The following is a 53,019-nucleotide window of genomic DNA, read 5'->3' as shown; positions in this document are numbered from 1 at the left end:
TTACAAGATGCTCGACCGTTAATATGACGTACTTCTCTCTAGAATGTGAGCTCGCTGTGGGCAGGGAATGGGTCTGTTGTGGGTGTGCTCTCCTACGCGCTTAGTGTACACTGCTTTGCACACAGTAAGCGCTCCATCAATACCACTGAATTAAATGAATGAATTTTTCAGGCACAACTGATATTCTCCATGTGGCCATCCCAAAAGCCATTTCGATACTCTCCGACCAGAAAAACCTTAGGAGGCCCCGGCGAGAATTCCGAATACTGATAACATTTCTCAACCTGAATGAACATTTTAAAACGAGCTCGATGACGTCTACCCGCCACTTTAAAAATACTCCCCAAGTTCTGCCCGCACCGTTGGTTTGTAACGCCCGGTTTAAAGCCAAATTCCAAGTAGCGTCGCTTTGGGCTTTCCCCGCCCGAGATTAAAACCGAGGACGGATTTTGATACCCCAGAGAGAGTGGCTTCTACCTGAATCCCGCCGTCTCCTCACGAAGACGGTGTTGAGAGAACATCTGAGCTGTTCGAGGGGGACCCCACAGCACTCAACCAGCTCGACTAAGTAGCCGGGCGGGCCGTAACGAAGGTACCCGTAAAGGCTCTCTGATTACACAAATCAGGAGGTCAGACCAGCGTCCCTTTCCCATTGGAGAAAATCCAACAGCCGCACCGAATTAGAGCTTAGATTTTCAGCTGCCGCTGCAGATCGCGAAGCGAGGCCGCGCTGCTTTGGAGCTTCTTCAGCAGGCGGTCGTCCTTCAGCGTCGTCTCCATCACTTCGGTCACCCCGCCGTTCCCCAGGATGCACGGCAAACTCAGGAACACCTCACTGTCTATGTTATAAGACCCCTGCAGGGGAGGAAAAAAAGATGACGAGGAGCGACCCTTCACTAAAAAAGTTCAAGTCCCAAAACGCAACACCCTTAACGCCTTCCCCGTCCGTTCTCCGCCCCTTTCGGAGAAAACCGTTCGACGACGCTTTGTTTCTCTTTTGGGCTTCGTTCATTCGTTCTGTTTCCGGAACCCCGAATTATAAATGAGAGCAAGGCGTGACGCGGCTCTCGACACTCGGGTCGCTGATGAAAATGACGACAGGGAAACCTTAGCAGAGGAATTGATGGAGGGGGTAATAATAATTGGAGTATTTGCTAAGGGCTTACGATGTGTCAGTAATAATAATAATACTTCATCTTGTATCTACATTATATAACTGTCGTACTGTTAAGCACTTACTACGTGCCAGGCACCGTACTAAAGGACTGGAGTCGATACAAAATAATCAGGTCTCACACGGGGCTCCCAGGCCAAGTAGGAGGGAGAACAGGTATCGAATCCCCATTTTGCAGATGAGGGAACTAAGGCCCAGAGAAGTGAAGTGAATTGCCCGAGGTCACCCAGCAGACGAGCGGCGGAGCTGGGATCAGAACCCGGTTCCTTCTGCCTCCCAGGCCCGGGCCCTTTCCGCTAGGCAACGCTGCTTCTCAGGGAGCTGAGATGCACTGAGCCTAGCCAGGCCCCGAGCCAAGCGCCGGGATCGATAAAAGATACTCGGATCGGACGCTTCCCTGTCTTAAATGGAGTTCGCAAGACTAAAGGGAGAGACTGTCGAGCAATCAGTCAATCGTGGTATTTACTGAACACTTACTTTGGGCAGACCGCCATAGTAAGTGGTTGGGAGAGTAGAATCCAACCAAGTTGGTATCTTCTTTCTTGCCGCCGACCTCTCACCCACGTCCTGCCTCTGGCCTGGGATACCTCCCATTCCATACCCGACAGACCGTTACTCTTCCCCCCTTCAAAGCCTCACTGAAGGCACACCTCCTCCAAGAGGCCTTCCCTGACTAAGCCCTTCTTTCCTTTCATTCAATCATAGTTATGCTTACTGTGTGGTGAGCTCTGCCGCCCACCTCCTCGCCGTCCCTCGGTCTCGCCCATCCCGCCGCCGACCCCCGGGCCGCGTCCTCCCGCGGTCCCGGAACGCCCTCCCTCCTCACCTCCGCCAATCTGATTCTCTTCCCCTCTTCAAAACCCTACTTAAAACTCACCTCCTCCGAGAGGCCTTCCCAGACTGAGCTCCTCTTCTCCCTCTACTCCCTCTGCCATCCCCCCTTTACCTCTCCGCAGCTTAACCCTCTTTTTCCCTTTTTCCCTCTGCTCCTCCACCTCTCCCTTCCCATCCCCTCAGCACCGTACTCGTCCGCTCAACTGTATATATTTCCGTTACCCTATTTATTTTGTTAATGAAATGTACATCGCCTCGATTCTATTTAGTCGCCATCGGTTTTTACGAGACGTTCTTCCCCTCGACTCTATTCATCGCCATCGTTCTCGTCTGTCCGTCTCCCCCGATTAGACCGTAAGCCCGTCAAACGGCAGGGACCGTCTCTATCTGTTGCCGACTTGTTCATTCCAAGCGCTTAGTATAGTGCTCTGCACATAGTAAGCGCTCAATAAATACCATTGAATGAATGAATGTACTGAACGCTTGGGAGAGTACAATACAACAGTAAGCAGGCACATTCCCCATCCCCGACACGCTTACAGTCTAGAGGGGGAGACAGACATTAATAGAATTAAATAAATTACAGATAACGGGCATGCTCTTCTGGTGTGCCTAAGAGCAATTCCCGAATGGGAAAATGGTAGACGGCCAGGATTTCTCAAGGGACACTTCAATGGCCTCTTGGTGATGTACTTTTGCCAGGGATTGTCTCTGTTGCCGAACTGTCCATTCCAAGCGCTTAGTACAGTGCTCTGCACATAGTAAGCGCTCAATAAATACTACTGAATGAATGAATGAGTCGCTTTTTTCCTGCACTATTACAAACTCCGCTGTATAAGTCACTTCTCCTCTTCTCCCACTCCCTTTGGCGTCGCCCTGACTTGCTCCCTTTCTTCCTCCCCCCTTCTCAGTCCCACAGCCCTTAGGCACAGATCTGTAATTTTATTTCTTTCTATTAATGTCTGTCTCCTCCTCTAGACTGTACGTTCGTTAAGGGCAGGAAGAGTGTCCGATACATTGTATTCTCCCAAGTGCTTAGTACAGTCCTCTGCCCACGGTAAACACTCGATAAATACGATTGACTGACTGACCGGTAGACACAAGGGCCACCTACAATCTCTGCTCCCTGTCAGCCCTATTCCCTCCAGGGGTACAGCATATCGCAAAGGGCGGGCACCGCATTTGCCCGGGCATGTGTCAACTTTGCCTGGGTAGGTGCCAACTTTGCCCACGCTAAAAATAACTGTGGTACCTGTTAAGCGCCTACCTATGTGCCAAGCACTGTTCTAAGTTCTGCGGTAGATCCAAGTTAAGTGGGACACGGTCCAAGTCTCCCATGGGGCTCACACTCTTCATCCCCATTGTACAGATGAGGTGACTGAGGCCCAGAGAAGCGAAGCGACTTGCCCAAGGTCAAACAGCAGATAGGTGGCAGAGCCGGGATTAGAATCCAGGTCCTTCTGATTCCCAGGCCCGGATTCCCAGGTCCGCTAAGCCACGCTGCTTCTCTAGGCGGCCCCAACTGGGATTAGAATCCAACCCGCTGGACCGACAGCAGGATTAATCGGGACGTTATCGACTGCTGAATTAATCAGGATAGATTGACTGCTTGATTGATATATAACGCCCATCAAGAGAAAAAAATAAACAAGGGAAACTCACTTCTAAAAGCTCACCGTATTCTGTCATCTGATCCGGAACAATTGTCCATTAAGGACCTGGGATGATCAGACATTATTCTGAAGCACTGACAGAGATTTTTCTGTAGAACACCCCACAGATTATGCCGAAACTGAATGAAAGAAAACCGATTAGGGTCAGAGGAGAAAAGGACAGGGCTCCACCCCGAGGTTTTTACCTTAGCGAGAATCGACACAGAATGAACTTTTCGCTTATTGTTTACGATGCTGTCGGTCAGGTCCGCTACCGAGAGCCCCACGGACCAGGATCGTTGACCTTTCGTCGTTAGTATTTCCACGGCTCTGAATTTCAAGAAGGGGGGGGGGAGGAGGGGGAAATGAGAAAATAAAACTCGGATCTTTTCAAGACAGTTGTTCTATACGGAGGTTACGATCGTTCGTTCATTCAATCGAATTGATTGAATCCTTGCTGGGCGCAAAAGCTCTTTGGCGCTGTGCTGTACTCAGCTCTTGAGAGAGTACGATATAACAATAAACAGACACATCCCCTGCCCACAACGAGCTTACAGTCTAGATAATTTCTAAGCAATATCACGGTGCAGAAGAGGAACAGCCCGGCCCCTCTCTGAGTTCAGAAAGAGGGAGACGGCTAACTGATCCGTCACACCAGGGTGGTTACCAGATAGGTGGTACTTAACCAATGCTCTTTAATAATAATGTTTGTATTTCTTAAGCGCTTACTATGTGCAGAGCACTGTTCTAAGCGCTGGGGTAGATACAGGGTAATCAGGTTGTCCCACATGAGGCTCACAGTCTTCACCCCCATTTTACAGATGAGGGAACTGAGGCCCAGAGAAGTGACTTGCCCACAGTCACACAGCTGCCAAGTGGCAGAGCTGGGATTCGAACCCACGACCTCTGACTCCCAAGCCCGGGCTCTTTCCGCTGAGCCACGCTGCTCTTTACTGCGCACTTTCACTGTGCAGAGCACCGTACCGAGCGCTTCAATACGGTACCTCTTTTTTTTTTTTAAAGTCGGTACTTTTGCTCCTCCGGGGCCGATGGGGACCCAGAAATTTTGGGCCCGTATTGGCGACATGGGCAGAACTTAGAGATGAGAGGGCTTTCTTCGAGCGCATGAACCTCCAGGAAGAATACGTTTGGGAAATCAGCTGGATGGTTCAAAGTACGTGGACTTTCCGGGAATTCTGCCAAACATTTTCTGCTCTCAGCGTTACCTGTTGGCTAACTGCAGCTGGGAGCTATTAGGCACGATTTCTTCAGGGCCACCCCAGGCCGGCACTAGGAAGGAAATGAAACATATCTGTGATTAGACCGAGGCCTGTCGTTCACAACAAGGAAAGAGCTTTGATAGCAGGATTTAAGAGAAGCAGCGTGGCCTAGTGGGAGGAGCCTGAGCCTGGGAGTCAGAGGACCTGGGTTCTAATCCCCACTCCGCCGCTTACCTGCTGTGTCGCCCGGGGCAAGTCACCTCACTACTCTGGGCCTCACTTCCCTCATCTGCAAAATGGGGCTTCAATATCTGTTCTCCCCACTTATTAGAATTGTGGGCCCCACCTAGAACCTGGGGATCTTGTATCTACCCCCGTGCCTGGCAAAGAGTAAGCGCTTAATAAATACCACAATTATAATTATTATTATTACACGGTATTTGTTAAGCTCTTATTATGTTCCATTCATTCAATAGTATTTATTGAGCGCTTACCAAGTGCAGAGCACTGTACTAAGCGCTTGGAATGGACAATTTGGCAACAGATAGAGACACTCCCTGCCCACTGCCGGGCCTGCAGTCTAATCGGAACTATAGTTCCAGGCACTAAACAAGTTACTCAGGATGGACGCAGTCCCTGTCCCACATGGGGCTCACAGTTTTAATCCCCATTTTACCCATGAGGTAATCAGTCAATAAGTCGCATTTGTTGGTCCCTTACTGTGCGCAGAGCACTGTATTAAGCACTTGGGAGAGTAGAATATAACACCTGTTTAGACGCACTCCCTGTCCACGATGAACTTATAGTCTAGAGGAGGAGACAGATGATAATAGAAATAAATAAATGACAGATATGTACATTAAGTGCGGCTGGATGTGGGGTGGGGATGAATACAGGGAGCAAGTCAGGGCACCGCTGGCTTGAGGTTCAGAGTAGTGAAGTGACTAACCCAAGGTCTCCCAGCAGGGAAGTGACCTTAGAACCCAGGTCCTTCCGACGTCTAGGACTGTGCTTCTTCCACTAGACCGTGTGGTTTCACGTAATTAAAAGGGTTAAAGGGCTCTTTAAAAATAGCTCCTCAATCATCTGTTTTGACCTTTGCAGCACGGTGGAGTGGATAGAGTCCGGGCCTGGGAGTCAGAAGGTCATGGGTTCTTTTCCCGGCTCCGCCACTCGTCTGCTATGTGGCCTTGGGCAAGCCACTTCACTTCTCTGTGTCTCAGTTACCTCATCTGAAGACTGTGAGCCCCGTGTGGGACACAGTCCCTGTCCCGCATGGGGCTCACAGTCTTAATCCCCATTTTACAGATGAGATAATAATAATTATGGGATTTGTTAAGCACTTACTATGTGCCAGGCACTGCACTAAACGCAGGGGTGGGTACGCGCAAATCAGGTTGGACACAATCCCTTGTCCCACACTGGGCTCACAGCCCCAATCCCCATTTTACAGATGAGGTAACTGAGGCCCAGAGAAGTGAAGTGACTTGTCCAAGAAAACAGAGTAAGCATTCGGTGGGATTAGCCAGGATTAGAACCCAGGTAGGTGTAAATCCAAGGTGCGGGGACACATGTCTGGAGGTTCCCAGGCCTCGGGCAAATTGCCTAAACTTCTCTGGGCCTCAGTTTTCTAACGCCCTCCATCGCCTTGCCCTTTCCTACCTCGCCTCGCTACTCTCCTCCTACAACCCAGCCCCCACATTTCGCTCCTGTAACGTCAACCTTCTCAGCGGACCTCCATCTCATCTATCTCACTGCCGACCTCTCGCCCACATCCCGCCTCGGGCCTGGAACGCCCTTCCCCTCCTCAAATCCGACAATGACTCTCCCCATCTTCAGAGCCTTCATTAAGGCCCATCTCCTCCAAGAGGCCTTCCCCGACTAAGCCGTCCCTTCCTCTTCTCCCTCTCCCTCCGCGCCGCCCTGACTTGCTCCTTTTATTCATTCCCCCTCCCAGCCCCACGGCATTTCTGTACCTATCTGTAACTTTTTTCCATTAGTGTAATTAATTCCATTAATTACAGTCTCCCTCTAGACTGTAAGCCCGTTGGGGGCGGGGAATGTGTCTGTTCTATTGTTACACCGGACTCTCCCAAGTGATCAGCAGAGTGCTCTGCACGCTGTAAGTGCTCAATAAATACAGCTGGCTGACTGAATGCAAGGTGAGCAAGATAACGAGGATCATCCGTAACGTTTGCTCTACGCTGTGAGGCTGGGGCACCCAAAGGGCTTGGAGGAGCCAGGCCTCAGAAATCCATGGGACGAGGAACCTAGATGAAGTAATACCTCACTCTCCTGGAGTGTTCCTCAGCACCCTGGGGGGGAAAAATAATCAATTAGAGGGAAAACCGGTACTTTAATAATAATAATAATAATACTGGTATTTGTTAAGCGCTTACTATGTGCAGAGCACTGTTCTAAGCGCTGGGGTAGATAGAGGGCAATCAGATTGTCCCATGTGAGGCTCACAGTCTTCATCCCCATTTTACAGATGAGGTCACTGAGGCCAGAGACGTGAAGTGACTTGCCCAGAGTCACCCAGCTGCCAAGCGGCAGAGTCGCGATTCGAACCCATGACCTCCGACTCCCAAGCCGGGCTCTTTCCCCTCAGCCACGCTGCTTCTCAACTACTTTAACTGGTCAAGGTATCCTAGGGAATGGGAAACAGACAGTCCTAGGAGACCTGAGGGCCTGGAGGAGGAGGGAGGAAAAAAAAAAGGAACCTAGGATGATAAATTAATCAATCGATCAATTTATAGAATGATTATTAGTGATTGGGAGAGTATAACAGGATTAATAGGAGCGGTTCCTGCACTCAAGGAGTTTATAATCTAGTGGGGGGAGGCAGACGATCAATTAGTGGAATTTACTGAGCGTTTCCTTTGTGCAGAGCAAAAACTGAAGACAGGGGAAGCAACACAGTTTAAAGATATGCATGTAAGCGCCGGGGGGTGAATACCTCAGGGTTTGGGGGGGTGAGAAGGCAAGAGCGGAGGGGACATAATAACAATAATAATAATAGTATTTGTAAAGTGCTTCCTCTATGCCCAGCACTATAGTATGGGGGAGATACAAGATAATCAGGTCCCACATGGGGCTCACAATCAAAGTAGGAGGGAACACAGGGGCTGAATCCCCATTTTGTAGACGAGGGAACTGAGGCCCAGAGAAGTGCCCAGTGTCCCACAGGAGGCAGGGGGCGGAGCCAGGATCAGAACCCAGATCCTTCCGACTCCCAAGCCCGTGCTCTTTCCACCAGGCCCCACCGTTGCCCGTAGCGGAGGGGGAAATAGTGACCACGGCTAGAGCTTTAGGGTCAATCAGGGAAATGTCAGCGTAGGAAAGGGGATTTATATGAGAAGTGAGTGTCCTAGCCTCGGGGTCACCCACCTACGGGGTCCAGCTGGGCACCACACAGGACACACGAACGCGGAGCAAAGCTGAGTCACCGAGTTCCGACGGTGGATCAGTCCGCTGATCATATTTACTGAGCACTTACTCTGTGCCCAACACTGTACTTTAGCCTGAAAGCTCGTCGAGGGCAGGGAATGTGTCTGTTATATTGTCGTACTATCCTCTCCCAAGCGCTCAGCACAGTGCTCTGCCCACCATAAGCGTTCAATAAATTCCACTGACTGACAATCTAACAGACATAGTCCCTGCCCCCAATGAGCTTCCAGTCTAGACCCAGAGAGGACCTGAACCTGACGAGGTCACAGAAATGAATGCACGGGGGGGAAAACAAAAACTCCTCGCTCTTAATAATAATGTTGGTATTTGTTAAGCGCTTACTCTGTGCAGAGCACTGTTCTAAGCGCTGGGGTAGATACAGGGTACTCAGGTTGTCCCACGTGAAGCTCACAGTCTTCACCCCCATTTTACAGATGAGGTCACTGAGGCCCAGAGAAGTGAAGTGACTTGCCCACAGCTGACCCATTCATTCAATAGTATTTATGGAGCGCTTACTGTGTGCAGAGCACTGTACCAGGCGCTTGGAATGAACAAGTCGGCAACAGAGAGAGACAGTCCGTGGCAGAGCCGGAATTCGAACCCATGACCTCTGACTCCCGGGCCCGTGGTCTTTCCACTGAGCCACGCTGCACTCTCGACTTCAAAGCCCGCCATCCCCTGGCCCCCTCCTACCTCATCTCCCTTGTCTCCTTCTCTATCGCAGCCCGCACGCTCCGCTCCTCTGCCGCCGCTCACCTCCTCACCGGGCCGCCTTCTCGCCCGTCCCGCCGTCGGCCCCTGGCCCACGTGCTACCTCTGACCTGGAACGCCCTCCCTCCTCACGGCCGCCAAACTAGCTCACTTTTCCCCTTCAGAGCCCTACCGGAAGCCCACCTCCTCCAGGAGGCCTTCCCGGACTGAGCCCTTTTCCTCAGCTCCCCCTCCCCTCGGCGTCGCTTCAACTCACTCCCTTTGCTCTACCCCTCCCCGTCCCACAGCACTTATGCATATATCAATAATTTTATTTATTTATAATGATGCCTGTTTACTTGTTTTGATGCGTATATGTCTATAATTCTATTTATTCATAGCGACGCCTGTTTACTTGCTTTGATGTGTATATACCTGTAATTCTATTTATTCATACCGACGCCCGTTTACTTGTTTTGACGTCTGTCTCCCCGCTTCTAGACTGTAAAACCGGTGTGGGCAGGGATTGTCTCTCTTTATTGCTGAACTGCACTTCCCAGGCGCTTAGTCCAGTGCTCTGCACACAGCAAGGGCTCAATAAAGACGACTGAATGAATGAAAAAGAATGAAGGCGTCGATACGCATCGTAAGGGTTCAGCGCTTCGATCTAGGCCTGGGCCGTACGGCAACGCAGTCGGGAAACCGCTTTCACTTCCACGGCATTTGACCAACGGGATCTGCCGGTCTCGGCAGGGCGGGCTGGCCGGGCCGGGCGGCCGGTGTGGAAAGCACCACGGGCGGGGAAAGGGGAGAGAGAGGATCGACCCACTGTTACCTTTGTCGTTCCCTTGCTCGCCAATGATCCACACGCCCTTCCCTGGGGTCTGCGCTTTCAAGACGTTGGCAACGATGTACCGGAACCGCTCCGAATCCAGATTGCAGCCAATTCCGATCACTTGGTTTTCGGGAAACGAGCTCAGTTTCCAAGCCACGTAAGCCATGATTTCCACTGATGGAGACAAAGTAGAAACGATCAAATTCTAGAAACGGAGCTGCTGCTCCAACTCCCCGGCAGGCCACTCTATTTTCTTTTTTAGGAAAGAAGTCGATCGATCGATCGGTTTGCGTTTATTGAGCGCTTACTGTGTGCAGAGCATTGTACTAAGCGGTTGGGAGAACTCTAACAATGTAACGGACACGTTCCCTGCCCCCAGCGAGCTTACAATCTGGAGGGGGAGACAGGTATTAATAGAAACAAATAATTACAGATATGGACATAAATGCTGTGGGACTAGGAGAAGGGATGAATAAAGGGAGCGAGTCGGGGCGACACAGAAGGGCAGAAAGCTATGGACTAGCTATATTGTGGCAAGTGATCAAAGGATCAAGACGTCCCGGTACCGATCGTTAGACAATAAGACCGGTTGACTGCCAAAACCTACTAACTTTAAGATTGTCTTTATTCTCTTGATTCCAAAACGTAATTCTAACAGACGGGATCGACTTGGCCATTTATTGATCTTCCCTTTTGACTTTTAGTCCGCTTTCTTTACCTCGTGATTCTGGGTTACTCAAAATCAAACTGTGGACAATTCACTGAAAGGCCAATTCAGAAAACCTACGAGCTTTCAAAAATAGTGGGTGTTAAGTCTTCCGAAATATTCAAAAGACTGCGATGGAGACGAATGGTTGGGAACGATCCATTTCAGAGACTGACACATCTCTCTGCCGAATCACTGAAAACTCAACCTTCTTTTGTCACGTTCTGTCCTTTTGTTTCAGCGGGGCTGAACCCGGCATTTTAAAAACGAACCTGTCGAGCAACACAGGTCCCGGCAGACGAAGCCAAATACGTTTTTGTTTAAGCCATAACCGAGTCGGCAATTACGGGAGTCGTGTTTCCTATTAACTGGGGGAAGCAGATCGGGTGGGAGATTGCTCGCTGCCACTCAGGGGACTTGTTTCTAATATCCCTCTCTGACTCAGACGTAATATCATTTAAGGAAAAAAATGACATTTTCGTATAACCAAGTAAAACGACTGCTCCGCTCCATGAAAAAAGGCTAACGTCCATCCTTTCCCACACGTTTACGTGTTTTCCTCCAGACAAAGGAGGATTTTCCTCAGAATCTGCACCAGACCCACGGGCCCATCCAAGCAGCGCGGCCTAGAGGAAAGACTCCGGGCCTGGTCGTCAGAGGACCCGGCTTCTAATCCGGCTCTGCCAACTGCTTGCTGGGTGACCTCGGGCAAGTCTCCGAATTTCTCTGTGCCTCAGTTACCTCATCCGTAACATGAGGCTCCCAGGAGGGGGACGGGGACTGGGTCCAACCAGATAAGCTCGTATCTACCCTAAGACTGAGAAGGGTGCTTGGCACACAGTAAGTGCTTAAGAGACGTCATAAAGAAAAAAAAAAATACTTGCAGACTGGGAGGAGAGAGGCTTCAGAGAGCAAATCAAAGGCACTGCCTGCTCCTTTAGTTTCTTCGTTCTTTATTCATCCCTGAAAGACCTTCCCAGACTCAGCCCCACTTTTCCTCATCTCCCACTCCCCTCTGCGTCACCCTGACTTGCTCCCTTTGCTCTTCCCCCCCCTTGACCCTGCAGCACTTAGGTCCATATCTGTCGTTTTATCGATTTGTGTTGATATCTGTCTCCCCCGCTCCAGACTGTAAGTCCACTGTGGGCAGGGAACGTCACTGTTTATTATTGTACTGTACTTTTCCCAAGCGCTCAGTACAGTCTCTGTGCACAGTGTTTACTAAATACGACTGAAGGAATCCCCCTCTGAGCCCCACAGCACTTACGTACCTAGCTGTAATTTATTCATTTATATTGATATCTGTCTCCCCCCTAGACAGTAAGCTCCTTACGGCGGGGAACGGGTTCGTTTATTGTTCTACTGCACTTTCCCAAGGTCTAATTCCAGTGCTCTAAACAGAGTAAGCGCTCCATAAATACGACTCTGACTGACTAGCCCTGCCACCTCCAGATCAGAGCAAAACTTTCCATTAAGGATAATAATAATAATAATAATGTTGGTATTTGTTGAGCACTTACTATGTGCAGAGCACTGTTCTAAGTGCTGGGGTAGACACAGGGTCATCAGGTTGTCCCACGTGAGGCTCACGTTCTTCATCCCCATTTTACAGATGAGGGAACTGAGGCCCAGAGATGTGAAGTGACTTGCCGACAGTCACACAGCTGACAGGTGGCAGAGCGGAGATATGAACCCATGACCTCTGACTCCCAAGCCCGGGCTCTTTCCCCTGAGCACGCTACTATGTGCAGAGCACCGTACTAAGCGCTTGGAATGCCCAACGTGGCAACAGAGAGAGACAATCCCTGCCCGATGACGGGCTCACGGTCTAAATGAGCAGCGTGAGACTCATGAGAAGCATGAGACGCGTTGGGGGGCGGCCCTCGCGCACCGGCCCAAACGCCCCAGCGGGTCCTTCGAGCGGGCAAGGCCACGAAGCGACTAGGTCCCGCGGGGGAGAGAGGTGGGGCGGCGGGGGCAGGGGTGGTGGTGGTGGTGGTGGTGGGGAAGCCGGCTCGCGCTGGGACGAACGGGTCACAGGCCCACACACACACACACACACACACACACACCCACCTACCCCGCACACACCCCCCGGCCACTCTCCGCCCCGGCGGGGACCTCCGACACCCTAGGCCATCAGGAAGCGGGTCGGCCGACAGCGTCCAGGCAGAGGAGGGTCTAGAGCTCATGGCTCAGTGGAAAGAGCACGGGCTTTGGAGTCAGGGCTCATGAGTTCGAATCCCAGCTCTGCCACTTGTCGGCTGTGTGACTGTGGGCGAGTCACTTCACTTCTCTGGGCCTCAGTTCCCTCATCTGTCAAATGGGGATTAAGACTGGGAGCCCCACGTGGGACAACCTGATTCCCCTATGTCTACCCCAGCGCTTAGAACAGTGCTCGGCACATAGTAAGCGCTTAACAAATACCAACATTATTATTATTATTATTATTATTAAATGACGGGCTCGCTTACCCTATCCTGCCTTGCTGACCAAATCAGCCTCCTTGCTGACCTCCCTGCCTCCTGTCTCTCCCTACTCCGGTCCATATTGCACTCTGTTGCCTCCATCGATTGTCTCCAAAAACGTTCAGACCACGTTTTCCCATTCAAGACCCTCCAGGGGTTGTCCATCCACCTCCGTGACAAACAAAAACTCCTCACCCGTCGGATTTAAAGCCCTCCATCACCTTGCCCCCTCCTGCCTCCCCTCGCTACTCTGCTACTACAGCCCAGCCCGCACACTTCGCTCCTCTAGTGCCAACCTTCCCGCTGTACCTCGATCCTACTTCGCCGCCGCCCTCTCGCCCATGTCCCGCCTCTAGCCTGGAACGCCCTCCCTCCTCAAATCTGACAATAATAACGTTGGTATTTAAGCGCTTACTAGGTGCAGAGCACTGTTCTCAGTGCTGGGGTAGATACAGGGGAATCAGGTTGTCCCACGTGGGGCTCACAGTCTTCATCCCCATTTTACAGATGAGGGAACTGAGGCACAGAGAGAAGCAGCTTGGCTCAGTGGAAAGAACCCAGGCTTGGGAGTCAGAAGTCACGGGTTCTAAGCCCGGCTCCGCCACTTGTCAGCTGTGTGAGCTTGGGCAAGTCACTTAACTTCTCTGTGCCTCGGTTACCTCATCTGTAAAATGGGGATGAAAACTGTGAGCCCCACGTGGGACAACCTGACCTCCTTGTATCCCCCAGGGCTTAGAACAGTGCTTTGCACATAGTAAGCGCTTAACAAATACCACCATTTTTAAGTGACTTGCCCCCCAGTCACACAGCTGGCGAGTGGAAGAGCCAGGATTAGAATCCACGACCTCTGACTCCCAAGCCCGGGCTCGTTCCGCTGAGCCACGCTGCTTCCCTATTACTCTCCCCGAAACTTCAAAGCCTTATTGAAGGCCCACCTCCTCCGAGAGGCCTTCCCTGACTAAGCCCTCCTTTCCTCTTCCCCCACTCCTTTCTGCATCGCCCTGACTTTATTCATCCCCCTCCCAGCCCCTCAGCACTTATGTAAATATCTGTAATTTTACTTATTTCTATTAACGTCCGTCTCCCCCGCTAGACTATATGCTTGTGGTGGGCAGGGAATGGGTCTGTTGGATTATGTTGACCTCTCCCAACCGCTTAGGATAGTGCTCTGCACCACAAGCGCTCAATAAATACGACTGACTTCAATACGTGGAAAGAGCCCGGGCTCGGGAGTCAGAGGTCGAGGGTTCGAATATCGGCTCCGCCACTTGCTCTGAGACTTTGGGCGAGTCGCTCAACTCCTCTGCGCCTCAGTTCCCTCACCTGCAAAATGGGGACTGAGACAGTGGGCCCCACGGGGGACAACCTGATTACCTCGTATCTACCCCAGCGTTTAGAACAGTGCTCGGCACATAGGGAGTGCTTACCAAATGCCATCGTTATTAATACGACAGAGACGGCAGCCACGCTCCCTGCCCACGGGGAGCTTACGTAAGGATGCAACCTTCTGGGGGAAGAACGTGACGAACGTTTTTCAATCCTCCGGGGCCGCGCTGCAAAGAGCAGTTCTAACAGCAAATCGCCGTCATTAGTTGGCTAATGAATCGACCATCGTACTGTGGATTCTGTTAAAAAACGTTCATAGGTTCGCCTCGTCTACTGAGCCAAAGCGTTCGATGAGGCCTCTGGATGATAACAGAAAATGCGCCATCTTTAAACTACCCTTCGAATGACCAAAAAGCGTTTTTAACGGCCTCGGCCGGGCTCCAGTTTAGCCTGAGCGCTGCAGACCTAGTGGAAGGAGGACTGTTTGATGACCTTCACGCTCTGTGCATCTTTTGGGGTAGATCAGAGTTCAACGCAAGGACTCAAGACCCCCTCCCTCCCTTCCCGGTGAGGACGGCCACCGAGGTGCCCTCCGGAACGGTCTCTAGAAACGAGGTGGAAACGGAGAAGCGGCACGGCCCAGTGGATGGAGCACGAGCCTGGGAGTGAGGAGGTCGTGGGTTCTAATCCCGGTTCCGCCGCTCGTCTGCTGTGTGACCTCGGGCGAGTCACTTCGTCTCTCTGGGCCTCGGTTCCCTCCTCTGTAAAACGGGGATTAAGAACGCGAGCGCTGTGTGGGGCAGGGACTGTGTCCAACCCGATTATCTTGTATCTACTCCAGCGCTTAGAACAGTGCCCGGCACATAGTAAGCCCTTAAATACCATTGTTATTATTATTACCGCTAATAATAATAAAAAGCGGATGAGAATCGGCCTTTTACCTGGCTGGGAGGCGACCAGCAGGACGCTCTGTTGGCTGAAGTGGCCCAGGGCAGGGACCAGTCCTCTGAACAGATCCACATTGGCCTGGATGGCGTCGAGGTAGGACTGAGAATTCCCTAAAGAGTTCACCGTGAGGACCACCACCTGTGAATGGGCAGAGGCGGAAGGATCTGAGGGACAAAACAGAAACGTCCGGAGGTTACGGAGCAGAACCGCGTCGCGTTGGGACGCCATCGCCGACGGCAGGGGGAACTCGGCTTTGCAGTACGTGTTGCCGAGGAGGGGGCTCAGAAGGCGCAGGGCTTACGAAGGGGGATCGGCCGAGTTTCAGAGTTAATGGCTGATTTCTACCAGGAGCTTCTTCTCCGGTAGCAGAACAGACCGAGCGTTCGGTACGGCCAAGGAATTCTAGGGTTACCGTGGCATCATTTTCGTGGCTCAGGGGAAAGAGCCCGGGCTTGGGAGTCAGAGGTCATGAGTTCAAATCCCAGCTCTGCCACTTGTCAGCTGAGTGACTGTGGGCGAGTCACTTCACTTCTTTGGGCCTCAGTTCCCTCATCTGTAAAATGGGGATTAAGACTGTGCGCCCCACGTGGGACAACCTGATTCCCGTGTCTACCCCAGCGCTTAGAACAGTGCTCTGCACATAGTAGGCGCTTAACAAATACCAACATCATCATCTTCATTTTGCCAAGAGACCAACAAACTCTGCTTGAGCTTTATTTTTTCCCCGTTTTGTGAATGGCTACCTGTCCCTTAATACGATATGCACAGAATGTGGCCTACAAAGATACAATCTTCACGGCCAGGCCAACTGGTTCAGAATATTTATTGAGCGCTTACTGGGTGCAGGGCACTGTACTCAGCAATTCGGAGAATAAAGTACAACAGTAAACAGAAACATTCCCTGCCCACAGTGAACTCTCAGGGTTGAAAAAGAGAGACTAGAAATAGGACACATCACAGAATAGGAAACGAGGGCTATGTGATTTCAGTCTATGGCAGTGATGTCAATTATGCAATAGTGTTGTCAGTGATGAAAAAATTAAAATTTTTTGTTGTTGTTGTTCATTGGGGGCTTTATCTTGGTGGTGGTTAAGCACTTTCTATGTTCCAGGCACTGTACTAAGCGCCGGGGTAGATACTGGCTAATCAGGTTGGACTCAGTTCCTGTTCCACATGGGGCTCACAGTCTCAATCCCCATTTTACAGATGAGGTCACTGAGGCCCAGAGAAGTGAAGCGACTTGCCCAAGGTCACACAGCGGACAAGTGGCCGAGCCAGGACAAATGATGATGGTGAATTAAGTCTCCCATCCAAAGTGGCAGCTGAGCCTCGGTCTCTTAGAACACGTGCGAAGGTATATGAGACCCTAAAAGGGACGTGACCACGTTTCAGGGAGGTTCACGGGTGAAAGTACTGTAAAGGATCCTTTCGGAAAAGTCTGACCTGATCCTGGGGTGGTCTCTATCCGTTCAACAATGTTTATGGTCCCCAAGTAGGTTAACAAAGCCTGCCAAATCCTGAATTCTAACTACTCTCATAATTCCTATGAGTGGATCTGCTGGCACGGAGAAATCAGCAGCTTCCTGCTTGAAAACGCAGATAGGAACATCACCCCACCACGGTACGCAACGTTCTGAAAGAAGACCTGCCCGCGTCCCCACCCTTAAAAACCTCCCCAAAACGATATTTGTTAAGCACTTACTACGTGCCGAACGCTGCATTAAGCGCCGAGGTAGATATAAAATCATCAGTTCGGACATAGTCCCTTTTCCCACATGGGGCTTACTGACAAAACTGGAGAGTGGAGGATTTAATCCCCGTTTTGCGGGAGAGAGAAGCAAGGCCCCTAGAAGTGAAGTGCCTGGCCCAAGGTTAAACAGCAGGCAAGTGGCAGAGGCTGAATTTGAACACAAGGCCAGGCTCTCTGACCATTTCTGCCGTATTTTATTGCCCTGTGGAGATGGGTTTGGAAAGAAGGTTGACCCCGCCTATAATTTCATTCAGAATATCCATTGTTTAGAACTGTTTCGGCCTTTTTCCAAAGTGAGCGTTATTTAAGTGTAGTGACGGGTTCTCTCATTCAGGATCAATTTCTTTTACCTTCTCCACTCTTCTGAGGTTTTCATCTGGGTCATTCATTCATGCATTCAATTAATGAGAGCTTACTATGTGCAGAGCACTGTACTAAGTGCTTGGAATGTACAATTGGGCAACAGACAGAGACAATCCCTGCCCAACAACGGGCTCACAGTCTCAAGTCCCAACACTTACTATTTCAGCCACTGCAAGTGGGCTGGGCAAAGTGTGATTTACTCAAAGCGCGATTCCCAGATGAGGAATTCAGAGACACTCTGATCCGCCATTTATTCATTCAGTCGATCGCATTTACTGAGCGCTTACTACGTGCAGAGCACTGTACTAAGCACTCGGAAAGTACAATTCGGCAACAAAGAGAGACAATCCCTGCCCAACAGCGGGAACCGTAGCGGGGCCTAGTGGGAAAAGCCTGCGCCTGGGCGTCAGAGGACCTGGGTTCCAATCCCGGCTCTGCCGACTGCTTGCTGTGTGGCCTTGGGCAAGCCTCTTCATTTCTCTGTGCCTCGGTTTCCTCAACTGTAAAATGGGGATTCAATACCTGTTCTCCCTCCTTCTTAGACTGTGAGTCCCAGGTGGGTCAGGGACTCTGTCCAACCTGATTATCTTGAAATGTACCCCAGCGCTCGGTACAGTGGCTGGCACACAGTAAGGGCTTGAGAAATATTATCATCATTATCGCAAGTTAAAGCCAAATGCAGGCAGCAGTAGCTTGTACAACCAGAGAATCCGCAGGGGCAAGTTCCTCTAGAGCAGAACCATCAGACCTTTGCTGATCTCCACATTCGGTAGACCGAAAATGTCTAAGTCCATGGCTCCTCCTTTAATTCCACCGTCCGAGAGGTCTAAGAGGACCACCTTGTCCGCGACGCCCTGGACAGAAAAAGAAATTCTCAGAACAGCAGTGGGACACGCACCATTTACTGTGGGAAAAAACAAAAAACCAACACACGCACAAAAAACCCCTCGCTCCATAATCCAATCCGGCTTCCTCCCAGGCTGACGAGCGTAGGCTCCCGCTCCCTCCTCAAAGCCCTTCCGTGACCTGCGAGGGGAAGCGGCACGGAGCAGTAAGCTAGAGTACGGGCCTGAGGATCCATCTCTGCCACTTGTCTCCTGTGTGACCTTGGGCAAGTCGCTTCACTTCCCTGGGCCTCAGTTACCTCATCTGTAAAATGGGGATGGAGACTGTGAGCCCCATGAGGGCCGGGAACTGTGTCCAACCGGATTCCAGCACTTAGTAAAGTGCCTGCCACATGGTAGGCGCTTAACAAATGCCATCATTGATATTATTATGACGGAGGCCCGATCCCTGCAAGGCGACATCGAAGCCACGGGGAGTGACGCGGGGCTACAGAGGGCCCGGCGGCTAGGCCCGGCTGACCATTCTGAGGTCTGAAAACTGCAATCCAGACAATGGTCGCCTCAGGGCCTCTGAGAGAGCCAGACCAGGGGTCTCAGCCTTGTCGCTACAGGAAGAGGGCAAGGGGCCCGGGCTTTTTCCGTTGGGCCACGAGGCTTCTCAAAGAGGAGACAGCAGCCGTCAAAACCTCAGAGACCAAGGCTAAGATTCTCAAAGACGAGAAGGAGTAATGACTCTCCTCCCCTTCAAAGCCTTATTGAAGGCCCATCTCCTCCGAGGGGCCTTCCCCGATTACGCTCTCCTTTCCTCTTCTCCCATTCCCTTCTGCGTCCCCCTGACGTCCCCCTTCATTCATTGATTCTTGATTCTATTTACTGCCATTGTTCTTGTCTGTTCGTCTCCCCCGATTAGACTGTGCGCCCGTCAAAGGGCAGGGACTGTCTCTAACTGTTACCGACTTGTACATTCCAAGTGCTTAGTACAGTGCTCTGCACATAGTAAGCGCTCAATAAATACTATTGAATGAATTCATCCCTCCCTTCCAGCCCCACAGCGCTTCTGCACATATCCGTCTATTTATTTTAACGTCCGTCTCCCCCATCAGACCGTGAGTTCACTGTGGGCAGAGAATGAGTCTGTTGATTGTTCAGTCATCTGATCTTATTTACTGAGCGCTGACTGTATGCAGAGCACCGTACTACGCACTTGGGAGAGGACGACGCAACAATCAACACAGATATTCCCCGCCCACAAGGAGCTTACAGTCTAGAGGGGAGGAGACAGACATTAATATAAAATAAAGAAATTACAGATATGTACCTAAGTGCTGTGGGGCTGAAAAGAGGGATGTTTTATTATACTCTCCCAAGCACTTAGTACAGTGCTTAGTACAAGCGCTCGATAAATACGAACGAATGAACACAAACTTAGTACATGAGGAGCAGCATGCTGTTGTGGATAGAGCACGGGCCTGGAAGTCAGGTCACGGGTTCTAATTCCGGCTCTGCCACTTGTCCGCCGTCTTTCCCCTATGGTCTAGCGGTTAGGATTCCTGGTTTTCACCCAGGCGGCCCGAGTTCGACTCCCAGTATGGGAAGATGGTTCATTTTTCCCAGTTAGACTGTAAACCCGTCATAGGGCAGGGATTGTCTCTATCTGTTGCCGAACTGTCCATGCCAAGCGCTTAGTAAAGCGCTCTGCACATAGTAAGCACTCAATAAATACTATTGAATGAATGAATGCTGTGTGATCTTGGACAAGTCACTTCACTTCCCTGTGCCTCAGTTACCTCATCTGTAAAATGGGGAATAAGACTGTCAGCCCCACGTGGGACGGGGACCGCGTCCAATCCGACTTGCTTCTATCCACCCCAGTGTTTAGTACAGTGCCTGGCACAGAGTAAGCACTTAAGAAATACAATAACAATTATTATTATCACAGTGCTCTGAGCACAGTAAGCGCTCAATAAATAAGATTGAATGAATGACTAAATGAATGAATAATGATCCAGAAATGAAGTAGTTTCAGAAATACCAATTTTTGACGGGGCTGCAGGGAAAAAAATCCCGAGGGGGATATGCTGCAGTCAATCGACACGGTAAAGAAAACCTGCTCTGACTAAAAAAGACACCAAAATAATCCACTTGTCTACATCTCATGTCAACGGGTTTTTCCCTTCCAGTTATAAACTTTACTCAAATTGCTATTTTGAAGCTTATTCCATGACCGTGTAATTCTGAAGCAACATCACTGACGATAGCTTTAAGCTGTTCTGACCAATTTACTTGAGAATATTTTAAGGGAGAAAGAGGTAATGACTCGAAACCAAGTGAAACCACTTATTTATTCTGCCTGGCAAACATCAGAATCCAAATAAAACTCTCTGGGACTTTTCCCCAAAAAAGTAACACTCTTGAAGACGACATAAATGGCGATTTTAGTAAAATCACAAACCTTTGCAGCAATCGCTAGCACGCAGGCAACACCCAACTCCCCGCCTCCGACCACGGTAATTTTGTTGATTTTTTTCTCCTCATTTTCCCTGCTCTTTGAATTGATGTCTGATACACCTGGAAAAGGAGATGATTAATTGGGTTAGCCTGCACATATTCACCACCCTGGCCTGGATGGCCCCAAGAGGCTAGGGGGATTTCATTTTTGAACAAGACACATCTATCTTTGCCTATCAACCTCCGCACGAAACAAAAACTTCTCACTCTAGGCTTCAAGGCTCTCCATCCCCTTGCCCCCTCCTAACTCTCCTCCCCTCTCTTTCTGCTGCCCACCTCGCACGTTCCGCTCTTCTGCCGCCCGCCTCCTCACCGTCCCCCGTTCTCGCCTCTTCCGCCGTCGACCCCTGGGCCACGTCCTCCCGCTGTCCTGGAACGCCCTCCCTTCTCACCTCCCCCAATCTAACTCTCTTCCCCTCTTCAAAGCCCTCCTGAGAGCTCACTTCCTCCAAGAGGCCTTCCCGGACCGAGCTTCCCCTTTTCCCTCTACTCCCTCTCTGCTCCCCTTCCCCTCCCCCCTCAGCTAAGCCCCCTTCCCCCCCTTTCCCTCTGCTTCTCCCCCTCTCCCTTCCCCTCAGCACTGTGCTTGTCCACTCATTCGTATATATTTTTATTACCCTATTTATTTTGTTAATGAGATGTCCATCCCCTTGATTCCATTTATTGCGATTGTTTTTGTCCGTCTGTCTCCCCCGATTAGCCTGTAAGCCCGTCAATGGGCAGGGATCGTCTCTATCTGTTGCCGAATTGTACATTCCAAGTGCTTAGTATAGTGCTCTGCACCTAGTAAGCGCTCAATGAATACTATTGGATGAATGGTTTCGGTGACTCTGAAAGAGGGTCCCTCTCATACGAAAGGATCAAGATTTGGGGGTACGCAATGTTTATCTATGCCACTGGGACCTCGGGGGAGCCGTGGGGGTAAGCTTGGACTCCAGAAGGCCACACCTCTTCTCCCTACTTCTTGTTCACCAACATGAGGCAAAAGTCCTCCATGAAGGGGAGGAAGGGGGCCCTGACCGTTCCCCCCACTGCCGCACTTCACCCTCCTCTTGATTTTTTTATTTTTGTATGTATTTGTTTAGCGCTTACTATGTGCCAGGCACTGTACCAAGTGCTGGGACAGACACAAGATAATCGGGTCGGATCCAGGCAATGTCCCACACGGGGCTCACAGTCTTAATCCCCATTTTACAGATGAGGAAGTGGAGGTACAGAGAAGCTGTGAGCGGCCCAAGGTCACACAGCAGACCACTGATGGAGCGGAATTAGAACCCGGGTCCTTCTGACTCCCAGGCCCGCCCGTGCTCTATCCATTAGGCCACTCTGCTCCTGATCATCAGCATTTACTGAGCGCCGACTCTAATGACTTCTAAACGAAAGATTCACGATGCTGCTTTTTTTTTTTTAAAAAAAAAAACAAAAATACCAAACGTCTTAAATCGGAAGGATACCTATATTAGCGGATATAGTGGGGGCAGAGAGATAGAGAGAGGACAGGAAAAGGGAAGAGGGAGCAGGAAAGAAAGCTGAGTGAAACAGCGATAGACGAGGATAAACGGGGAGCGAGGGAAGAAGGGAGAGAGAGCGTGAGAGAAAGGAGGTCCAGTAGACGCCCCAGAACTGGAAAAAAAAAATGTGGAATTCGTGCAGAACAATCAAAATTGCTTGTCTGCAAACACACAAACCTTGGGTGATCTTGGCGATATAAGCCAACAGTTCTGCCCGCTGACTCTCGCTGGATGACGTCACGGAATACAGGGGGAGTTCCTCCTGAAACTTGGCGATCATTTCACTGATTAATCCAAGGAGGACGGATTTCGGCTGGAGGAACAGACGCATATACAAACACACACACCAAAGGAGAGACTCGTTACCATCTCCGGGCACTGGCAATTTCAACGGTTTCTTTCGAGGAGTTAACCGGTGCTTTAAATCACGGTGGACAGAACCTAAAACTGGAATCCCACCGTTCTGTTCATTTCTAAAAGCCTTCGACGTTAAAGAACGCAAATAAAGCTACAGAGCCAGAGTCATGGGCACGAGGACACTTAATAAAGGGGAGGGGCGGGAGAAATAGGGTGATATAAAACAGATAAGAGTTCTACGGATTTTCATTCTCAATTGCTAACTCTCGTTCCCGCCCGTCCCACCGTTGACCCCGGCCCACGTCCCCCCGCTGTCCCGGAACATCCTCCCTCCTCACCTCTGCCAAACTCACTCTCTTCCCCTCTTCAAAGCCCTACTGAGAGCTCACCTCCTCCAGGAAGCCTTCCCAGACTGAGTTTCCCCTTTCCCTCCGCTCCTCCTCCCTCCCCATTCTCCCTACTCCCTCCCTCTGCTCTACCCCCTTCCCCTCCCTACGGCACTTGTCTATATTTGTACATATTTATTGCTCTATTTATTTTATTCACGCTGTACATTTATCTATGGCTCTCTCTATTTATTTTGATGCCATCAATACCGGTCTACTCGTTTTATTTTGTTGCTGTCTCCCCCTTCTAGACTGTGAGCTCGTTGTTGGGTAGGGATTGTCTCTGCTGCCGAATCGGACTTCCAAGCGCTTGGCACAGTGCTCTGCACACAGGAAGGGCTCGATAAATACGATTGAATGAATGAATAGAAGTGGATTGGCCTAGTGGAGAAAGGCTGGGCCTGGGAGTCAGAAGGACCTGGGTTCTAATCCCGGATCCGCCGAGTGCCTGCTGTGTGACCTCGGGCAAGACATAAGGGCTTCTCTGGCCCTCAGTTTCCTCACCTGTAAAATGGGAATTCAGACCGTGAACCCCATGCAAGACGTGGACTGGGTCCAATCTGAGTAGAGAAGCAGCGTGACTCAGGGGAAAGAGCCCGGGCTTGGGAGTCAGAGGTCATGGGTTCTAATCCCTGCTCTGCCACTTGCCACCTGTGTGACTTTGGGCAAGTCACTTAACTTCTATGTGCCTCAGTTACCTCATCTGTAAAAAAAGACCGTGAGCCTCACGGGGAACAACCTGATTACCCTGTATCTACCCCAGCACTTAGAACAGTGCTCTGCACATAGTAAGCACTTAACAAACACCAACATTATTATTATTATTATCTTGTATTTAGAACAGTGCCTGGTACTGTTGTTGGAGCTTTACAAATACCACCAAAAAAAAATAATTGAAGAGTAGCACTGTTGGTGTTCTGAGCGCAAAGGATTTTCTTTTCATCACTTCATAAATAACACTTGACCAGGATAATGACCACTAGCTCAAGAAACCTCACTGATATCAATTTATCATCAGTCAGAAGAAATTGCTTCAAGAATTTGCAATCCACCTGTCCTCGATTCTCTCTTTTTTTTTTATAAGTGATATTTGTTAAGCGCTTCCTCTGTGCCAAGACACGGGGATAGATACATGCTAATCATTACCCTAATCATTACCCTATTTATTTTGTTAATGAGATGTACATCACCTTGATTCTGTTTATTTGCTATTGTTTTAATGAAATGTTCATCCCCTCGATTCTACTTACTGCCATTGTTCTTGTCTGTCCGTCTCCCCCGATTAGACCGTGAGCCCGTCAGAGGGCAGGGACTGTCTCTGTTTCCGATTTGAACATTCCAAGCGCTTAGTACAGCGCTCTGCTCATAGTAAGCGCTCAATAAATACTATTGAATGAATGAATAATCAGGTTGGACACAGCTCATGTCTCACAAGGGGCTCCCAATCTTAAACCCCATTTTACAGATGAGGTAACTAAGGCACAGAGAAGTGAAGAGAGTCGCTCAAGGTCACCCACAGCAGACAAGTGGTGGAGCCAGGATTGAGAACCCTTTGACTTCAAGGCCGGGGCTCTATCCGCTAGGCCACGCGGCTTCCCGATTCCAGTTTATGAAACTAATATCTCTCCCCTCTTCGCTTCCAGTTACTCCCCTCTATAAGGACTTCCGTGAAGACTGAAGAAAATCGCTCCTCTGTATTCCCCTGCCCCGTCGGGAGGAAACAGGTAACGTTAATTTCAAAGGAAACAGCTCTTACGTGACTCCAGTTTTGTAGGTAAGGCAAGTATATTCTGCCCTGAGCGTCGACGTGTTTGCCAACCGAGATTCCCATGTTTGGAGTTGGCTTCAAGAAGCAAATGGGGGGAGCAAAAGGGTGAGAATCCAAAATCCAAAAACGAATTGGCATGTAATACGTATTACCTGGTTGAGACAAAAGAAAATCTATTGCGATTGCTAGACAGCAGACAATCCATCAAACAGCGGTATTTATTGAGCGCTGATTGTGTGCAGGGCACTGTACTGAGCGCTTGGGAGAGTGCAGTTTAACAATATAACAGACACAGTCCCTGTCCAAAATGAGCTTAGAGTCGAGCCGTTGGAGATTCCGGTGTCTTACACTTAAGTCACTGAGCCATTCGATCAATCGATCAATGGTATTTATTTATCCCAGACCGAGCCCTCCCTTCCCTCCCCATCGCCCCGACTCCCTCCCTCTGCTCTACCCCCTTCCCCGCCCCACGGCACTTGTGTATATACGGACCTATTTCTAATTCTATTTATTTGTATTAATGACGTGTATACATCTCTAATTCTATTTATTTATACTGATGCCTGTTTAGTTGTTCTGATGCCTGCCCTTGTAAACCGCGAACCCGCTGTGCGCAGGGATTGTCCCTATCTGTTGCTGAATTGTACTTTCCAAGCGCTTAGTACAGTGTTCTGCACATAGTGAGCGCTCAGTAAACACGAATGAATGAATGAGCACTTACTATGTGCAGAGCACTAACCGTTAAGGATAAGTACAATACGACAGAATTAGTAGAAACATTCCCTGGCTATAACGAGGCGTCACAGAACCGAGACACAGTATGACCTAAAAGCATATTATCAGTTCATTTTTGCTATTTCCTACAGACCAGTTTCCAAAGACTGGAAACTTTGTGTAACTCAAAAGACCTCCAGTGATTAAAAAAAAAATTGAAAAAGCGGGCTTTCCATCAAACAATAGTAATTACAGAGTGCCTATTGTGTGCAGAGCACTGTAAGCAGCGTGGCTCAGTGGAAAGAGCCCGGGCCTGGGAGTCAGAGGTCACGGGTTCGACTCCCGGCTCTGCCACTTGTCAGCTGTGTGACTGTGGGCAAGTCACTTCACTTCTCTGTGCCTCAGTTCCCTCATCTGTAAATGGGGATTAACTGCGAGCCTCACGTGGGACAACCTGATTACCCTGTATCTACCCCAGAGCTTAGAACAGTGCTCGGCACATAGTAAGCGTTTAACAAATACCAACATTATTATTATTACTAAATGCTCAGGAGAGTTCGAAGGAGTTAGAAGGCACAATCCCCCCCCAACTGAGAAGTTTGCAGTCTAGTAGGGGAGTCAGGCACAGTGTAATTACAGACAGGGAAGCAGCGTGACGGAGTGGAAAGAGCCCGGGCCTGGGAGTCAGAGGGTCTGGGTTCTAATCCCGGCTCCTCTAATTGCTGTATGACCGTGGGCAAGTCACTTAACTTCTCTGTGCCTCAGTTCCGCATCTGTAAAATGGGGATTGAGACTGTGAGTCCCCTGTGGGACAGGGATTTGTCCAAACTGATTACACTGTATCTAGCCCAGTGCTAGAATGATGATTGGCACAACATAGTAAGCACTTTAAAAATAATATTCTTATTAATACTACCCAGTGCTTAGACTAGTGCCTGGCACATAGTAAGGGCTCAACAAATACAAAAAAAACCCCAAAACGTCTCTCTGTTCCAGCTACCTCATCTGTAAAATGGACATTAGATCTTCCTTCCTTCTCATGGTACTTGTTAAGCACTTACTGTGTGCCAGGCACTCTTCTAAGCGCTGGGGTAACTAATAATAATAATGGTATTTGTCATGTGCTTACTATGTGCCAAGCACATTCTAAGCACTGGGGTAGATACAAGGTCATCAGGTTGTCCCACATGGGGCTCACAGACTTGGCCCCATTTTACAGAGGAGGTAACTGAGGCCCAGAGAAGTTAATAGACTTGCTCAAGGTCACACAGTGGCAGAGCCGAGCTTAGAACCCATGACCTCTGACTCCCAAGCCCGGGCTCTTTCCACTAAGCCAAACTGCCAAATAATCAGGTTGGGCACAGTCCATGTCCCACACGGAGCTCACGGTCAAAATCCCCATTTTAGAGGCGGGGGAACTGAGGCCCAGAGAAGTGAAGTGACCTGCCCGAAGTCACACGGCAGAAAATCGGAGGAGCCGGGATTAGGACCCAGCTCCTCCGAATTCCAGGCTCTGGGCTCCTTCCGCAAGACCACGCTGCTTCTCCGTTTAATAGTCTCGATTTCTAAGAGAGAGTTTATTAAAAGGTCTCTTTATCTGGCTAACAGTCTACAGCCAGGGCTCATTAGGTAGCCCCTAATCATTCCAGAAGAGCCCCATCCACTCCGGTGATAATCTTACCCTGATATTTCACGGGAATAGTGCCAGTAAAGTTCAGCAGATCTTTTTGGGAGCTGTCTTTGAACACTGAAAAGAAAAATAAGCCATTGTTTACCATAAGAAAAAATTCCTCATCGAAATACTTCCTCCTTAAAAAAAAACTGGTGTTTCCTCTCTCCCTCCTCTTTACAAAGAAAACTACTTTTCCTCTCGTACCCCAAGAACCGGTGGCTCGATGCGTACTCTAGACCGTAAGCTCGCTGTGGGGCAGGAAAGCAGCGTGGCTTAGTGGAAAGAACACAGGCTTGGGAGTCAGAGGTCGTGGGTTCTAATTCCGGCTCCGCTACTTATCAGCTGGGTGACCTTAGGCAAGTCACTTCACTTCTCTGGGCCTCAGTTACCTCATCTGTCAAATGGGGATGAAGACTGTGAGCCCCATGGGGGACAACCTGATTATCTTGTATCTACCCCAGCGCTTAGAACAGTGCTTGCCACATAGTGAGCGCTTAACAAATACCAACATTATTACTATTATCACTAACTCTGGTATATTGCTATATTGCACTCTCCCAAGCGCTTAGTACAATGCTCTGCCCACACAGTAAGCACTCAATACGCTTAATTGATTGAGTTTTCCTTGCCAATCAGTTTTCCCACCCTAGATTTTGAGTATCCGTGTTAAAATGCACTGCTCCCCTGAACTTTTTTTTTGTTTTTTAACGGTATCTGTGAAGCACTTCCTAGGTTCCAGGCACTGTGCTAAGCACTGGGGTAGATAGAAGCTAACCAGGTTGGACACAGTCCCTGTCCCACATGGGGCTCACTTTCTTAATCCCCATTTTACAGACGAGGGGACTGAGGCCCAGAGAAGTGAAGTGAATTGCCCAAGGTCACACAGCAGGCAAGTGGCAGAGCAGGGATTAGAACCAACTCCCAGGCCCGTGATCTAGCCACTAGGCTACACTGCTTCTCTAAACTTTAAACGGGCAGCATTAGTTCCACATGCCATGAAAAGCAACTTGGCTCAGTGGAAAGAGCCAGGCTTGGGAGTCAGAGGTCATGGGTTCGAATCCCGGCTCCGCCACTTGTCAGCTGTGTGACTGTGGGCGAGTCACTTCACTTCTCTGGGCCTCAGTTACCTCATCTGTAAAATGGGGATGAAGACTGAGCGCCTCACAGGGGACAACCCGATTACCCTGTACCTCCCCCAGCGCTTAGAACAGTGCTCTGCACATAGCAAGCGCTTAACAAATACCAACATTATTATTATTATTATGATGATGATAACGGATTACTGACAACGAGAAGCTGTCTCCTCAGGAGGAAGCCAGTTTGAAACAGGGCTAGCGAGAGGACATTTTGGATTGACTTTCCCCAAACCTTCCAGAATTTCCTCCGGAGTAGCAGGTCATTCATTCATTCATTCGTATTTCTTGAGCGCTTACTGTGTGCAGAGCACTTGGGAGGGTACATTACAACCATAAACAGCCACATTCCTAACCTCTCTGAGCCTTCGTTTCCTAATCTGCAAAATGGGGATCGGATCCCGCGACGCCGTTTTTTGTCTGGCCAAGCCGCCCTTAGCTCCAACCGGGCAGGGCAGGAACGCCGCTCCCTCTCGGTCCGCGGTTGCTGCTGACCCTGAATGGGCCGGGACAAGGAAGGGGTCACGCCCCAGAGTCAATGAGGAGAACAAGGCAGGGCCAAGCAAATAAAATGCCTGAATTCGGCCACATGTGGGCCTGGAGCCTACATTTCGTCTTTGGTTCGATCGGGTTCTTCAAAAATCGCCAGTGGTTGCCCATCCATCTTCGTAGCACACAAAAACACCTCGCCATTGGCTTTAAAACCCCCCATCCCCTGGTCCCCTCCTACCTCCCCCTCCCTTCTCTATCGCAGCCCGCACGCTCCGCTCCTCTGGCGCCGCCGCTCACCTCCTCACCGGGCCTCCTTGTCGCCCGGCCCGCCGTCGACCCCGGCCCACGTCCTCCCGCTGTCCTGGAACGCCCGCCCTCCTCAAATCCCCCACACAATTACTCTCCCCCGCTTCAAAGCCTTACTAAAGGCATATCTCCTACAAAAGGCCTTCCCAGACTTCTTCTTCTTCTTCTTAAGTGCCGTCGAGTCATTTCTGATTCGCAGCGACTCCGTGGCTACACTTTCTCCAGAACGTCCCGTCCCCTGCCGTAATCCGCAACCTTTCCAACGGTTCCTCCGTTATCGTTGCTACGGTCTCTCTCCATCTAGCTGCCGGTCTGCCGCTTGGCACGTAGTAAGCGCTTAACAAATACCATCCATTAGACTGGAAGCCCATCATTGGGCAGGGATTGCCTCTATCTGTTGCCGAACTGTCCATTCCAAGTGCTTAGGACAGTGCTCTGCACATAGTAAGCGCTCAGTAAATACTATTGAATGAATGAATCATTATTATTAGTATTCCATGTTTTCCCTGGACATTTCCTAGCATTGGCATCTTCTCCAAGGAATGAATCCTCCTGATTGAGCGTCCGAAATATGCTCATCCAAGTCGGGTCATCTGGCCTTCCAAAGACCACTTTGGTTTAATTTGCTCTAAAACCCATTGGTTTGGCTTTCGGGCGGTCTTTCGGGCATTCGCAAATGCCTCCTCCGGTACCACATTTCAAAGGAATCGATGTCCTTTCTATCCTGTTTTTTCAGATCCGTACAGTGTCACTGGAAAAACCACAAAGCTGATCATTTGCATTCTTGTGGCAATTGTTAAATCAGCACATTTCATGACTTAAGCCCCACTTTTCTTCACCTCCCACTCCCTTCTGAGTCACCCTGACACGCTCCCTTTGCTCTTTCCCCACCCCTCCAGCCCTGGCACTTATGTACATCGGTCATTTTATTTGTTTCTATTAATGCCTGTCCATCTGTATCGATGTCTGTCTCCCCGCTCTAGACCGTGAGCTCGTTGTGGGCAGGGACTGTCGCTCTTGATTGTTGTAGTCTACTTTCCCAGTGCTCTGCACACATTAAACGCTTAATAAATACGATCGAACGAACGAATGCATCGAGCTGAGGCTTCGCCGTCGCGTTCTCCCCAGTATTAGATGCTTTTGGCAGCCACGGGTAGGGGGAAAATCTGGGGGACGAGCCATGGGGGACAACCCCATCGCAGCTGTAGTATCCGCCTCACACCCGCAACTTAACGGGCAAAGCCAAGGTGGAACACAGCCATCCCGGGCCCCGGAAAAATCGGCATTGAGCTTCGGGAGCGGGACGAGACCTCTGTCCTCAAACCCCCATCCCCACCCCGTCTCCTTCTTCATCCCTTTGCCCCTAGCCGCTTGGCCACCTGTTATATTGAGAAATTTCACTCATTCAATCGTATTTATTGAGCGCTGTGTGCAGAGCACTGTATTAGGCGCTTGGAAAGTACAATTCGGCCCATGACGTCCTTCCGGTCTAGAGAGGAAGAGAGATTTCAATAGAAGTCACGTATAATTTAAAGGTATGTACATCATTTGAAGATGTGATTGCCACTCAGACGTCGGCGCGGCTCAGTGGAATGAGCCCGGGCTTGGGAGTCAGAGGTCGTGGGTTCGAATCCCGGCTCGGCCACCTGTCAGCTGTGTGACTGTGGGCAAGTCACTTCACTGGGCCTCAGTCACCTCATCTGTAAAATGGGGATGAGGCCTGTGAGCCTCACGTGGGACAACCTGATTACCCCGTATCTCCCCCAGCGCTTAGAACAGTGCTCTACACATAGTAAGCGCTTAACAAGTACCAACATTATTATCATCTCCCCCCAACCCAGTCCCTCTCCCCTCCTGCCCCTTCAATTCTTCCATTGATTCCTTCACTCCTTATCAAAACGCTTGCCCCCTTCCTTCTTCCCTCGCCAACTGCCGTCTTCAACTGTTTCCTCTCCAACACGGCTTCTTCCCCACTGCTTTCAAACATGCCCACGTCTCCCCCGCCCTAAAAAAGACCCCACGCCCGACCCCACGGTTCCCTCCAGTTATCGCCCCATCTCCCCCCTACCGTTCCTCTCCAAACTCCTCGAGCGAGCCGGCTACACTCGCTGTTTTTCAAGTTTTTCCTCCTCCGACGCTTTCTCGACCCCCTGCGGGCTGGCTTCCTCTCCCTTCACTCCACAGAAACCGCCCTCTCCCGGGTCTCCGACCAACTCCTCCTTGCCAAATCCAACGGCCCCTACTCCGTTCTAATCCTCCTCAACCTCTCAGCTGCTTTCGACACCGCGGACCCTCCACCTTGTCCAACTTTACCCAATGTTGGCTTCTCTAACACAGTCCTCTCCGGTTCTCCTCTTATAATAATAATGTTGGTATTTGTTAAGCGCTTACTAGGGGCAGAGCACTGTTCTAAGCGCTGGGGGAGATACAGGGCAATCAGGTTGTCCCACGTGAGGCTCACAGTCTTCACCCCCATTTTTACAGATGAGGTCACTGAGGCCCAGTGAAGTGACTTGCCCACAGCCACACAGCTGCTAAGTGGCGGAGCCTGGATTCGAATCCACGACCTGTGACTCCCAGGCCACTGAGGCACGCTGCTTCTCTCTGGCCGCACATTCTCAGTCTCCCGGGTGGGCTCCTCCTCTATCCTCCACGCCCTAACTTTGGGGGAGTCCCTCAAGGTTCAGTTCTGGGTCCCCTTCTATTCTCCACCTACACCCCAATCTCTAATCCCTGTGCAGCGGGGATTAGAACTCAGATCCTTCTGACTCCCAGTCCCTGACTGTCTGCTTCTACTTTTCGGTGCTTTTTCCTTTATCAATTTAATTCAGACACGTTTTTGAGGGCTTCCTGTGTGCAAGACACTGTACTCAGCGCTCGGGAGAGTACCCTCTGACAATAAACACATTCCCTGCCCACCGCGAGTCTACAGTCCGGTCTTTATTTTGCGTGTGTGTGAGTGGGGCCAAATAAATCAAGTTTCTTACTCGAAACACGTTTCGGCTCGTACCGGCGCAGGGTGGCCGAGAAGCAGCGTGGCCTAACGGCTAGAGCTCGGGCCTACGAGTCAGAAGGCCCTGGGTTCTAATCCCAGCTCCACCACGCCTTGGGCGAGCTGCTAGAGAAGCAGCGTGGCGCAGTGGAAAGAGCACGGGCTTTGGAGTCAGGGCTCATGAGTTCGAATCCCAGCTCTGCCACTTGTCAGCTGTGTGACTGTGGGCAAGTCACTTCACTTCTCTGGGCCTCAGTTCCCTCATCTGTAAAATGGGGATTAAGTGTGAGCCCCACGTGGGACAACCTGATTCCCCTGTGTTTACCCCAGCGCTTAGAACAGTGCTCGGCACATAGTAAGCGCTTAACAAATACCAACATTATTATTACCAACACATCACTTCTCCGGGCCTCGGTGACCTCACCTGTACAATGGGGATTGAGACCGTGAGCCCCACGTGGAACGGGGACCGAGTCCAACCTAACCTGTATCTACCCCGGCCCTTCGAACGGTGCTTGGCCCATAATAAGCGCTTAACAGATACCATTTTTGAAAAACGCGGGGTTTTGAAAGCTAGGTCTAAGCAAGGGATGGAAGATACTTACCTGCTTCTTCCTCCCTCTCAGATTGGCAGCCCCGGGTGTGACGGGGCCTACGTCCAATCTGGCTCCCTTGATCTCCCCCGGCGTCTAGCGCAGCGCCAGGCAGGTTTGAGCCGGTAAACCCTTAATAAATACCAGAGCCGAGCCGCTCGGCTGGAGCCTCCCAGACCGAGCTGTCTGGGGATGCGATCCATTTCGAGGTTATGCAAGAGAGCGAGATTAGCTGAACTGTAATCACGCCTGCTTAGAGAGAGACGGTTAGCGTCCAAGGTCGGCGGAGCCCGACCCTGACAGTCCGCTCGCTTGGTGCTTTATTCTGAAAAACGGTCTCGTTTTCCGCTCTCCGGGCCTATTGAATATTTTCGATTAACTGCCTGGTATATTCAGCAGAAGCAAGAGATGCAAATCTACTGAAAACTAGTCATCCGAAGAGCCTCGGGGAGTCTGGAAAAATCCCGGCTAACTGCACAATTTCCCTTTTCTCTTTATATATGGCCGACGACACCCCAGCCGCCTTCGAAGCCCTTATGTGAGAGAAGTAGCGCGGCTCAGTGGAAAGAGCCCGGGCTTGGAGGTCCGAAGTCGTGGGTTCTAATCCCGGCTCCGCCACTTGTCAGCTGGGTGGCTCTGGGCAAGTCTCAACTTCTCCGGGCTTCAGTTCCCTCATCTGGAAAATGGGGATTAAGACTGGGAGCCCCATGCGGGGCAACCTGATTCCCTTGTTTCTATCCCAGCCCTTAGAACAGTGCTTGGCACATAGCAAGCGCTTAACAAATACAATCCTCACCCCCTTCAAGAAGGCTTCCCCGATTAGGCCGTCTTTTCCCCGACTCCCTCTCCCTTCTGCATCATCTACGCACTTGGATCTGTAATAATAATGTGGGTATTTGTTAAGAGCTTACTCAACATGAGCAAGACTGAGCTCCTCATCTTCCCTCCCAAACCCGGTCCTCTCCCAGACTTCCCTATCACCGTGGAGGGCACGACCGTCCCTCCCGTCTCTCGGGCCCGCGACCTCGGTGTCGTCTTTGACTCGTCTCTCTCGTTCACCCCACGCATCCGATCCGTCACCGAGACCCGCCGGTCTCACCTTTACGACATCGCCGAGATCCGCCCTCTCCTCTCCACCCGGACGGCTACCTTAACGCTACGGGCTCTGGTCATATCCCGGCTAGACTACCGCGTCGGCCTTCTCTCCGATCTCCCTTCCTCCTCTCTCGCCCCGCTCCGGTCTATCCTTCACTCCGCCGCCCGGCTCATCTTCCCGCAGAGACGCTCTGGGCCCGTCACTCCCCTCCTTAAACATCTCCGGTGGTTGCCCATCGACCTCCGCTCCAAACAAAAACTCCTCACTCTAGGCTTCGAGGCTCTCCGTCACCTCGCCCCTTCCCACCTCTCCTCCCTTCTCTCTTTCCACCGCCCACCCCGCACGCTGCGCTCCTCCGCCGCCCGCCTCCTCGCCGTCCCCCGGTCTCGCCCGTCCCGCCGTCGACCCCCCGGGCCGCGTCCTCCCGCGGTCCCGGGACGCCCTCCCTCCTCACCTCCGCCAAACTGATTCTCTTCCCCTCTTCGAAACCCTACTTAAAACTCACCTCCTCCGAGAGGCCTTCCCAGACTGAGCTCCCCTTCTCCCTCTACTCCCTCTACCGCTCCCCCTCCACCTCTCCGCAGCTTAACCCTCTTTTCCCCCCATCTCCCTCCGCTCCTCCCCCTCTCCCTTCCCATCCCCTTGGCAATGTACTCGTCCGCTCAACTGTATACATTTACATTACCCTATTTATTTTGTTAATGAGATGTCCATCACCCTGATTCTATTTATTTGCCATTGTTTTAATGAGATGTTCTTCCCCTCGACTCTATTCATCACCATTGTTCTCGTCCGTCCATCTCCCCTGATTAGACTGTGAGCCCGTCAGAGGGCAGGGCTTGTCTCTATCTGTTGCCGACTTGTTCATTCCAAGCGCTTAGTCCAGTGCTCTGCGCATAGTAAGCGCTCAACAGATCCTATTGAATGAATGAATGAACAGCACGTAATAAGAGCTAAACAAATACCGCAGATATTATTATTACTGTCTTTCTTGGCCCTCAGCCGTCCTTCCCTGGTTGCTTCAAATAGCCGGAGAGCCCCTTCCGGAAGCTGCGGAACCTCTGGGACCTTGAAGGAAGGGGCGAAGGAGGATGTAGGAAGGGAGGAGGGTGTCCCTCAGTTTCCCCACCCCACCCCGAGATGGAGATGCCCAATCTTCTGTGGGGAGGGGGAACGGGCTTCACTACGCGCCGCCCCTGTCTACCCTGGACCTGAGCACCGTTTGACCGAAAGGCCCGACCCCCCTACCTCACCCCTTCAGCACTTCTGTCTGTAGCTGGAATTCATTTCCCTGCCTTTAAACGGTCAGTTCCTCATGGGCGGGGAACGTGTCTCCCCACTCTGTTGCGCTGTACTCTCCCAAGCGCTTAGTACAGGGCTCTGCACCCAGTAAGCGTTCAATAAATACCACTGATTGATTGATAATATCATTGTGGCTTGTCGTGGGAAGCGGTGGTCACTCTTTATTGCTCTATTGTACTTTCCCAAGCACTGAGTAGAGCGCTCTGCACGCAGTAAACCCTAATGATGATGGCATTTGTTAAGCGCTTACTGTGTGCCAAGCACTGGGGTAGATACAAGGTGGTCACGTTGTCCCACGTGGGGCTCACCGTCTTAATCCCCATTTTCCAGATGAGGGAACTGAGGCCCAGAGAAGTGAAGTGATTTGCCCAAAGTCACCCAACTGACCAGTGGCGGGGTCGGAATTAGAACCCAAGACCTCTGACTCCCAAGCCCGGCTGCTCTTAATGAATGAATGAATGAATGATTGTGCTGTTTGCTAAGTGCATACTGCATGTCAAGCCCCATAATAAACATTGAGGTAATAATGATAATTATGATACTTTAAGCGCTTACTATGTGCCAAGCACTCTTCTAAGCCCTGGGGTAGGTACGAGTTAATCAGGTGGGACGCAGTTCCTGTCCCACAAGGGGCTCACGGTCTTAATCCCCATTTGACAGATGAGGAGAGGGAGGCACAGAGAAGTGAAGCGGCTCGTCCTGGGTCACGCGGCAGGAAAGAGGCAGAGCTGGGATTAGAACCCAGGTGCTTCTGACGCTGTTTAGGTAGGCATTCAATCGTGTTTACTGAGCACCTACTGTGTGCAGAGCATCGCACTGAGCACTTGGGTGAGTAAATTATAACAACACAACAGAGTCGGTAGATTAAGGTGGTGAAATCAGAGTCCCCGTCCCACGGGTTCACAGTTTAAGGAGGGACAACAGGTACCGAACCTCCATTTGACAGATGAAGCGACTGAGGTCCAGAGGAGTGAAGTGACTTGACCAAGGTCACGCAGCAGACAGGTGGAGGAGTGGTGGGCACCGCTGGACCACCCGGGCCCGGCCTGTCTGTCAATCATATAATAATAATAATAATGTTGGTATTTGTTAAGTGCTTACTATGTGCAGAGCACTGTACTAAGCGCTGGGGTAATCAGGTTGTCCCATACGAGGCTCACAGTCTTAATCCCCATTTTACAGATGAGGGAACGGAGGTCCAGAGAAGTGAAGTGACTTGCCCACATTGACACGGCTGATTCGAACCCATGACCTCTGACTCCCAAGCCAGGGCTCTGTCCACTGAGCCACGCTGCTTCTCAATCATATTTACTGAGCGCTTACTGTGTGCAGAGTATTGTGCTGAGCACGGGGGAGAGTACGCCAGAACAGACACACAATTCCCCGCCCTCAACGAGCTGCCAGTCTAGAGGGGGAGACGGACGTGAATAGAAAGAAAGAAATGACAGAGCGGGACATAAGCGCCGGGAAGCTGGGAGGATGAAAAAAGAGAGCAAGACGACGTAGAAGGGAGAGGGAGGAGAGCGGGGCTCGGTCAGGGAAGGCCTCTTGGAGGAGGCGGGCCTGCGGTGAGGCTTCGAAGAGGGGGAGAGTCACCGTCTGTGAGACGTGAGGAGGGAGGACGTTCCGGGCCGGAGGCAGGATAGAGGTGAGAGGCCGGAGGTGCCGGAGCGGCGACGGAGGCCCCGTGACGCAGAAGGTTGGCATTAGAGGAGCAGAGCGTGCGGGGCCGGGTCGGAGCGGGAGAGCAGCGAGGTGAGGGAGGAGGAGGCGAGGAGACGGACCGCTTTAAAGCCGACGGCGAGGAGCCTCTGTCTGAAGCGGACGTTACCGACTGATGCCCGCGACGCCCTCAAGCCCCTGAGTAAAGACAGTTGGAGAGTTGGGGGGGGGCAAATGTGTCAGATTTTCTTCTGATGAGGAAAGTCAAACCGAGGCAAAACCGTGATTTCAGAGGAGACGGAGAGAGGGTTAGACCCACAGAGAGGGCGGCGTCTTCAGGGACCGCACCGTCTCTCGGGGCCGTTACCCCCTTAACGCGGGCAGTCCCGAGCCCCCGGCCTTTCCCGCTCGCTCCGAGGCGCGGCAGGTCTGCGTTCCAGTTGTTCCGGCAGCCCGCTGGCTACAGAGTCGGAAAGACCACGGCGCTCCATCCATCGCCGGTTCCGATGGAGCCCTAGTCCGGCCACGTGGCCTGAAGGAAAGGACCCGGGCCTGGGTGGGGGAGGGGCGGGGGTCCTGGGTTCTAATCCCAGCTCCGTCCCCGATCCGCTATGTGGCCTGGGGAAAGCCATTTCGCTGTGCCTCGGTTTCCTCATCCGTAGAACGGGCCGTTAACACCAGTGCTCCCCCCTCTCAGACTGTGAGCCTGATGAGGGACAGGGAGCGTGCGTTCGGCTTGACTATCTCGCTTCGACCCCAGCGTTTATTTCGCCGCTCGGCACGAAGTAGGCGCTTCGCAGTACCGCCGGTGTGTATTATCGTTCGATCGTACTTACTGATTACTCTCTGTGTGCAGAACACTGTAATAAGCACTTGGGAGAGTGCAATATAACGGGATGGGTAGCCAGGTTCTCTGCCCATTCCGTACTAAGCAATTGGGAGAGTAAAACAGAGCAAATAGACATGATCCCCGAGCTCAAAATAAAATATCCGCTCTAATAGTTTAGCTTCATTTTTCTGGAACTCGGTTACCCTCACCCGTAACGTGAGGATTTTACGGACCGTGAGCCCTACGGGGACGTAGACTCTGTCCGACCTGATTCTCTTACAATAACGATGGTACCTGTTAAGCGCTTACTATGACCGAAGCGCTGCTCTCTTATCTATCCCAGTGCTTAGTACAATGCCTGGCGCATACTAAGCATTTAATACCATAAAAAGTCAATTAATAAAAGAAATCGACTACAATTAACAGGGGAGACCCTTACCATAGGTGTCCATGGAGAATCTGAAATTTGGGTAGGCCATATTAACATTCTTCAGTTCTTCCAGAGTCAAATCTCTGAATTTATACTGCAAACAAAGAAAAACGGTGGTCCCGAATTAGAGAAGAGTTGCCATCTTCGGTATCCTCAACAAACATTTATTGAACACCCACTGGCTGCGTGACACCATCACACACCGAAGCAGAATAAGCCCAGGGAGAAGAAAACACAGTCATAATGAAAACACCTGTTATTCATTCAGTCGTATTTACGGAGCACTTACTGCGTGCAGAGCACTGGACTAAGCACTTGGATTGCCATTGTCCTTGTCTGTCCATCTCCCCCGATCAGACCGTAAGCCCGTCAAACGGCAGGGACCGTCTCTATCTGTTGCCGACTTGTTCATCCCAAGCGCTTAGTACAGTGCTCTGCACATAGTAAGCGCTCAATAAATACTATTGAATGAATTCAGCGAGAGAGAGAGAGACAATCCCTGCCCAACGACGGGCTCACAGTCTAGAAGGGGGGACACAGACATCAAAACAAGTAAACAGGCATCAGCAGCATCATAAAAAATAGAATTATAATTATAAATACGTACATATATACTCAAGTGCTGTGGGGCGAGGGGGGTAGAGCAAAGGGAGTCGGGGCGATGGGGAGGGGGAGCAGAGAGAAAGGGGGGGCTCAGTCCGGGAAGGCCTCCCGGAGGAGGGGAGCTCTCAGGAGGGCTTTGAAGAGGGGAAGAGAGCGAGTCTGGCGGAGGCGAGGAGCGAGGGCGTTCCGGGACAGCCGGAGGACGTGGGCCGGGGGTCGACGGCGGGATGGGCGTGAACGGGGGACGGTGAGGAGGTGGGCGGCGGCGGAGGAGCGGAGCGGGCGGGCTGCGATGGACAAGGAGAGAAGGGAGGAGAGGGAGGAGAGGGGCGAGGTGATGGGGGGGCTCTGATGCCCGGAGCGAGAGTTAATAGGCAATTAACAAAGAGAGGTTAGTTTAGGGGCAGAGCAGAGCTGGGAAAAGCAGAGAAGGCTCCTTGCAGGAGCTGGGTTGGAAGCCCGGGAGAAATGGGGAATGGGGGAAGAGAGGAGCGGGCTACTCCAGGCACGGAGACTATAAACTGATTACGGGCAGGGAAATGTTTCTGATAATTCTGTTCTATTACTACAACTCTGAATCCTCCCTGTCCTGAATCTAGACCTGAGGCTTCTGACCCAGAAGTAGGGGCCAAAGAAGCTCCCCTAGTAAGAAGAGGAATGGCTTTTGTTAAGCGCTTACTATGTGCCAAGCCCTGGGGTAGATATAAAATCATCAGACCAATACTAATGATATGTGTTAAGCGACCAAACAGAGTCCCTGGTGGCCTAGTGGAAAGAGCACGGGCCTGGGAGTCAGAGGAACCTGGGTTCTAATCCTGGGCTCTGCCAATTGTTTGCTGTGTGACCTTGGGCAAGTCACCTCGCTTCTCTGGGCCTGTCTGATCAACTATAGAACGGGAATTAAATACCCGTTTTCTCTCCTACTTAGATTGTGAGCTCAATGCAGGACAGGGACCGGGGAAGCAGGATGGTGTAGTGAATAGAGCCTGGGCCTGGGAGTCAGAAGGTCAGGGGTTCTAATCCCAGCTCCGCTACTTATCTGCTCTGTGACCTTGGGCGAGTCACTTCACTGGGCCTCAGTTACCTCATCTATAAAATAGGGATTGAGACTGAGAGACCCACACGGGACAGGGACTGTGTCCAACCCGATGTGCTTGGATCCACCCCAAGCGTTTAGTTCGGTACCTGGCCCGTAGTAAATCCTTAAATACCACTGTTATTATTATTGTTGTGTATCTACTACAGCACTTAAAACAGTGCTTTCTTTCATAATAATAATAATGTTGGTATTTGTTAAGCGCTTACTATGTGCAGAGCACTGTTCTAAGCGCTGGGGTAGAAACAGGGTAATCAGGTTGTCCCACGTGAGGCTCACAGTGTGAATACCCATTTTATAGATGAGAGAACTGAGGCCCAGAGAAGTGAAGTGACTTGCCCACAGTCACACAGAAAGTGGCAGAGCCGGGATTCAAACCCATGACCTCTGGCTCCCAAGCCCGGGCTCCTTCCACTGAGCCACGCTGCTATAGTAAACACTTAACAAATGCCCATAAAAAGAAAAAAAAAAAGGGGGGGCTTGTGGTCCAATCAATCAGTTGGATTTATTGAGCATTTTCCATCGATGGGCACATTCCCTGAGGAGGGGCTTACATTCTACGGCTACGGTCTATGCAGGAGGGAGAACAGGTATTGGAATCCCCTTTTTGCAGATGAGGACACTGAGGCACAGACAAGGTAAGCGACTTGCCCAAGGTCACACGCAGCAGGCGGAGCTGGGATTAGAACCCAGGCCCTCCATTCCTCTGGCCTGGGCTCCTTCCACCAGCCCACGCTGCCTCTCCCCACTTTGTTATCCCCAACATCGACGACGTGAGAAACCGAGGTGACTGCAGTCGGTCCAACGCTCAAGAATTCCAACCATTTCATGCTGTTGTTCCACGGGATTTGGTAAGCGCTCCCTATGTGCCAGGCACTGGGGTAGACACAAGTTAATCACGTTAATAATAATGTTGGTATTTGTTAAGCGCTTACTACGTTGCAGCGTGGCTCAGTGGAAAGAGCCCGGGCTTGGGAGTCAGAGGTTCAGGAGTTCGAATCCCAGCTCGGCCCCTTGTCCGCTGTGGACGGTGGGCGAGTCACTTCACTGGGGCCTCAGTGACCTCGTCTGGAAAATGGGATGAAGACTGGGAGCCCCACGGGGGACCACCCGATTCCCCCGTGTCTACCCCAGCGCTTAGTACAGTGCTCTGCACATAGTAAGCGCTTAACAGATACCAACATTATTATTACGTTGGCTACAGTCCCTGCCCCACACGGGGCTCACGGTCTCAATCCCCATTGTACAGCTGAGGTCACTGAGGCAATGCTTTTCCAAGCGCTTACTCTGTGCCAGGCACTGTGCTGAGCGCTGGGGTAGAGAGGGAGGCTCCTGGGCCATGCTGCTCCAGCCGTGGCTCAGTGGAAAGAGCCCGGGCTTGGGAGTCAGAGGTCATGGGTTCGAATCCCTGCTCTGCCACTCGTCAGCCGGGTGACTGTGGGCGAGTCACTTCGCTTCTCTGGGCCTCAGTGACCTCCTCTGGAAAATGGGGATTAACTGTGAGCCTCACGTGGGACAACCCGATGACCCCGGATCTCCCCCAGCGCTTAGCACAGTGCTCTGCACATAGTCAGCGCTTAACAGATACCAACATTATCATTACTGTCCTCTCCCAGGAGCTTCGTGCTCAATAAATCCCACGGCCATACCACAAGGCGCGTGTCTTAAGGTCTTGGGGGTCCTAGGTCGTGGGTTCTAATCCCGGCTCCGCCGCCTATCAGCTGGGCGACTCCGGCCAAGTCGCTTCTCTGGGCCTCAGTTCCCTCGTCTGTAAAACGGGGCTCACTGTGACCACCCGATGACCCCCGGATCTCCCCCAGCGCTTAGAACAGTGCTCGGCACCTAGGAAGCGCTTCACGAAGGCCCCCTTTCTCGTTAGCAGTGCCTGACTGGTGGGGGGCGGGGCCTTTGGTGCGGGCGGTCGAGTTCTCCGTCCCTTCCCTTCCCGTCCGGCCCCGTGGGCGCCCCGCACCTTGCCGAGCAGCCGCCGCAGGTTGTCGCCATCGAACTCCATGGGTGCCGACGGCCTCTTCCTCCTCCTCCTCCTCCCGCTTCCACCCCCCCCCCCCCGCCCTACGGCGCTCGCCGGCGGACAAACTTCCCCCACGCTCCCGCTCCGCGCTACGGTGCCCGCCGGCGGACACACTTCCCGACGTTTCCCCTCCCGCTCCTCCCTACGGCGCCCGCCGGGGGCCAAACTTCCCGACGCTCCCGCTCCGCGCTACGGCGCCCGCTCCGCGCCACGGCGCCCGCTAGCGGCCAAATCCTCCGGCCGCGCCCCGCCTGTGGCTGACGGCGCTCACGCCCCGACGGCGGCACGTACATAGGGCCGGAGGCACGCAGGCATGACGTCATCACGTCAGCCCCTCCCCCCCCCAGGCCCAGCCTGGACCCCCCCGACCCCAACGACGCATTCATTCATTCCGTAATAATCCTGTCGGTATTTGTTAAGCGCTTACTATGTGCAGAGCACTGTGCTAAGCGCTGGGGGAGATCCAGGGTCATCAGGGGGTCCCACGTGAGGCTCCCAGGCTTCATCCCCATTTTCCAGATGAGGTCACTGAGGCCCAGAGAAGTGAAGTGACTCGCCCACAGTCACCCAGCTGACAAGTGGCAGAGCAGGGATTCGAACCCATGACCTCTGACTCCCAAGCCCGGGCTCTTTCCACACGCTGCATTTATTCAGTCGTATTTATTGAGGGTTTACCGTGTACTAATCACTACTAAACACTTGGGAGAGTACAATTATTACTAATTGTTATTTATTACCCCATTTATTTTGTTCAGAAAGTGTACATCTCCTTGATTCTATTTATCTTGGTGAGGTTGTCTTGTTTTTGTCCATCTGTCTCCCCCCATTAGACCGTGAGCCCGTCATTTGGCAGGGATTGTCTCTATCTGTTGCCGGATTGTATATTCCAAGTGCTTAGTACAGTGCTCTGCACATAGTAAGCGCTCAATAAATACTATCGAATGAATGAATTAATAATAGTGGTATTTGTTAAGCGCTTACTATGTGTCAGGCGCTATACTAAGCACCGAGAAGCAGCGATGGCTCAGTGGAAAGAGGCCGGGCTTGGGGGGTCAGAGGTCATGGGTTCGAATCCCGGCTCCGCTGCTTGTCAGCTGCGTGACCTTGGGTAAGACACTTCACTTCTCTGGGCCTCAGTTCCCTCGTCTTTAAACCGGGGATGAAGACTGTGAGCCTCACGTGGGACAACCAGACGACCCTGTATCTCCCCCAGCGCTTAGAACGGTGCTCTGCGCAGTGTAAGAGCTCAACAAATACCAGTGATGGATTGATTGATCGACTGGAGGATGGCAAGGGCCTGGCAGATGTTCATCGAGAACTCTGGGAAGCTGGAAGCGGAGGCTGAAATCTTGGGATTCGGAGTCACTGTACAATCATCATCATCATCATCATCATCATCATGGTGCTATTTGTTAAACACTTAATGTGCGCCAGGCACTGTATTAAATAATTAAATAATAATTAAAATGACTTATTTGGTTAATGAGATGTACATCCCCTTGATTCAATTTATTGCTATTGTTTTTGTCTGTCTCCCCCGATTAGACGGTGAACCCATCAATGGGCAGGGATCGTCTCTATCTGTTGCCGAATTGTCCATTCCAAGCGCTTAGTACAGTGCTCTGCACATGGTAAGCGCTCAATAAATACTATTGAATGAGTGAACGAATTAAACGGATACAAGGAAATCAGGTTGGACGCAGTCCCTGTCCCACTTGGGGCTCACAGTCTCAATCCCCATTTTACAGGGCAGGTAACTGAGGCCCAGAGTAAGGAAGCGACTTGTCCAAGGTCGGCCTAGCAAGCATTTGGTGGAGCCAGGATTAGAACCCAGGTTCTTCTGACTCCCAGGCTCGGGCTCAAGCCATTCTGCTGATGTTTCATATGCTGCAAAAGGGAGAAATGCACCTGCAGTTCTCCTGCCCTGCAAATTCCACGTGAACCAGACAGACGCGACGGGGCAGCTGTGTCTGATACTGCACCCCTGTCGAAGGGCAGGATACGGTCAGGCAATTACCAGTGAAGGGTGGGAGAATCTATCAATCTAATTTAATAATAATAATGTTGGTATTGGTTAAGTGCTTACTCTGTGTAGAGCACTGTACCCAGAGCTTGGATAGAGATAGAGACAGTCCCTGCCCTTTGACGGGCGCACGGTCTAATCGGGGGAGACGGACGGACAATGGCGATAAATAGAATCGAGGGGAAGAACATCTCATTAAAACAAAGGCAAATAAATAGAATCAAAGTGATGCACATCTACTTAAAGCTCACCTCCTCCAAGAGGCCTTCCCAGACTGAGCTCCCCCCTTTTTCCCTCTGCTCCCTCTACCCCTCCCCACCTCTCCACAGCTAAACCCTCTTCTCCCCCCTTTCCCTCTCCTCTTCGCCCTCTCCCGTCCCACCCCCTCGGCACCGTACTCGTCCGCTCGACTGTATATATCTTCATCACCCTATTTATTTTGTTTAATGAGATGTACATCACCCTGATTCTATTTATTTGCCATTGTTTTTATGAGAGGTTCTTCCCCTCGACTCTATTTCTCGCCATTGTTCTCGTCTGTCCGTCTCCCCCGATCACCGCCCCCATCGGCCTCTCACACCGATGTACATATCTTCATTTATTTATTATTTAATTATTGCGATATCCGTCTCCCGCTTTAGACTGTCAGCTCTCTGCGGGCAGGCGTTCATTTAGTTGTATTTATTGAACGCTTAATGTTTGCAGAGCACTGACTAAGCGCTTGGAAAGTGCAATTTAGCAGCAAAGGGAGACAATCCCAGCCCCCACCGGGCTTCCAGTCTAGATGTTCATTATATTGCTATATTGTACTCTCCCAAGCACTTAGTAGAGGGCCCTGCACACAGTAAGCCCTCAATAAATGCAACCGATCGATCGATCGATCGATTGATACGGTGGAGTTGGGAGATGTTTTCCCTGCCCACGAGGAGCTTACAGTCCAATTGGTCAACCTGGAAGCGTCCTGATGGATTGCTAGCGGGGTAGTAATAACAGAATTTATTAAGCGCTTACTTTGCGCAAGGCACTTTACTAAGCACTGGAGCCCGGGGCTTTTGTGATGTCACAATCCCCTAACCGACGCGGTTCCCTGACCCTGTAGCGCTTGACCGTTAGAGGAATCCCCACAACTGCAAATTTCAAGACATTTCCCCGACGAGATCTCGGGGGAGGCTAGCTAACCGACCCAGCGTCGTATCTGGAGGACAGAATCGCCCGCGGATCATCATCATGATCGTGGTCGGTTGGATACTTTTCGTCGGACTTTCGTGTTACCTGGGCCAATATCCCGAAGTTGGGGTGAGTTGCGAGGCGACTGGGAAATCCCGGCTCGTCACTGAGAGTTGAGGTAGATGGGAGTGGGCCCCCGGGGCTATCGCTGGCCAGATTTTGAGAAACCTCCCTCTCAGGGTCCCTGAGGTCAGGCGTGAAGGCTAGTTCGGTTCCTCTGGGTTTCTCAACCGCCGAGGTTGAAATAGACAAAGAGAACCGAGAGCGAGAGCAGTCAGTCAAGCGTAATTATTGAACGCCTACTGTGTGCAGAACACTCTACTAAGCGCTTGGAAGAGAGCGGCACGACAGTAAACGGACCCATTCCCTGCCCACCCCGAGACTGCTAGGAGTCGAGCGGGTTTCCCGTTCCCCTCCCCTCTCACCATATCCTCTTCCAATCAATGGGATTATAATGTGTGCAGGGCGCTGTACCGAGCGCTACCGTCCTGCACTTGTAATCGCCTTGAAAGTACAAGGCGACCGAGTCGGCGGACGTGTTCCCTGCCTACTTCTGGTGGCGGCCATCAATCCTTCGATGGCGTTGACCGAGCTCTTACTGTGTGCCAAGCGCTGTTAAGCGCTTGGGAGACTAGGCCAGTTCTGGAAGGGGCAAAGATTAGACAGTGAGCCCGTCACTGGGCAGGGATCGTCGCTATCAGTTGCCGAATTGTCCATTCCAAGCGCTTAGTACAGTGCTCTGCACATAGTAAGCGCTCAATACATGCGATTGAATGAATGACAGATCTGGGATGCAGAGAAGCAGCATGGCGTAGTGTATAGAGACCGGGCCTGGGAGTCAGAAGGTCATGGGTTCTAATCCCGTCTCTGCCACTTCTCTGCTGTGTGACCTTGGGCAGGTCACTTCACTTCTCTGTGCCTCAGTGACCACAGCTGTGAAATGGGGATTGAGACCGTGAGCCCTACCTGGAACAGGGACTGGGTCCAACCCGATGTGCTTGGATCCATCCCGGCGCTTAATATGGTGCCTGGTACATAGTAAGCGCTTAACAAATGCCATTATTATAACTATGATGATCATCATCATCATAGTGGAATCCACTGGAGTTTGTGCTGGAGGGAGTGGCCTAAATTTTGCCCTCAAACCCTGACAATACAGGGGACCTTCCGAGAGGGGCCGGAGTACAGAGTCATGGCCTAGTACAGTGTCAGGCACATAGTAAGCACTTAATTTCCATAAACCTCCCTCTGGCCCTCCTCGCCAAAACCCACACAGGAGCTGCTCTCCTTCCTTCCGACGATTTTTTCCCCCATTTTACCTTCTCCCTCTCGATTCGTTGGCATTAAGCAAAGTCCGGACGGGAGTACTCGTGGTTTCCGAAGGTTTTTGAGAAAAATGTGAGGGTTTCCATGGGCCTCGAGAAGCTTAGCAATGTAGACTCACTGTGGGCAGGGAATGTGACTGTTTTTTGTTATTTCGTACTCTCCCAAGCACTTAGTACAGTGCTCCGCACTCAGTAAGCGCTCAATAAATGTGATTGAAAGAACATACTCAACGGCAGGCAGTGGGAGGCTGGGAGTGTCCTTAACTAGGATTGGAGAAGCAGCGTGGCTCACTGGAAAGAGCCCGGGCTTGGGAGTCAGAGGTCATGAGTTCTAATCCCGGCTCTGCCACTTGTCAGCTGTGTGACCGTGGGCAAATCACTTAACTTCTCTGTGCCTCAGTTCCCTCATCTGTAAAATGGGGATTAAGACTGTGAGCCCCACGTGGGACGATCTGATTCCTCTGTGTCTACCCCAGTGCTTAGAACAGTGCTCTGCACATAGTAAGCGCTTAACAAATACCAACATTTATTTTTTTTATCCCGGCTCCCCCACTTGTCAGCTGTGTGACTTGGGGCAAGTCACTTCACTGGGCCTCAGTTCCCTCACCTGTAAAACGGGGATGAGGACTGTGAGCCCCACGTGGGACAATCTGATAACCTTGTATCTACCGCAGAGCTTAGAACAGTGCTTGGCACGTAGTAAGCACTTAACAAATATCATCATCATCCGCTACCAGGACGCGATGTGACCTTGCACAGGTGCCTTTGGTTTCCCCATCTGGAAAACAGGGACTAGACACCTTCTCTCCCTCCCCTGTTGGACTGTGAACCCTAGGTGGAAGAGGGATTGGACCTGATCCGACCCTCTGGCATCTACAGGCCGGGGCAAAATAAATGCTTAATGGACACCATAATGTATGAATTTTCACAGAGCCTCGCCCCAGAAGGCCGAGCTGGGGATTTTTGCCAACGCTTCCCCAGTTACGTTCCCCCCGGGGGCTAGGGAATAAATCGCCAGTCTCTAGAGAAGCAGCGTGGCTCAGTGGAAAGAGCCCGGGCTTTGGAGTCCGAGGTCATGGGTTCGAATCCCGGCTCGGCCACTTGGCAGCTGGGTGACTTTGGGCAAGTCACTTCACTTCTCGGTGCCTCAGTGACCTCATCTGTAAAATGGGGCTGAAGACCGTGAGCCCCACGTGGGACAACCTGATTCCCCTGTGTCTACCCCAGCGCTTAGAACGGTGCTCGGCACGTAGTAAGCGCTTAACAAATACCAACATTATTATTAAACAAACAAGATCCAACCCCCAGGGGGAGAGGACGGCAGATTTTGAGGTCATAGTGTGAGGAGGGCGACGTAGCCCATGAGGTCACAATTCCCGACCAGGCTCCGCCCCCCCCTTGCGAGACCTAGGGGACCCCCCCACCCCCCGACCCCGACCTCAGTCGGTGGTGAGACCACAGTCCTCTTCAGACAGGACCCGAAAGTACCATGCTGGACCCCATGACATCATCCCCCCGATGAAGACATCGCCAAACCAGGAACCCCAGAACCAGATCTGCCACGTTGTGCCGGGAGGATCCCAGCAAGGAGCTTCATCAGAATGATTGTCATCTTTTGGTTGATTCTCATTGCAGGAACCATGTGGAAGGGCTATAAGTATCCCCCAGCAGGGGTAAGTACGATATTTTATTCCGTTTCACATCCTTGTCCGGAAGCATTCGCTTTGACCGCCCCCAGAAGGAAATCAATCCCGTACCCGGGAGGGTGGCGGGGGCCTTCCAAATCTAGTTCACGCGACCGTAGACACGTCGTGGGGAGGGGACGTGTCTGTTTAATCGTTACGTCGTACTCTCCCGAGCGCTTAGTACGATGCTCTGCACATAGAGAAGCAGCGTGGCTCGGTGGAAAGAGCCCGGGCTCGGGGGTCGGAGGTCATGGGTTCGAATGCCGGCTCTGCCACTCGGCAGCTGTGTGACTGTGGGCGAGTCACTTCACTTCTCTGGGCCTCGGTTACTTCATCTGTAAAATGGGGATTAACCGTGAGCCTCACGTGGGACGACCCGATTACCCTGTATCTCCCCCAGCGCTTAGAATGGTGCTCTGCACATAGTAAGCGCTTAACAAATACCGACATTATCATTATAGTAAGCGCTCAATAAATACGATCAAAGGACTGGCCGACCCTCCCACCTCCGCCCCCTGGCTCACGCTGTTCCCCTGCCCCGAAAATAACTCCCCGAAATCCACCAGACCTCAGCTCTCCCCTTCTCTAAAGCCCTACCGGAATCCCACCTCCTCCAGGAAGCCTTCCCCAGTTAATTCACAATACCTTTGTTCATTCAATAGTATTTATTTATTGAATTTATTGAATTTATTGAATAGTATTTATGTGCAGAGCACTGTACTAAGCGCTTGGAATGGACAAATCGGTAACAGATAGAGACGGGCCCTGCCCTTTGACGGGCTTGTGTCAAGCAGAGACCCCCCCCCCCCCCTTAGTGCCTACAGAGTAAGTTTACAAAGTAAGCGCTCAACAAAGACGATTGAATGAGTGGAATTTAATTCCTGTCTTCAGCTCTTATGTACGTGCCCGTGCCTATTTGTAGATTCACTCATTCAGCTATTTCACCCCGTTATTTTACCTGCTGTCGCTGTCCGCAAATAATCTTGTCTATATGAAAGTTAATCACACTTAGTGAACGCTTACTACATATAGAGCACCGTACTAGACGCTTGGGAGAGTGCAAGACAATAGAATTAGTGAACACGTTCCCGGTCCGTAACGAGCTTACAGTCTAGAGGGGGAGGCATTCGTTAATATGAGTAATTTAGAACATATAATTTAAAGTTACGTACATGAGTGCTGTGGGGTCGGGAGTGGGGCGAATAACAAGCGTCCAAAAATCAGATTGAAAGAGCGTGGGAGTCAGAGGACCTGGGTTCTAATCACACCACATTTGCTGCGTGACCCGGGGCGCGTCACTCAACTTCTCAGTGCCTCCGTTACCTCACCTGCAAAATGGGGGTTAGAACCGTGAGCCCCACGGGGGACACGGATCGGGTCCAATCTGACTAGCCGGTATCCAATCCAGCACTAGTACAGTGCCTAGCACGTAGTAAGCGCTTAAAAAACACCGTAAACCAACACAGAAGGGAGAAAACGAGCCGGGGAAGAGAGGGCTTAATCGGGGAGGTCCTCTTGGAGGAGGTGTGATTTTAACAAGGCACTGGAGGTGGGGAGAGTGGAGGTCCGTCATATATGGAGGGGGAGACCCAGGCCAGTGGGAGGATGTGCGCCAAAGGTGAGGGATGCGATAGACTCGCCATACGGACCCACGCGGTGCTTCATACCAACGCAAGCCGAAGAGTCAGTCGATCGTATTTACTGAGCGCTCACTGTGTGCAGACCGCTGTACTGAGCGCTCGGTAGAGTCCGACCCGACAGACACATTCCCCGCTCACAACAAGCTTAAGAGGGGGAGATGGTTTGGGAGGGGGTCACGATTAACGCCGGCTTCTACCGTGTCTCCGCTCGCAGGTCGTGATCAACGCGGCAAAAGAAGATCCCCCTGAACTGATGCAGGTCTGAACCCGAACATGGCCAACTGCTCAGCTCCCGTTGGTGGTTTCACATAAAGTGACTACACATACCTGGGTCCTATTTTACCTAAACCCGCCTCTAGTTTTGAAGATCACAGAGGCCTCGCTCTTGGGCTCGACCAACTGCAGCCCTTGATCTCGGCAGAGGCCCCGGGGCCCGTACGCGCTGGGAAATCCTTCTTATGGTATTTGTGAAGCGCTCACTATGCATCAAACAGTGCCCTGAGCGCCGGGATGGGTACGATTCGATTAGGTCGGACACCGTCTAAGCAGGAGAAGCAGGTCAGAGCCCGGGCCTGGGAGTCGGAAAGAAGCTGGGTTCTAATCCCGGCTCCGCCGCTTGCCTGCTGTGTGACCCTGGGCAAATCACTTCTCTGTGCCTCAGTTACCTCATCTGTAATAATAATAATAATGTTGGTATTTGTTAAGCGCTTACTATGTGCCGAGCACTGTTCTAAGCGCTGGGGTAGACACAGGGGAATCAGGTTGTCCCACGTGGGGCTCACAGTCTTCATCCCCATTTTACAGATGAGGTAACTGAGGCACCGAGAAGTTAAGTGACTTGACCAAAGTCACACAGCTGACAAATGGCCGAGCCGGGATTTGAACCCAGGACCTCTGACTCCAAAACCAGTGCTCTTTCCACTGAGCCACGCTGCTTCTCTCAAAAGAGGATTAAGAACGTGAGCCCCATGTGAGAGATGGACTGCACCCTTATCTACCCCAGTGCTTAATATATAGTGCCTGGAACATAGTAAGTGCTTAAATACCCTATAAAGAAGAGGTATCCCCATTTTACAGATGAGGCACAGAGAAGTCAAGTGACTTGCTCAAGGTCACGCAGCAGACACGTCACAGTGCCGGGATTAGAACCCACATCCTCTGATTCCCAGGCCCGTGCTCTTTCCACTAGGCCATTCTGCTTCTCGGTACCATGTAACAACGTATAACATCATACGATAGATCATAACGTTACGCATCGTGTATCAGTGGAAAGAGCCCGGGCTTGGGAGTCAGAGGTCTTGAGTTCTAATCCCAGCTCTGCCGCTTGTCGGCTGTGTGACTTTGGACATCGCTTACCTTCTCTCTGCCTCAGTTCCCTCATCTGTAAAATGGGGCTGAAGTCTCCGAGCCCCCCGTGGGACAACCTGATAACCCCGTATTTACCCCCGTGCTTAGAACAGTGCTTGGCACATAGTAAGTGCTTAACAAATGCCATCAAAAAAAAAAAAAATCCTTGCCCACGATCTGTCTTAATACCCAGATTCCACGGGGCAGTGCGTATTCACGCTAGAGACTCTGCTGCTGACTGTTTAACAGCTCCCTTTCTCCTAGACCTTGGGGGGCCCACCTCATCATCGGTGCTATTTGGGAAGCTCTCACTAGGTGAAGAGTACTGTACTAAGCGCTCAGTATCGGTCAGATGGCCGGAAAAATCTGCCTGAGGAGTCGAGAGGCAAGGTTCGGGAACAGGTTGAGTGTTTTCCCAGAACGAAAGGCTCGATCCAAGCAGCTTCAAGATGGCAGGCTGAAAGCAGCGATCAGGCAACGAACTCTTTTCCCTCGGTGCCATCTCCAGTCTACTCGCACATAGTAATTAAAGAACGCGCCTTTTTCTGAGCATTGAAAGACAGGGAGTCCAACACCGTCGAAAACACATTTTTATGTTACTCAAAAAAAAAAAATAGCCAATTTTAATTTCACCCTCACCTCCCATTTCACCTTCTTTGCACAGAATCTCCTCAGTCGCAGCCTGCCTGAGAACATTATCACTTACGCGGATAGAGGCTTTCAGACCACTTATCGCCGAATACAGCTGAGTAGCACCTGGCATGGCTACTCGGTTCTGCTTTCCTTTAACGCAGAAAAATCAAAATAGATGCTAAATGGCATCCAGAACGGTCCCGGGAGAAATGTGCGACTTTCCAGGAATTTGGTCTCTCAGCATTCTGAGTTCGTCTCGGCAAACTCGGGTTGCAGGGCGAAGCGAGGGGTGGGACCCTGATTTCACCCCCCCAAGCCCCGCCACCCCAGAAGGGAAGCTCTGACCCGAAAGAGGTTGAAGGGGAGTCTCCACCTTTAAATAAAAGCAAACCACTGAAAAGTAATAAAGCATTTTAATGCCGGTTTTATTGTACTGTATACAGAACTGTCAAAAGTTTCACCTGTTCTCCGCACACGCGAGAGGAAATCTTCTCGTCGCACGTACTCGCAACAGCACCAGAAAGCCGCTAAGCTACGTCGAGGTTTTACCTGATTTGTCCCATTGTGTGAAAAGACACAATGAATTGTACAAACGTTCATCCCTAAGGCATAGGCCGTATCTGGAACGCCCCTCCCTCCCCCACAATGCCACTTTTAATATTGCATCGCGTCCACTCACCAAATAAATAGCATTCGGATACATTCGTCGCTTGGTAAATAACACACCAGCCTCTCTTCGTCTATTTACTCTCTTTCCCAGTGGGTTTTGGTCTCCTGCTGTCCCTCAGAAATACCCCTCAGCCACTCGGAGTTACAAAACGCAAGAACAGAAGAAAAACTCGATTTTCTGGGGGCAAAAGCTCGGGGTCGACGTACAAAATTCAATCTTCTTTCAAAATTACTCTTCTCAGGGCAATTCGATTCCCTCCTCGGAGCTTTTCTGCTCCCCAGCGCAGAGTCTCAGTCTAAAGGCTGTCCGTGATGTGCAGTATCCCGGTCTCCCGCTGTCTTCAGAATTGAATTTACAGTGGCCGGGAGACCCGGAGAGGCCAGAGATACCGAGATCCCGGGAAGCGGCCTTCGGTACAGAGCGCCCTGGACTGATTTAGCCACATCACAGGCAAGTAACTATTGTGCAGTCAAAGCCCCACTTGAAAGGTTTTATGAAAACTACTTTTCCTGTCACACCATCAAGATTCAAGAATATTCAAGAAGGCCGCACCTATTTTAGTTTATTCCTACATCCGCGAATTAACGTCACCTAGGAAAAAGGCACCTCTTCAGAGTAAGAAAATGCAAAAATCAAAAGTGTCTTCATCTACATCATTCAAGTCAATAGCTTAACATGGGATCCCCTGTATGGATAAGCAGGCATTCTTCCAGTTTCTCACGTCCC

At 51.3% G+C, this 53,019-nt stretch overlaps 2 protein-coding genes and 1 long non-coding RNA gene across 7 annotated transcripts in view; 1 reads left to right on the top strand and 2 right to left on the bottom strand.

Moving 5' to 3' along the window:
* Positions 1-362: 362 nt before the first annotated feature.
* UEVLD (UEV and lactate/malate dehyrogenase domains) lies at positions 363-41,755 on the bottom strand. 5 transcript variants are annotated; one of them, XM_029060934.2, is made up of 12 exons: positions 41,684-41,755; positions 38,022-38,106; positions 27,187-27,252; positions 24,780-24,943; positions 22,458-22,593; positions 20,714-20,829; positions 18,165-18,270; positions 15,297-15,467; positions 9,856-10,029; positions 4,887-4,950; positions 3,867-3,990; positions 363-855 (listed from the first exon to the last, which is right to left on the bottom strand). In XM_029060934.2, the coding sequence occupies exons 1-12, from the start codon at positions 41,723-41,725 to the stop codon at positions 688-690; spliced, it is 1,416 nt and encodes a 471-aa protein (XP_028916767.1). In that variant the 5' UTR covers positions 41,726-41,755; the 3' UTR covers positions 363-687. The 5 variants fall into 5 exon arrangements, with proteins under 5 accessions (XP_028916767.1, XP_028916768.1, XP_028916770.1 ...); XM_029060935.2 differs by lacking the exon at positions 41,684-41,755 and adding an exon at positions 36,876-36,951 and having other exon boundaries at positions 38,022-38,108; XM_029060937.2 differs by lacking the exons at positions 24,780-24,943; positions 41,684-41,755 and adding an exon at positions 36,876-36,951 and having other exon boundaries at positions 38,022-38,108.
* Positions 41,756-47,724: 5,969 nt separating this feature from the next.
* On the top strand, positions 47,725-49,969 carry LOC107547489. Its single transcript, XR_001604259.3, has 2 exons — positions 47,725-47,991; positions 49,858-49,969. It is a non-coding gene; the product is annotated as an uncharacterized LOC107547489 (long non-coding RNA).
* Positions 49,970-52,017: 2,048 nt separating this feature from the next.
* The window catches only part of SPTY2D1 (SPT2 chromatin protein domain containing 1), a 22,041-nt gene continuing 21,039 nt past the window's right edge, over positions 52,018-53,019 (bottom strand). Inside the window, exon 6 of the mRNA XM_029060343.2 lies at positions 52,018-53,019. This exon is cut by the window's right edge and continues 2,470 nt beyond it. The gene's annotated coding sequence lies outside the window, so the exon portion shown is untranslated.

Source organism: Ornithorhynchus anatinus, chromosome 3 (assembly GCF_004115215.2).
Source record: "Ornithorhynchus anatinus isolate Pmale09 chromosome 3, mOrnAna1.pri.v4, whole genome shotgun sequence".
Taxonomy (NCBI): Eukaryota; Metazoa; Chordata; class Mammalia; order Monotremata; family Ornithorhynchidae; genus Ornithorhynchus; species Ornithorhynchus anatinus.
The sequence above is the reverse complement of the archived record's forward strand: the minus strand, read 5'-3'. Positions and strand labels throughout refer to the sequence as shown.

Bases quoted from the DNA above. Each gene is read 5' to 3' on its own strand.
- UEVLD (XM_029060934.2), bottom strand. From the start codon at position 41,725: ATGGAGTTCGATGGCGACAACCTGCGGCGGCTGCTCGGCAAG. The intron at 22,594-24,779 runs GTAAGAGCTGTT...CTGTTCCTCCAG, and splicing joins ACCTACAAAACTGGAGTCAC to CCGAAATCCGTCCTCCTTGG. The intron at 20,830-22,457 runs GTTTGTGTGTTT...CTCCTTTTCCAG, and splicing joins TATCGCCAAGATCACCCAAG to GTGTATCAGACATCAATTCA.